Source organism: Impatiens glandulifera, chromosome 7 (assembly GCF_907164915.1).
Source record: "Impatiens glandulifera chromosome 7, dImpGla2.1, whole genome shotgun sequence".
Classification (NCBI taxonomy): domain Eukaryota; kingdom Viridiplantae; phylum Streptophyta; class Magnoliopsida; order Ericales; family Balsaminaceae; genus Impatiens; species Impatiens glandulifera.
Window position 1 is genome coordinate 4,846,859 of NC_061868.1, and position 72,089 is coordinate 4,918,947.

The 72,089-nt window shown below is 32.8% G+C and overlaps 4 protein-coding genes across 4 annotated transcripts in view; 3 read left to right on the forward strand and 1 right to left on the reverse strand.

The window, feature by feature from the left end:
• Positions 1-3,256: 3,256 nt before the first annotated feature.
• LOC124944607 (subtilisin-like protease SBT1.5) lies at positions 3,257-6,683 on the reverse strand. Its single transcript, XM_047484906.1, has 2 exons — positions 5,014-6,683; positions 3,257-4,171 (listed from the first exon to the last, which is right to left on the reverse strand). The coding sequence occupies exons 1-2, from the start codon at positions 6,617-6,619 to the stop codon at positions 3,438-3,440; spliced, it is 2,340 nt and encodes a 779-aa protein (XP_047340862.1). The 5' UTR covers positions 6,620-6,683; the 3' UTR covers positions 3,257-3,437.
• A 9,792-nt stretch (positions 6,684-16,475) lies between these two features.
• Positions 16,476-26,113, forward strand: LOC124944532 (1-phosphatidylinositol-3-phosphate 5-kinase FAB1B). Its single transcript, XM_047484810.1, has 12 exons — positions 16,476-16,721; positions 17,041-17,715; positions 18,354-19,088; positions 19,748-19,901; positions 20,031-20,375; positions 20,489-21,328; positions 21,456-21,781; positions 22,063-22,186; positions 22,272-22,442; positions 23,013-24,377; positions 25,032-25,295; positions 25,459-26,113. The coding sequence occupies exons 2-12, from the start codon at positions 17,102-17,104 to the stop codon at positions 25,765-25,767; spliced, it is 5,247 nt and encodes a 1,748-aa protein (XP_047340766.1). The 5' UTR covers positions 16,476-16,721; positions 17,041-17,101; the 3' UTR covers positions 25,768-26,113.
• Positions 26,114-29,170: 3,057 nt separating this feature from the next.
• On the forward strand, positions 29,171-31,122 carry LOC124946221 (uncharacterized protein DDB_G0284459). Its single transcript, XM_047486789.1, has 5 exons — positions 29,171-29,203; positions 29,297-29,663; positions 29,769-30,258; positions 30,339-30,420; positions 30,865-31,122. Exons 1-5 carry the CDS (start codon positions 29,171-29,173, stop codon positions 31,120-31,122), a joined length of 1,230 nt encoding a protein of 409 aa, XP_047342745.1.
• Positions 31,123-71,564: 40,442 nt separating this feature from the next.
• The window catches only part of LOC124946222, a 1,481-nt gene continuing 956 nt past the window's right edge, over positions 71,565-72,089 (forward strand). The window contains exon 1 of the mRNA XM_047486790.1: positions 71,565-72,089. This exon is cut by the window's right edge and continues 304 nt beyond it. Within this exon, the coding sequence (XP_047342746.1) occupies positions 71,565-72,089 (525 nt within the window).

The window sequence follows — 72,089 nt, forward strand, 5'->3', positions numbered from 1 at the left end:
ATCAATAAGGTAGAAGAAGTTTGAGTTCCTGGTTTGCATTATTAAAAAATAATTAGTGAGTGTTTCAGCATCCCCACTCCTTAACCTCAACTTTCGTGCTTCTGTAACGTAATTTATACATGTTCTCTCATCGAAAGACATGTTTTCATACCCTCCAGCTTCCACTACAAGGGGTTGAAATGTTTTGGCCACAGTTATTCCAGCTTCATCGTTTGTATTCAATCTCCTCTTTACATTTCCGTCTATTACTTTGTAGGATCTAACATGGCGTATCCTCTTAAGGCTTAATGTACGGTTGTGCTCAAGACAAAATACGTGTTATCATATATTTTCTTTCATTCCGAACAACAACATTAATCTTTGATTTTCAATCTCTCTTCGTTATTGGTCTAGGCTGATGAAACTTATTTTTGGTTTTCGATTCTTTCATAAAACTCTTGACACAACCAATGCTGAAGTATTTTCTCTTACCACCTACATTTTTACTCTCTAACCTGGTAATGTCGAATCCAGTTAAGTGGGCATATGATGTGTGGAAATCAAAAAGTTGTTCTTCAAAGGAAAATGTCATTCCAACATTGCACTACAAAAAAAATGTAACTATAAGAAATACGTCCCAAAATAATGGTTTCGGGACATTTTGAGACATTTCCCTCGAAATTTCATTTTCTAGACGTCGAAATGCACATTTTCTATACAAAACATTTGCACCAACAATTGGGTACATTTCATGTTCAACGGGGGATTTGTTTAGGTTCAATGCTTCATCTAGCTTCATCTAGTATGTTGTTTAGATTCGGTGCTTTAGTGTTGGTTTCCTGAAAGATAAAAAAAGTCTGTTATCATACAAAAATAAACTGAACAATATTGTTAAATAACTAGATATGTAAAAACAATACAATGCGTAGGGTTTGGTTAAGAGAAGATTTTCTTTGGAAAAGCTTTATAGAGAGAAATAAATGAAGTGATTTGAGTTTTATTTTGAATTTATACGAATTTATTTCTCTCTCCAATCCACGTCGTGGACAGGCCACGTAGAAGAATTCGTGGTCTTTATTTTTATTGTTTATCATTTCTAATATATATATATATATATATATTATAATTAATAATATTATTTTTAAATGAAATAATTTAATTTATATTAAATTAAATTTTAAAATATAATAAAAAAATATTTAAAAAATTATAGATATCTTAATATAATTTAAATATTATATAAGATAATATAATATATTATAATTTTATTTATATGGTGTATTTATTTTTATTTAATATAAAATTTTTAATTGAAATAAATTTTATAAGATAATAACTAAAAATTAAATAAATTTATTAGAATATTTATTTAGAATAATTGTTTAAAGTTAGTAAATACAAAAAATTAAATAAATTTATTTATAAATATTTGATTTAAAAGAGATATATTTATAAATTAATTAATATTTTTATTTAAATATATTTAATTTTATTTTCTAGTATAATTATTTATTTAAATTATTTAAAATTTAAATGGTATATTAGATAATATAGTTGGTTATAATTTTATTTATAATTTGAATTTATTAATATTTAATATAATTTTTTTTAAATGAAATAAGTTATTAATTTAATTTATATGAAAATAAATATAAGATATAATATATATATATATTATTTTTTAATAATATAAAATAAAATATTTAAGTAAATGGTAATTTTGGTATTTTAATTAATAAAATGATTGATTTAATTTATGATGTGATTGTTGAGTTTTATGATAAAACTTAGAACCAATTAATTATGATATTGTTTTTCGGTCAACTATCGACCAACTTAACCTATTTGTTCAACTATTCTTAAAGTAACCTAGTTTACTATTCAAACTCAGTATTATATATATATATATATATATATATATATATATTTAAATTATTGTTTTTATAAACTTAATAAATTTAAATTATTATTTATATGAATTAAATTATTAATTTTTATAAAATTTAATTATTTATATTTTGATATATATTTTAAATTATTATTTTATAAAAAAAAATATATTAAATACTTATAAAAATTTGTTGTGAAGAGACAATAAAATGAAAAATTAATTAGACTAAATTTATTATAAATAAATAAGACAATGAAAATGTTAGATTAGACTATTCATAATAAAAATTATATTTAGTAAATATTTATGAAAATTAATAATTTAAATATATTGTGATGACAATAAAGAATATTTTTCTGAAAAATCAGTGTGAGTGATGGTGAACTTATTAATTTTATTATTAAAAAGTTATATAAATTAATAATTAAAATATATATATATATTAAAATATAAATAATTAAATTTATAAAAATAATAATTTAAAATATATATCAAAATATAAAGAATTTATAAAAATAATAATTTAAATATATCATATTTATAAAAATAATAATTTAAATATATATATATAATAATGATTTTAAATATAAATAAATTAATTAATTTTAAATTTTAAAAATATAAAAATATAAAATATAAAAACTGAATTTAAATAATAAACTAGGTTAATTTATGAATAAATAAAAAAAGTATTTCATTCACAAAAATATATTAGTTTGGGAAGTTTAACGGGAACAATGTTATACTGGGAATTGTACCTAAAATTTGGGTTTTATCCCAATAACCCAAAGATCAAACAAGCTCTTAGCGATACAAACAAGGGTGCAAAAAGTGAGAAACAAACAGACCCTATAAAAAGTGTAGCGACAGTTGTTTGTTGGCAGAATCCAACAGTGATGGTGGTTGTGTTATGATAGCATTGTCTCTAAATGGGTCCCCACGTGCAACTTTCAGTATCATTATCCCCCACTTCTTTATTTATTTTTAAATAAAATATTCATACTTTAAAATCTGATCAAAATTATTTTTAAAAAAATGCCCAATATTAATAATTGAAAACTAAAGTAGGATATATATATATATATGGATGATTTCATATTGAAGTGACTTGATTTGTTTTTTTAATGACTTTCTATCCAGGCATGGAAATCACTTTTGTTACAAGTTAAAATATTATCTTATTTATCAAATAATGTAAAAAAACATATAAATTAATGTACTATCTATCAAAACAAATTAATGATTTTTGTATTGGAATTAAGTCAATATATGAGTCAGTGGGATAATTCTCATCTATTTGAATTGTCACTCTTGGAATACTTTTTCTTTTTGAGAATTAAGATTAAATTTAATTAAAGTTTTCATTCTCTACAAAATAATCAAATACCAATCACTTAATTCATATTACTCTTTAAAAAAAATGAAAAAAGCATTTCTTGGTTTACATTTTCCGAAATGGAAAATTAACAGCAACAACTAATTACCAATTACTCCTTACATTATACATACATATTTAACAAATAATAACAATAATAAAATTATTATTATTATTATCACTCCAATTTTATCAAAGGGGTTCTTGCAAAGTCACCACCAAAGGACTCCTAACTAAATGTTTCCCGTCCGACCAAACAATTGTACCACTTTTCGTCTCCGAACTCCCCGTCGCCAGCTTCACCGCCGTTGCCTCCACCCTCACCAAATAACTCAGCCTCTGTCCCGCTCGTCGGAACACCAGTTTTTCCGGCTCCACCTTAACAAACATCCCTTTAGGCGAAGTTACTGTCACTTTATACACGCTATTCGCCTCCCCTACATTCGTAACCGTCCTAATAAAATGCGTCGACATTTGACGCTTCCCGTATTGTTGGAAAACCGCAGTCATCGAAGGGTAATTCAAGTTACCAATATGCCCCGCTCTTTTCGCTCCTCGACAATCTGAGTTTTTTCGAGTAATTGTTTGAATGTTCTTGGCACTGTAATTTGAGTTGCAAAGGAAATCCACGTAGTCGTAGGAGGTTAAATCGTAGATTAGCCCGGGATCCATGGCTTTCTGCGGGTGGACTTGACCCGAACCGAAATCCATGACCGTTGATGAATTTCCTGTTGATTCGTCCATCATTGTTTGGCCTTGGTTATCTGATATGTATGCGGTTGTCATTAGAGCAGATTTTATGGCGGCTGGACTCCATTCTGGATGGGCCGCTTTTAAAAGAGCTGCTAGACCCGAGACGTGGGGACACGCCATGGAAGTTCCCGATAGAATGTTGAACTCGGTTCGTCGATTATCCGATGCGATACCTGTTGAGAATAGGTCTAATCTATTTAAAATGTTCAAAGGACAATAATAGAGAAGATTTTATAAGAGTGAATTGTAAATTAATAGTATTTTGATTAATATTTAAGATTATTCAAATAACTTAATCCAAACCAAATAAAATTATTGAATAAGCAAAATTGATTATTGAGAACTTCAAATAACTTTCTTTTTATTTAAAAGCAAGCAAGATCCATAACCCATAACCCACACTTCAATCTAAGATATTTTCAGTGAACTTTGATCCTCTATGAACTTTGTACACTTAAGTTATCTTAATGAATTCAAATAACTTGATTTCGAATTCATGTCAAATAGTATTCTCTTCTTTTTCTTTGCAAATTGAATTTCTTCTCGAACAAAAATGCCCTTTTTTTTATAGCTTCTACTTAAATCATTCAATTGCGAGAATTGAAACCTATTTAAAACTCTTTTCATTTAAACTATCATTAGAAAACTTGTTTATTATTGGGTCATTTAGTTATCACAGTCTATACAATCATAATCCCGACTCATTTTAAAACTCTCTATACAATATTCCTAACATTTGAACTATTCAATTATCTATATATAATGAAAAATAATCATATTTTGTCCCAATTTAATCATTGTGATCACTTTTAAAAACAAATACAACTTTTTTTTATCGATCAAATACTTACATTATGATTTTGAATTTTTTAGAAATGTAACACTAACCACAATTGTAACCAACTTCAAATTGTTTTAATGTCTATTAAGTTTGTTGGTAGCAGATTATTACGTAAACGCGAAACTTATAATCTCAATTAAACGCGGATAAGTATAAATCAAAAGAGAAGAATACCTGAAGGAGCAATTTTATCAGGCCAAGCTGCTAGAATATTTAATCCAGGTGCAATAATATCAGGTTTCATAATCTCCGGCGACTCTGGATTCGGTCCTCTGGCCGAGAAAGAAGCTACCACCGGAGCCGGCCGAATACCCAATTTCGTACCTTTAAAAACAATCGTCGCCGTCGCCGGAGAACGTGATTTCGAAACTGTCGATATATATTTTCTAATTTCATCACCGCCGATTGCACCTACTGCCGTCGCCGGTAAAACATGACAGTCAGCCACCAACCCTTCGCCGTCGAAAACTCCATTAGCTAAAATCATTCCCGTTCCTCCAGCTTTACGAACAACATCACCTTTCGCCGCCCTAGAATTGATTCCTCTGTCACAAACAACAATTTTCCCCTTTACAGAAATCGGATCTAACGAACCTTCTAAACAAAGAGACGATGAATAACCATCGCCACCGCCGCCGCCGTCAACGCCGGCGTAGATTAATGGGTACATCCTACCAGGAGTTAAAGCAGGCCCACTATAGATACTAACACCAGGAATGATTCTACCATTTCCAAGTTTAACATCAGCAGGGAAATCCCTATCGATTGTTCCGGCGCCGACAGTTGTCACCCACGGCGCGACATTCGTAACCGTTAATCCACCTGGTCCACCGTTACCTGCGGAAGCGGAGACGAAGATTCCGGCGTCGGAAGCTCCGAAGGCGCCGATTGCTATGGCGTCGAGATAATATGGGACGACGACACCGCCGACGCTGAGAGATATAACGTCGACACCGTCGGCTACGGCGGCGTCAAACGCCGCGAGTATGTCGGAATCGTAACAACCGGCGTTCCAACATACTTTATAAGCTGATAATCGGGCTTTTGGTGCCATACCGGCGGCGATACCTTTAGCGTAACCTAATGTAGATGCCGGGAAAACGTATCTACCGGCGGCGATTGATGCTGTGTGGGTTCCGTGTCCGTCGGAGTCTCTTGGCGATCGGTGTTCTGTTGTTTCGTTCATTTTTCCGTTTGTTGCTTCGTAACCGGCGGAGAAATATCTTGCTCCGATTAACTTCCGATTACATAAACTAGATGGGAAATCCTTGCCGGAAACGCATTCCCCTTTCCATTTTGACGGAACAGGGCTGAGATCTTTATCATTGAAACTTTCCCTTTCCGGCCAGATCCCTGTATCGATAACTCCAATAACCAGATCGGAACCGAAGTCCGATTCCTTGAGTAACCCAGCATTATCAGATGTCTTCAGACCGAGAAACTCCGGCGACCTGGTAGTATGGAGATGTCGGATCTGTTCTGGTATTACAGCCAAAACCCCTGGTACAGTTTCAAGGAATTTGGCTTGTGTTGATGAGAGTTTAGCGGAGAATCCATGGAAGACATTCTGGTAAGTATGAATGAGTAATTTCTGATCGGAATCATCATCATCATCATCGGGGGAGGAGGGGAGAGATGAGAGTGAAGAGTCGTACCAGTGTTTATTAGTTGGGAATACAGAAGGTCTAGCATCGTGATGAACTTGAACTATGAAGGTTTTTGCGTATATGGGGGGTTGGGAAAGAAATAGGAAAAGGATAGTGAGAGTGATGATCGCCATTTTAGGCCGGGTTGGAGCTTACCTGTAAGTGAGTGGGAGTATATAAATGAAAAAGAAGAGTTGGGAAAGTGGGTCTAGTTGTAAAAGAGGTGAATTAAAGATTGTTACTGACGAGAGAGAATGTGGAAATGGGGAACAATGAGTCAAGATGTTAATGTTAATGATTTGCTGGACTTTTATGAAATTTGAGAATATAATATTTGCAATGGTTTATTGAACTTTTTCTCAGTCGAGCCAAACTTTTATGTAAATAATCGAGTCGAACTCGAACTCAAATTTATAAACTCATTCAAGCTCGAATCAAACTAACAAATATTTAATCGAGTGAGTTTTAGCTTTCCTTACTCATTTAGCGTCCTAAAAAAACTAATAAGTTTTTCTCTAAGAACTCAATTGGAATCCATGGATTATAATTCATATTAGAGAAGACACCTATAATTCTAAATTATAATTAGTGTGTTTTTTAATAAATTCATTTTAAAATTCTCAAATAATAAAATGGAAAAAAGGGTTTGATAATGAGTTAAAGCTTTTATTTTTTTAATGAAAAATTTGAAATAAAATTAAATTTACATGAAAAATCACCTCAATTATTTTTTTTTTTTAAAAAATTATTTATATATAATGGTGCTTAATTTTCAAAGTGTCTAGATTGTCGGGTTGAGAGTTGTGGTTAATTTGGATATATATATGTGAGAGTAAATAAATATTTGGATCGGATTGACTCGCCCATAAACTTAAAACGGTTAAAAACAAAATTAAAAATGCTACAGGTATGCTTCGAATTTGCAACATAACAAAAACAAGTATAATTTTTTAACCAACTAGACTAATAAGACTTTATATTTTAAATTTAACACCAAATTTAATAAACGCGAGACATTTTAACAATATAAGTTCAACTTTTTAACTAAATAATCTATAATATACAATGATGTTTAATTTTCAAAATGTTCAGATTGCCGAATATAAGTTCTATTTTTTAACTAATATAAATATATATATATATATATATATATATATATATATTGTCGGGTCGAGAATTAAGGTTAATTTGAATATATATGTGAGAGTAAATTAAAAATGCTATCACATTCTTACCGTATTTTTTTTCTTCCGATTTTTATATAATTACTCGTACAAATGCAGTTGCACGGGCTACATGCTAATTAGCATAAAACCACAATTACATTTAGAATATCAATTAACTTAAGTTGTTTTAAATTATAAATGAAAATTGGATGTGTCACATTTAATTTTTTTATAAACCATGAATCTCAATAAGTTTGAACTGATAACTAAATATATGACATTTAACATTTGTTCTCCTAAGAACAACTCGGGTCAAACTCAATAGGGTTGTTTTTGGTTGATGGATTTGATAATAGATAAATGGAAGAATATAAATTTTTAAAAAAAAAAACACAAAAAGGGTTGGGTTAAAAACTCATTCACAATTTCACTGTATTTGTTTTTTATTTTATTTTTGCCTTTTTCTAATAATTAAAATATTTTAACCAAGTAATTAATCAATTTTATACCTTAAACTCTCAAACTCTTATGCCTAAACTTGATACTTGATGCGAGAATTAAATATGTGACATTGACACCGTGTTTGAAAGCGAGAGATTTCACATTTTTTGTCGCGAGAAAAAGAGATCTCCCGAATTTTAATTCGAAGTGTTCATAAATTTAAATTTGTTTGGATTAGCTGTAATCAAAATAACTACCATAATAATTGCTTTTGAAATCTGAACCGCAAACAAAATCAGTCTAAACCTCACTTCAAGCCAGCAAGCAAGCAAAGTAGTCAGTTCTTTCTATTTTGTGAGCCTCACAATCACATGTTCATTTTTGTCCTTTTCTTTCTTATCTTTATTATTTATTTATTCTAAGAATATTCAGCTTTTGGTTGCCTTTATTCAATTCATATAATAAAGGATTTCTTATATTATTTTTAAATACTTCAACATTTCAGAATAATATATATTATTTTTTCAATCTTATCATTTAAATTATTAATTAAAATATATTTATAATATTATAAAAACTAAATACAAATAATATTTGAATATTAAATTTTGGGAATTTAATAAAATGTTAATTTTTCTAAGAAATGACATTGGTACATATTATAACAAGTCGTATTTATTACATCGAGTTAAAATCAACAATTCACTTAATTTTATTGGGATTCACTTGTGCGAATTCTTGAATAATAACTGAAATGTTTGGATCGAAAAAACTGATAAGATAAATTTAAATTTTAGGTAATCATTCCGATAATTTCTTAATGGCTAAATGGTAAAAAAAACTTAAACTTTTAATCATCATAATCATATTATACCTGTCATTTTTAGAAGGAGATGTCATTATTTATTATGAAAAATAAAAGGGAATATAAAAAATTCCAGTGTATTATAAAAGTATTATTAAAATGTTTTTAGATTTAGCTGAAAGATTAATCAATTTTTTCTATAATTTACTAGTTCAATAAAATATCAAGTATAAGTTTTATTTTTATTATTTTTTTTCTCATTTTTCTTAAACTACTTACGGTCATTATAAATTAACTATTTAAAATAATGTTAATATAGATCCGTGAAAGTCTTACGTGGCAGTAGTCAAAGAAAAAAACAAATGATGAACACGTGGACCCGACCACTATTCTGATGTGTCGGTAACACCTCATCGTTCCAAAATTCGCCTGAAAGCTACACAAAAACATTTCAAAATAATATATATATTTAAACCCTTTTTACATCAAATTATTTATATTTAACAATAATAATTTTAAAATTAATTGATAATTTATATGATGATGTTAAGAAAATGATTGATTTATTTGAAAATAATATCAATTTGTGTAGTTTTTTTTTTATTGAGAGTTGAGACTAAATAAATAAAGAAAAACATTTAACATGAGCCTTTATTGATTATCATTATTAGCTATATATATATTTTAAGAGAATCAGAAGTGTAGAAAATTATTTTCATAATTAATTATACATATCAAATTTCTAGAAAAGATAATTAAGAGTACACTGTTTAAATTTTACTAAATATTAACTGAATTATTTCAAAGTTATTCATCCTTAAATAATCTATTATTTATTAATAACTCTATTTTACACAAAAATATTTATTATAAATTATGGATTAAGTATTTCCTGTAAAAACAACTTCCTCAAAACTTAAATCATTATAAGTTAATAGTGAATTAAACTCGCAATAATATCTAAGTATTAAAAGATTTCATGTTCAATTATTAATAAGAACATTTTAATTTAAAATGGGTACGCGTATCATATTATCAAGCATCATACTAAACCCTAAACCCTACACAAAAAATTGTTAATACTGAATAAAAATAAAAATAATTAAGTCAAAAACGATGTAACTCATCAAAGGAAATCAAATGAGAATAATGATTTTTAAGAAATTAAATGTAGGAAGTCAGGCTAACTTTATACGACCAAAAAACTGTCTATATTATACGAGGATGAGGTGCAACCAAACTAAATATATTTAATTTTAATACAAATATATTTAATCTCTAAATAACAATTAATTAAATCAATTATTTTATATTTAAAATGAACACTGAAAAATCATTCATGAAAATTCATCATTACCTTTATATAAAGTAAGGTATATCTAACTTCTAGCCATTACTACTTATACAAGTAAATTAAAAAATGAATTATTTAATCTAAAAAATTGTAATCATAACAAAAGAGTGCATATAAATTATTTAAATATTTGATTATTCTTGTTTGACCACTTACTTTCTTTCTTTCTGTCACCAAGATAAAATGCTATTTTATAATTAATTAATTAATGAAATAAAGAAACCAAATCATAATTGTGTTTGGAATGAATTCCAAACAAGGTCTTAATTGGTTTTTGGTGAAAATGGGACAAGTGATCGAGAAGTGCCATAATGGCAAAGACAAGTAGGGAAGAAGAAAGGAAGAAGAAAGAAAAAGTGAAAAGAATAAAATTCTAAAATAATTGAGAAACTTTAAATTATATTAGTACTATCTAATAATGTGGGGTTAACCTAAGGCTAAGATTCAATCTAAATTATTCAATGTCATTATTATACATAAATGTAAAAAAAAATTGACTTTGGTGGGGGTTATTTTTGAATTCAAAATTTATAACTTTATTTTTTTTAGCTTTATAACCCTTTAAGCATATTATTATTATTATTTAGAAACCTTATGAAAGAGGATACAAACATTCATCAATCTTGGGATTCTAAAAAGAATGTATCTACTTTGTGGCACACTCTTTTTGAGAGATGTTTCATTTATTTTAGAAAGAGTTATATATTTTTTTTTTTCTTTTAGAAAATATCAATAAATTATAAAAAAAAAAATATTACAAACAACAATAAGCCTACTTGTAAAAATATGAGTAACAATTAAAATATTTGAACTCAACAGAATTTTACATAAATTGACAAATATCTAACTTATTAGAAATCAACAATAATCGTTTGGGCTTTGACCTACCAAATTATTTAATTGGTTAAAAAAGAGTTTAGATTTAATTCACAAACTAGATTTTAAGTTGAGGTTAATTATGAAATAATATTAAATATTAATTTTTAAATTATAGGGTGTGATTGAAAATAATTAGAGTTCAAAATAAAGGTAGTTTTGAAAATTTGAAAAACTTACAAAAATAAAATTATTGAGAACATGCCAACCAATTTTTGATCTTATATTGTTATTGGCTATATATATATATATATATATATATATATATATATATATATATATATATATATATATATATATATTATTTCACAATGATAATATAAGATAAGAAATGTTTGTAAAATAATCATTCAACATAAATTATCTCTATTGTAAGCTCCTGATAAAGATAAAATCAATATACAATTAGGTTTTTCTACTTTATCAATAAGGACAAAGAAATTATAGAACAAATCAAATAACCCATTTGAATTGGATTAACAAAAATAAAATCCAGGCCTTGTCTGCCTCATTTAGGCCCAATTAATTTCTAAAATTTATGCATTATTTTCTTTTCAAAAGTAGTTAGATTGATATTAAAAGATATTTACATCATTTAAATATGTAAATATAATAATCTAGACAGGTAACAACTAACAATTTTTAATGAAAACAGAAAGATTATTGATCTAATCTAATATAAAATTGATTTGTTACTTGAATAAATATTTATTTGACAACATTATTTCAGTTTATATTTTATCAAACTTTTATAAACGACTCCATATTAGAAAGACTTAATATGTATCAAATTGAGTGTATCAAAGTAATATATGGCTAGTTTCTCATTTTTTGATAAACAAATTCATATATGGAATATTAGTGAACTAATTTTGAATCAAGTAATTAAAATAAAAATAATTATATCAACTTACTCAAATGAACTATGGGATTAGTAAAAAGATGCAAGGAAGATAGTGTATTTGCATTTACTATTTTTTTTAATTGAATAAATATATAATAATTAAATATTTTAATCAAATATAGAGTTTTGAATAACTGCATTAATCCCATAACAAATGTTTGTTTTTTATTCATATTGGACGGATCCAAAATTACAAAAAGAGAAAATTATAGATTTGAGGAGGGGATGAATGTAGGTTTCATATTTTTTTTAAATTTATAAAAAAAAATAATGAATAAAATGAAAAATAATAATTTAGGAGTCATATATTCCTTTCCTACTCTAATATATAATATATATATATATATATATATATATATATATATATATATTCTTAACCATAATCTAGACCCACTCCTAAAAATATAATCATTCTTATATATAATGAAATATTTAAAAAAAAAAATATAATTATTTTTATATATAATGAAATATTAAAAAAATATATATTATGAAACCAAAATAAATTTAATAGAATAAAGTTTTAATTAAAATTTTATACAATTAAATATAATAAAAATATTTTAAATTTAATTTATAACAGGAAAAAAAATATAAAAAATTGTCCAACCAAATAATTGATCACCAAATATATTATAGCAAGACATTTACTATTAAATATAAATGAATAAAATAATAATTAACTAATACAAAAATAATTAATCTTTATAAGAACACTTTCTTATATATGTTTTCATTGAAAGTAAATTCTTAAATGTAATTATTAAGGTGGACTTAAGCAAATAAAAAAATAAATATTTAAGATTAACTTCACAAAAATTAAAAAATAAATAATATGTAACTGAAAAGAATAAAAAATATATAATTTAAAAAATATAAAAATAAAATCAAACTAACTACTATGTAACTAATAATAATATTTGTTTTTCTGAAAAGATTAGAGTATACTACTTTAATATTAATTATTTAAATAAAATAATTATTTATTATAAAATATGATTTAAATATAAAAAAATAAATAAATTTAAAGTTAAAAAATATTCATAAATTATAAAAATACTAAAAATCATATAAACAAATTCTAATACATAACTAAATTCCAAATAATCATTCAAATCAAACCAAAATAAAATAAATATATCTAACATGTCTTCTTTCTTACTCTTTCTTAAACAATGCTTAAAAATCCCAAATTGCATACTCAACCTCAAACACTTCCTCAAAATTATATATATAAAATCATATGTAACAAACTAAATTAATAAACATTGGATGGACTAAGAATCATATTTATAATCTAAAAGTCATTTCTTTCAGACTTTTAGACTCATATAAACCAATTTTGATAATTTGTAATTAAGTGATATATATTACTTAAAACCTTAAATAAACAAATATTATATGTTTTTTTGAAAAAATTAAAATATGGCCACAATGTTTAAACATATTGCCTGTAAACACACTTAACTATTTAACCAGGCGCAACATTTTTGTCTGACAAACTCGATCTCAGAACCTCTCAAATAGACCCCTCTTGTGTCCTAGCATAAAGATAAGATAAATGTTACATGTGTGGAATAAGTACTATATAATTGTTTATATTTGTAAAATATTTATTAATTCATCACAAAATTAATATATTTTGAACTAAAATAATTTTGAATATTAATTAATTATTATTGCATATTGAATTGATTCAATTTTATAAAAAAATATTCAAGTTTAATATATTAAGTTATGTTCTATTAAATTCTTGTATTAAATAGTTAGGAACAAATCAATTCCAACGGATGAATTGAGTAAGCTTTTTTTTTTTGAGATTTTATTTAAAATTTAATTATCTCAATATATATTCATTAATTATCAAATTATTCAATTTATTAATAAAAAATTAACATAATTATATTTTATTTAAAAAATATTATAATAGTTCCACCAATACCAATCAATATTTATAATAAAAACCGACTTAAAACTCCCCAATAACCAAAATAAAACAAGTTCTCTAAAAATAATACATGCATAAATTTGATTAGTATTTTATTTAGTTGAAAATGTATACAAATTTGTCAAATATGGTCAAATAAAAAAATCTAAAAAGTAAATGCAATTAATTAATATTATGAGGTTTCTCTCTCTTCGCTGGATACAGTCTGGAAATTAAGCCATATGATTAATGATGTTACGTCTAATTTTATTATACACATTTATTTAATTATTTTTATTATCAATTAATTACATCTTTCATTTTCTTTCCCAAATAAAACAAACTTAAATAATATCATATTAAGTCCTGATTAGATATTTATAATATAGTAACTCTTCTTCAAAATTAACTATTATTTTTTTTATACATTACAATAGTCTGATTAACATTCTTTTATGATATTGATATTGATTCCGGTTAATAATAATTACTTAATTTAAAGAATTAAATGTTTTTTTTATTATTTAATTTCAATTCAATTAATTAACTTAACAAAATTTGTTTAATTTTATGATCTAAGCCTCTTATTTGAGCAATATTGGGTGATTAGATCAATAATATTTTATTGTCTTCTTTTAAGTCTCCATATATATATATATTTATATTTAAAAAATAAGTCTTAAATTGAAGAAATGAAACTACTAACTTAAAAAAAAAAAAAAAAATTATGCATGTGAGACTATATAAGGTGTTTCTCCTTTAAGTTGGACTAAGTTTGCAGTTTTATTTGGATAAGATATTGTTTTTACATGACTACCTAAAATTGTCAATAAATATTAAATTAATCAATTATACCAATATTAAATAAAATTCAAACATGACATAGATGAGAGGCAAAGACTTTTATATACATAATCATAAAATAATGATAAAGTGTAGAGGATATTTTATTACAACTTAATCAAAATGAACATATGGAATTTCACCAAAATTCAATAACATATGTCTAACATTATTAGTGTACTAATAATGAAGGTTACGATGTTTGGATAAATTGTCGTGAAAAGCAATATACAATCGTCGTAAACACGAATTATTATAGCATATTTACTATATTAATTTATAGTAAGATTATAATAACCTTAATTGAAGTTAATACATGGTGTTTGATTAACTCAGTTGAAGATTTTATTGCTATGTTAGAAAATATTAGATAAATTTATTTACTTTTTATATTTGAATTTTTTATTTTATAACTATTATTTTAATCATAAACTCACATGTCAAACTACATTAATATTTTTTTGTGTGTAATTAATCAATATTTTTTATTTTTAACCTTATTTTTAGATTTAATAGAATAAATATACTACAATAATTTAATTCATGACATATAATTTTCAAATTTTAGTGTTTTGATTTAATTATTATTGTCTATCCAATTTTTGTTTAAATGTAAATTTAGCATAGTCATAATTTTCACTATATTTTATAAATGAGAATCAAACCAAACCAAACTGTAATATGATAATAATTATTTCAGTTTTATCTTTATTTCATTAAACATATGTAATTCACATGCATAAACTACATTATTTTATCATTAACACTAATATTTTTTTAAACATTTAAATCCCAGTACATAAACTAAAATAAAGAAAAGAAACTAAAAATAAATTCAAACTTCACTGATGCCCCCATTGTTTGATTATTAACACAATTATTTTATTAACTTACTAATAACATTAATATTCTACAATTTACATAATATTTTTATCTTTACTAAAAAAAATAACTTTAAAATATTTATTGGGAAACCTAATATTTTTATTTTAATATATTAAATAATAAAAATAAAATATATGAAAATTTTCCAAATACTTTTGTGTTAGAAATATTTAAAACTGTACATTTATTACCTGTCAATTCTCCTTTAACAGCTGGTTTCATTTTAAATTTTTTATTTAAGATTTTGACTAAATTCAATATTTTATATTTTTTTACTTTATTATTTTCTCACTCATTTTGATTTGTATAGTATATTTTTCATCTCATCTATTTAGAAGTTAGAATAATCAATAAACTTTAAAAATTATATTTTTTTTATTAAAAATCTAAAAAAAAATATCAAACAAGCTCTTAAATATTCTTAAATTCAACCGTTCTATAATTTATATTTAAGAAAAATGATATCAATAATTTTGTTAGTACATATTTTTGTATAGAAAGGTATCATGATAGTTTAGTTGAGCAATACATTTCAGTAATTTTTTTAATTAAATAGTAAAAAAAGTATAAATTAAAAAGTAAGAAAATAAATAAATAACATAAATTAAGATTAAAAATAGTATTTTGGGTTGGAATAAGTTTTGGGTTGGACTGTTTGACTATAGTGAATAGTAATGATCTGCATGCGGAAAACAATAAAATAATAAATAATAAAATAATAAAACATATTAAATTAAAATAAAAAACATTATATATATATAAGAAAAAGAAAAAAGAAAATACATATTGTAAGGTCGCTGTTTCCCGATTTTGATCATCATCTTCCTGTGTGGTTAGCTTCCATGGATCCCTGTCTACTCTTCTTTACTTCCGTGATTGAACGAATTACATACATCTATTGATTCATTTGATCCATAACTTCATTCAGTTCATGTTCTTGATTCACTGAAACGGACCGATAAGCTTGATTATGCATGTTTTTCTGTTCAAATCCATCTACTCCTGATGAACTTCCGCCTACACTAGGGTTTTACGGTAATTGATCCTGTTCGAACTTCATTTCTACTTTAATTTTATTGTTTTTGTCTATTATATGTTCGTATTCGTCTTCCTGATTCAGATACAGTTGATTGATTGATTGATTGATTTGTTTAGTTGTTTTAAATCTACATATATATAAGAATGAATGATTTCAATTCAATTTCAATCGTTTCGATTAGTTTATAGTCTGATTTTGCTGCTGCTGTTCCGATATTCACTCTCAGTATACATGCCTAGTGCGGTTCCGAGATTGAATTTATTGTTTTATTCATTTGAATTCTGAACAATTGAGAACAATTCTGAGATTATTTAGGTACTATGATGGTATACGAATGAGTGTTTCATGATGTCATGGAAAAGAGGAATAAATCTACATGGATGCTCCAGACAAGTCGTCTGATCTTTTTGGTGTATTGAAGTCTTGGATTAGTTGGAGATCTGAACCGGCTAATGTGTCTAGGGACTTTTGGATGCCAGATCAGAGTTGCTTGGTTTGCTACGAGTGCGATTCGCAGTTCACGTTGTTCAACAGAAGACATCATTGTCGACATTGTGGACGGATCTTTTGTGCAAATTGTACTTCAAATTGGGTTCCTGTAATAACTAGTGAGCAAGCCTTTTCAAGAGAAGATTGCGATAAGATTAGGGTTTGTACTTTTTGTTTCAAGCAATGGGAGCAAGGGCTAACTGCTGTTGACGAAAGGGCGGAGGAAGCGAGCGTGGCCCTTAGTAATTCTCCATCTGCAGCGAGCTTTGTTAGCACAAAATCCAATAGCACTATTACCAGCAGTTGCAATACTTTTTCATCATTTCCACAGTCTTTTGGATCTTATCGACATAATCACCCTCACATTCCCATCTTGCACCAACTGTCACCAACAGAGATGGATTTAGATGGCGAGAGTTTGGCAGCTTCTGATAAAGCTGATGGGCATGTTATTGATGTGGGGAATCCATCTCCACACCAATTTAGATACTTCAATACCAGGTATCTTTACCATTTGTCTTGCACAGACTTCTAATGATAATGTATTTTTACTCATGTATGATAACTGTCATTCTATTAGTGTTTTTGACATATGCATTTGGGATGTGATTCCTTAAGCCATATTGATGTTCAGAATGGTTGAACAATGGAAATTCATTGCTTCATTTCTTGTTGGGAAATATGCAGACATATAAATTACATTCACAGGATCCAAAATGTCCATCAATGAATTTTGACCATATGCGGTTAATGATGCTTAGTGTTTTTAGCCAAGTCCACAGTTGTCTTTGTGTACCTTAGGTTCTTATCTAAAGTCATGATTGTACTTGTGCTTTTTAGCTTCTTATTTAAACAAATTTCAGTTATAACACTTTGATGATTTATCTTTTAGGCTTTGAAACTGCAATTGTCTATTATTGAACCTGGATGAGAACCGATTAGAAACTGGTTTTTGTGGTGATTTGTCATATGTGCATTCAAGTTCAAGTATTTTTTTAGACTTTGTTTATGCTAAGGTCGTAACAGAAACAAACAAAGTAGCATTTGTTTGGAGTTTCTCATTGTAAAACACAACTATTGGTTGAGTTTAGTACAATTGGAGTCACATAAAATTAACTAGTATTTCTCTCTCATTGCAGGAGTTATGATGATGATGAAGAATTTGGTGTATATCCGTTAAATTCCAATTCAGGGGATTTTTCTCAGACTAATGGTTATTACAGTGCAGTGGAATTTGATGAGACAGATCATGACTATGGATCCTCTAAGGTTCATCCTTCTGAGGAGGCTATTGACACCCAAAATATTAGCAATTCACATAATGGTTTTGAGGATGCTCAAGGAATACAGCAGCTCATTAAAGAGGAAGAACATGTGGTTGATGAATGCGAACCATCTTCTTTATATGCTGGAGCAGATGTGGATGCTGAACCAGTGGATTTTGAGAATAATGGAACTCTTTGGCTTCCTCCTGATCCAGAAGATGAAGAAGGTGATAGGAAACTAAGGGAAGTTCCTTTGTTTGATGATGACGACGATGATGGTGATACTATCGGTGAATGGGGGCAATTACGTAGTACTGGGAGTTTTGGCAGTGGAGAGTTACGAAATAGGGACAAATCAAATGAGGAGCACAAGAAGGTCATGAAGAACGTGGTTGATGGGCACTTTAAGGCTCTAGTATCTCAGCTATTGCATGTTGAGAATATATTGTTGGGCCAGGATTGTGATCAAGACAGCTGGTTGGAGATAATCACATCTTTATCTTGGGAAGCTGCATCAATGTTAAAGCCAGATACAAGTACTGGAGGGGGAATGGACCCAGGAGGGTATGTGAAGATAAAATGCATAGCTTCAGGGCATCCTTATGACAGGTAAGAATTATAAAGGAATTGAACTCTTTGTTGGATGATATTTATTTCTTATTTATCATTTGACATTTACATGCTAATTGACAATAACAATTCCTCCATCTGACTGATCTGTATTTTGTATTAAACATCACACTTTTTTCCTCATCCCATAAGATATATATGCATCTTTTAGAATCAATAGTTTTGTTCCCTAGGTTCAATTTGTGCAATGCAATCTTTTGTTAATTGTTTTTCCAAATCAGTGAGTTTACAGTTGTGGATTTTTGCCTTATGTCTTTATTTCTACATCCAGTCTTTATACGCATAAGATCTACAACTTTTTATATGCAGTCTCTCGATAGTGAAGAGTATGTTTAGGATTTAAAAGTAAAAGGGGAGTCTCATACACTAAAGGCTCATTTCACTTTATATATCATATATGCACCTTACTTTGGATACAACTTAACAAAATATGTGGGAGCTTTTTAGAAGAACAATATACTTATTCTGGGACAGAGGGAGTAGTATACATTTAGGAAGTGTTTGACCTGTTATTTGGAAAACTGCCTCTCTTGACAAGGAACTGTATGTAGACTTTCATGCCCCTTCGTTTCCTCATTTCTCTTAAAGGTCTTAGGTCTACTTCATTCTTTTAATTATTGTACCTACTCTTCTTTCAGTGTTGTGGTTAAAGGAGTTGTTTGTAAGAAGAATGTGGCTCACAGACGGATGACATCAATAATAGAAAAACCAAGGATCATTATTCTTGGAGGGGCACTTGAGTATCAGCGGGTTTCTACTCAGTTGTCATGTTTTGATACTTTGTTGCAGCAGGTCTCCACGAGTAGCCTTTTTTTTTATATAACGTTTCTTGTTTGGAGCTCTCCAACCCTCAACTTTGTGATGGTTCCATGTTTAATATCCTTCATATGTTTCGCTGATGTGTTATACATGGTTAACTAGGAAATGGATCATCTGAAGATGGCTGTTGCGAAGATTGATTCTCAAAATCCTGATATCCTTTTGGTGGAGAAATCAGTCTCTAGACATGCTCAAGAGTACCTTCTTGCAAATGATATATCACTTGTGCTTAATATCAAAAGGCCTCTTTTAGAACGCATTTCTCGCTGTACTGGCAGTCAAATTATACCCTCGGTTGATCATCTTTCACCTCAGAAGTTGGGATACTGTGATAAGTTTCACGTGGAGAGATTTCTTGAAGAGCATGGCTCTGCTGGACAGAGTGGTAAGAAGTTGGTAAAGACGTTGATGTATTTTGAAGGGTGCCCAAAACCACTGGGATGTACGGTAAGTCTAAATTGAAGATAAGTAGATTTGAGTGGTATTGCTAGTTTGTAACAATTAGCAACTCTCATTTCACATTATAATTCTGGTTGGCCTATTATGACTATTTTTTTCAGATATTGCTTAGAGGTGCCAATGGGGATGTCCTGAAGAAAATCAAACATGTAGTGCAGTATGGAGTGTTTGCAGCTTATCACTTGGCTCTGGAAACATCTTTCCTTGCGGATGAAGGAGCCTCCCTGCCAGAACTACCCTTGAACTCACCAATAACAGTAGCACTTCCAGATAATCCACCCAACATTGGGAGGTCCATATCAACAGTATCAGGCTTTGTTGTATCGTTGGATGGAAAAACTCAAGGATCTCTACGTGGCTCTGAGCTGCAGAGGTTCAGCAGTGTCCCGACAACTCCCAACACTCCAGCCCACAGTGTTTCACAACTTGGTTTTCCTGGGGGTCCTGCCTCAGTGAACATAAATTTTCCTTCAAATTCCATCAATTCCGCAAATAGTTTTCCTCCCGTTTCCATCTCAGGGCAAGTAACGCTCAATTCTTTTCACGTTCTTCAATCACCAACTATTGTGTCTGAGGAGGGAAATGCAGTTAATTGGAGAGTATACTCGGAAGCAAATTCTCCCACTGGGAATGAAGGTGATCAGTATATTGGTAATAGATTTCTCTCTTCTCAAGCAGTGGGTCCAAGTGGTGAGAACTTAAATAGCACTACTGGTTTCGAGGTGAATGCAGTACCACAAGGTGCGATCATTCACGAGGAATCCTCAAGCGAAGCGTTTCCTCCATCACCTTCTGATCATCAAAGTATACTGGTTTCCTCATCATCTCGCTGTGTTTTGAAGAGATCTGTGTGCGTAAAATCGCATCTCTTACGAATTAAATATTATGGAAACTCCGACAAACCATTGGGACGCTTCTTGCGAGATCATTTGTTTAATCAGGTTAGTATCTTCCTCACCCACAAACCCCACATCTCCCCCCCAAAAAAAGATTGAGAAAAGGGAACAGTTATTTTATGATATATCATGTGACCACATTTAGATTTATAATGCCACAAATATTTTTCAGAGTCGATGTCAAACATGTGACATGCCATCGGATGCACACGTTCATTGTTATACTCATAGACAAGGCACACTTACAATATCTGTGAGGAACTTGAAAGACAACTTACCAGGTGAAAAGGAAGGAAAGATCTGGATGTGGCATAGGTGCCTGCGGTGTCCTAGGGCAAGTGGTTTTCCACCTGCAACCAAAAGAATTGTGATGTCTGATGCAGCCTGGGGTTTGTCTTTTGGGAAGTTTCTGGAGCTCAGTTTTTCGAATCACGCAGCTGCAAGCAGAGTGGCAAGTTGTGGTCACTCATTACACCGCGATTGTCTTCGATTCTATGGGTACCTCAATTTCTTGTATTTCATATTTGCACTTCATGCTTGCAATTGTTCCTCACATCTCTATTAATTCAATAATGTTATTATCCACTAAATTTACAGTTTACCTACAGCTTTTCTAAACCTTTTAAGTCCAAAAGTATCAATAAGAACCTAAAACAAATAGTTAGCTGAGAGCCTGAGAGGAAGGGGTAAAAAGTTCTACCCGGGATGGTCTAACAAAAGAGTTTTTGATTGGATCCTTGCAACTTTCACCATAGAAAATACTTACATTGTTTGTGCAGATTCGGTAACACGGTTGCTTGCTTTCGTTATGCGCCAACTGATGTCCTTTCTGTGTGCCTTCCGCCTTCTAAGCTTGATTTCAACTATGAGAAGCAAGATTGGATAGACAAGGAAATGGATGAGGTGCCATGGCTGAAATTCTTTTGGTTTCACTCAATACAAGTTTAATCATGATATCTTTGAGTCTCATTTTATCTAGTATGAACAGGTTGTCAACCAAGCTGAGCTTCTGTTTGCAGAAGTACTCAATGCTCTTCGGCAGATGGCAGAGAAGAAATCTTCCTCAGGAGCATTTAGCGGTGGCATGAAATTGGCTGAATCAAAACGTCAGCTTGCAGATCTTGAAGTCTTGTTGCAGAAGGAAAAGGCTGAATTTGAGGTGAGGTCTTTTGATTCAAAAATATGTGTTTCCTTTTATTCTAATGAAAAAGTCTCTTTCAAAAATAAATATAGACTAATCATTTTATTTGGAAAGAAGTTCATTTTGCTTGCTCAATTTTCGCCTGGCTCTAAACGAGTCCTGCTATTTTCTTTCAACATTATCGTTAACTTATTTGTTTTGAATCAGATCGACTCACTTACAAACCCCTTTCCTTCTCTGGCCTTCTCCAAGAGTAAACTTAATCTTTTCTTTTGGCCTTCTCCACTTTCTCTCTTAATCCTTTGTGAATTATACTAGCTTGCTTATGTAACCGTGGGTCGGATCCGATATAAAACAAATAAGGAGTTGTTTGTTAAAATTTCGTATAATTAACTTTGTTAAAAGAAAACTGACGGCAATGATCGTTTAGAGCAATTTTCAAATGTTTAGTAAGAGAATTGAGAATGATAAAAACTGAGCAAGCAAAATGAACATTTGATGCAAGTTCAGGCAAAACGTATGTGTCGTTGTAGTATGTTGTTTAGTAATGAGTTCAGGGCTTTAATTCCGATGGATTGGTTGATTTAGGACTCACTCCAGAAAGTCCTGAATAAGGAGGTACAAAAAGGTCAACCTGTTGTGGATATTTTGGAGATTAACCGATTACGGAGGCAGTTATTGTTCCAGTCGTATATGTGGGATAACCGCTTAATCCATGTGGCTAGTTTAGACAATAACAACAACCTTCATGGTGGTTTGAGTAGATCGTGTTCAGAGCAAGTAGAGAATGTTGCAAATAGCAGCCCTATTAAATCTGAGAAACTTCAAAGTAGTGGTGAGTCACTACCTGTGGATTTAAAGCTTCGTGTGAATCCTGATCAAGTGATTGATGCTAGCATATTCTTAGAGCAAGGAAAGGATAACCAAACTAATTGCCAATCTCCGGGATTTGAACTTCCAGAAACCAATGCGATAGTCCACAGGAGCCTTTCTGAGGGACAGTTCCCAATGCAAAACTTGTCAGACACTCTTGATGCTGCTTGGACAGGTGAAACTTCCATGGATTCTTCAAGTGAGTTAATAACTGGCGAGAAGTTAGATAATGGAGATGAGAGTTTGTCTAAGATGTTGGCTGCCAAAGCCTTTGATAATCTCGAAGATTCTGTAAGTTGGCTGGGAATGCCGTTCTTGAGTTTCTATAGATCGTTAAATAAGAATTTATTGGGAAGCACTCAGAAGCTCGACACAATTGGCGAGTATAATCCTCTGTATGTATCTTCATTTCATGAGGCGGGACTACAAGGAGGGGCTAGATTGCTTCTTCCTGTTGGTATCAACGAGACTGTCATTCCTATTTACGACGACGAGCCAACTAGTATTATATCATATGCACTCGTATCTCCAGATTACCTTCTTCAACTGTTAGTTGAATGTGAAACCGCCGCTCCATTGCTGTCGGCCAGTTCTGCAAATTTACCATTACTCAATTCGTTTGATGAGACTTCGATGGAGTTACACAGAAGTCTTGGATCTGTGGAAGACAGCTTTTTGTCTTTGTCTTCGTCTCGAAGTTCACTATCTTTGGACCCACTGTCGTACACGAAAGCTTTGCATCCTAGGATTTCGTTTTCGGACGATAGTCCACGTGGAAAGGTGAGATATTCTGTGACTTGTTATTATGCAAAGAGGTTTGAAGCGTTGAGGAAGATATGCTGTTCTTCTGAGATGGACTATATAAGGTCTCTTAATCGATGCAAGAAGTGGGGAGCTCAGGGTGGTAAAAGCAACGTGTTTTTTGCAAAAACTTTGGATGACCGTTTCATCATTAAACAGGTTACAAAGACTGAGCTAGAGTCTTTTGTAAAGTTTGCTCCTGAGTATTTTAAATATCTATCTGAATCGATTCTTACGGGAAGCCCAACATGCCTGGCAAAGATTCTTGGTATTTATCAGGTATTACCTCCATTTGTAGTTCTTTTAAGATAAGGTGATAATGACATAGCATGACTAGGCCCGGTGGAGTTTAGCCTTAGAAACTTGATTTTTTATTGTCTAACAACAAATTTATTCTTTCAGCATGTTGTTCACAAATTTATATTTTAGGGACCTTCAACCAAGTTTAGGGGATTTTACTCTGGTTTTTCATGTTGAGTTTGCAGTAAAGATTATTTTCTTGATCATATTAATGTTTGGAAAACATAATAAATGTAGATTTTCCCTGATCATAATCTAATCTAGGTATTTGCGTTTTGTCCAAGTCATCCTATTGTCCTTAGGATCATATATAGGAAGAAAGAAAATCATGTAAATACAACAATTCTTCTTGGAGCTACCATGATCATCACAATAACACTATTTGGAAAGTTGTATTTTGTCCCAATCACGATCCATTGAAAATCGCCACAATTATAATTAAAAGTACTTTTTTTAGTTTGGTATAAGTTTTTTTTTTTCAAAAAAATTACTCTATAATTTGGATCATTCAACTATAAAATTAATTTGTATATGATCAAGATTATTTTCTAGATGGTTGTGTAGACATAACAAATGTCGAATTTTCTAGATCAGTCTTCCTCTTCTAAGACAGTCTGTTTTGTTGATTAAAAGGTTACCTCAAAGCATGTGGGAGGTAAGGAAACGAAAATGGATGTCCTGATTATGGAGAATCTTCTGTTCGGAAGAACATTGTCGCGGCTTTATGATCTGAAAGGATCATCTCGATCAAGATACAATGCAGATGTTAATGGAAGTGACAAAGTCCTACTTGATCAGAACTTGCTTGAATCAATGCCAACTTCTCCAATATTTGTTGCTCACAAGGCTAAGCGGTTGCTGGAAAGGGCCGTGTGGAACGACACTTCGTTTCTTGCTGTAAGTCCTCAATTTTACAAACATTTTCTCAATGCTTTTAAAATTCTAATATCTAATACATTTCTTTTGCAAAAAGGTAATAAAATATCAATCATAAATTTCATTACTATTGATTACATTGTTTCTATTATTTACATGATTGTTTTACTGTGTGATGTTCCAGTCAATTGACGTGATGGACTATTCGTTATTGGTCGGGGTGGATGAAGCGAATCACGAGCTGGTTGTGGGTATAATCGATTTCATGAGACAATACACATGGGACAAACACCTCGAAACATGGGTGAAAGCCTCCGGAATTCTAGGCGGTCCAAAGAATGAACCTCCAACCGTAATTTCACCCAAACAATATAAGAAACGGTTTAGGAAAGCCATGACAACGTATTTCCTAATGGTCCCCGATCAATGGTCCCCTCCTACAATCATTCCGAGCAAGTCGCATCTTGATCTTTCCGAAGATAACGTGACTTGAGATTAAAATAAAATTGAGATCTTTCTCGAGAGCTTGGTCGAAATTTAATGGGCTTTTGGCTCGGGTAAGACTCTGTATATTTTTATTTTTAGGTGCTTGTACATTTGGTGGTCACTTTTCTTTTTCATACATTTGTTATTGGTGGTTTTTTTTTTTTTTCTCTTTTTATTTTGCAATTATATGTGGGATTCTATAATCTTTATACTATACTATATATATATATTGTTTGTAGATAGAAAAGTGTTAAGGAAAGCTGTTGGAATGGAAAGTCCCCAAGTTTTTGTACTTTAATGGACCTTCTTGTAATTTTAAAAATATGGTATTTTTATTCTTTTATTTTGTTTTATTTATATCATAATATATTATTATTAGTTGCTTGTACAAGTGTTTTAGTTTATATTTTGGAATTTTCAGATTTTTGTGTGATGAAGTAGAAATTGTGTGAATGTGTGTTTTTATTTTTATAATCGGAAATTATCAAAAATAAAATAAAATATTACAGTAAAATGAGCATATATCTAAGGTGTTTTGAGTGAAAATTGAACATGTGATAATTAGTTTTTGTTTTTATTTTATTTTAAAGTTTCTTTTTGTGTTTTATTTGAATAACTTACTTGTATTAAACTTTTTTTTTTTTTATGAGTTTTACTATTTTGGTTAAAGAATTTTACTATTAAAGTGAACAGTAAAACATTATTTATCCTATCAAAAGTAAAGCTTATTAATTAATCAGTGGGGAATAAGGTTAAATGTTAACAGTTAAAGACAAAGCACAGGGCCTTGATTGATTTGAGTTTAGGGACATATTATAAAGAAAAAGTAAAAGAGATTAATACAAATGTTAATGAATCATACATAATCATCAAGTGGGGGCCCATGAGTCTTAATCAAAGTTCAAGTCACATTCCTTTCTATGCAAGTTGCATGTGAGCTATAGTTAAAATACCATAGTTTAGGATTTTGCAAAATATATCACAATAATTTTTCAAATTTCAAATTCAAAACTATAATTTCGTTCTCTCCAAATATCACATGATCATCTCTGAAAAAATATTATTAAACTTATCTATAGTCAAAAAAAACTTTTTCTACTTTAACTACTTCACTAAAAACATATAAAAATCTCTTCTCCTAATTTAACGGCAATAAAAGTTGAATACTAACCATAAATTCCTGTGTTCGAGTCTATCAGGCAGCATAGTTAAATGTGTTTGCGGAATACATATTTAATCTGTTGCCCCAAACCCACGGAAACGCATGTATCCTCACTTATAAAGTGTCACTTATACACAAAAATAAAGTATCACACTCCTCATTTTGTTGAGTTTTTCTTCTTATACAAGTGTCACTAACGATACTAGTAGAATCGAACTAACCACACTATAAGAAAGAAAAAGAAACGATTCTGACTCACAAAAATCAACAGAAGTACAAAAGTTGTATAAGATTGAAAACATTTCTAAGAACTCAAACAAAAGATTGTGAGCAATGGATCTTGATAGTATCAAAAGCTATTAATAAGATCAAAAGCTTGTCCCAATGGGATTTATATTCAAACTTTTCTTAGTCTTCTTTTCAAGAAAAGGTCCAATTTGGTCCAACACACACACACACTCTATACTCACATGCGTACACACACAGCTGAACAACCAAACAACAGTATCGCATCTCCCAATGTTTCTCTCTTTTTTTTGTACTTTCCTTTCTTGTCCCTTTCTTCCTATCCTAGCACAAAATATATATATATATATATATATATGTTAATTTATATTGTTATGTTTGAATGTTTATATACTTTTAATCATTTCAATTTTTTTAAATTTTGTTTTACATGGTTTCATCGTTAAACTTATTTAAGTAAGTATGGTTGGGATATCATATTATTTTGAGATGGCTAAGATAATCTCCCAAAAAATCATCAAAATCATAATTTTTTAAAATAAATTTTGAGTAAGATAAACTTATTAACCTCAATTGTATAAATATAAAATACAAAATATATTTTTAAGTTAATGTTTTGAAAAAAATATACTTAATAAGTTAATTCAATTGATAAAAGTAAAATTAATTAGATAGTATCAACCAAAATAAGAAAAATTCCTATCACGGTTAATATTGAACTAACACTAAACTAACAACTATTTAATGATTTTGAACTGGTTTAATATTAAGTTATATAAAAGAAACATGGATAAGATCAAATTATGGCCTGATTGGGATGTGTTTACTAAAATAAATTCATATTATTATAATAATTTTGAGTGGTATTGATTTTGAGAAGAGTGATATTTTTAATAAATATATTTAAAATGTATTAATATTTAATGATAAAAATAATTGATTTTAAAAAATAGAAGGTATTTTAATATGTTACTTAATAAAAGGAGTGATTTCATTAATGAAAAAAATTAAGATATAATATTTGGTTATGATTGAATTTTTATAATAAATAAACAAACAAATTATATTTTGTTGGGATAATACTTACTCATTTATTAAATAATATATATATATATATATATATAATTTTTAAATATAAAATAAATATTTTAATATGTTAACTCCAATCATTCAAAATGAATCACTTTTTTTTTTTTAGATTTTTCCAAACTCTCATCAAAAAGCTCCAAGGTCCTGTTCCATCAGGATTATTTTAGTGTTTAAAAAAAAAAAAAAATATTGACTGAAAATTTAAGACTCCTACTTTATTCAGTTTATTTAATACCTTGTTCTTGTTTGTTCAAAATCTAATTAATACCTTATTCACTCAAAAACTAATTTAAAACAAAGATTTGATGTTTGTGATAATAGCTTGTTTCATATTTTGTTTTCTCTGTAAACTATTTTAATGATTAAAATTATACTCATATAATAGAAATAAGGTATATAAGTTAAACCGATTAAACTTATTAAATTGATCGAAAACAAACCGAATCAACCAAATTGAATGGCCGAGACAATTCATGTAACCACTAAACCCAATACAATGGTTTGGTTGGCCGGTTTAGTGACGACAAAACCATCAAACCCGACAACACGGTCACTATCTATGTATCAAAAACATCATAACCGATCAATAAACCGAAATTGACTCTTGAACCGATTCAAACTTGTGTACAAACCTAACTAACCATTTTTTTATTTTATTTAATTAAAAAACACTAGAACTGAAACAGTGATTATTAATTAATTTATAATTGTTGAAACAGTGTGAAGTTGTTTGGACCATATGGTTCCCTAAAAAGGAGCTGCAACTTTTCCTCCTTCAGCTATTACTGCATTAACACTGTTCAACTGTCTTTCTTAACCCTCTTCTTTCCCTGTCTCTATACACACACAAAGATCAAATCCAAAAAGAAAACAAAACTGTTTTTTTGTTCTCAACAAGGATTTTAATCCTCTAATGGATCATCATAGTCTTTTTCCTTCCAATGAGGTAAAGTAAGATTCTTTTAAATGTCTTCTTTTCTTTCTTAATCTGTTGAATGAATGAATGAATGAATGAATGAATGAGTGTATACTTTATTAGGAATTACCAAACCCATTTCCAGATTCAATTCTAGACCCTCTCTGCAAGCTCAAAACCTCAGATTTCGTTGTTAATCCATTGCCAATGTCCGAGGATTCTGTTCATATTAGAAGAAGGAGAATGAGAGACAGAGTTGAAGCTCCTCCAACACCTGGCCGACCCATTTTTGGATTCAGCTCTTCAAGAAAAGGGTTTCCTTCTAAATGGGATGATGCTGAAAAATGGCTTAATAATAATGGTGGTCATGAATCCCCTGCACATCTTCATCTTGCTTTGTTAAATCCATTACAAGAAGAACACAACAACAACAACAACAACAACAACAAACAAGATGACAACATTTCGGAGAAATCAAGGCTTGTTACAGGTATATGTATATATATATATATATATGATCCAAAAGTCTCATAAGCATTCATTGTTTGTAACATTAATCTAATCTAATCTAATCAAATGGTTTCTACATAAACAGATAAGTTCACATGTGAACTTGAAGAAGTAGAGACAGAAACAAGTTCAGATGGATTCTTTTTCGGAAACATAATAGAAAGTCCAATGAAAGATGCATCAACAGAGGTTATTAACCTTAATAATAAACACAAACATAGAGACATTGGAACAGAGATGACTCCACTTGGAAGTTCCACCACTTCTAGATGTCACACACCAATCAAAACCCCTTCTTCTCCAGCCAGACACAACACACCAGCAAACCGGTCTGGTCTATTGACTACTTCACAACACACAATTGACATCTCTCAATTACATGACTGTCATTTGGCCAAGTTACAGTTTGATTCTGTTGTCTCAACTTGGAACTCCAGGGAAGAGGAAGAAGAAGAGATTTCAAAGAGTCTTAGGCATTTTGAATTTAGAAAAAGTGTTTCAGAAACTACTAGACCTAATTTTTCTTCAACTCCTTCTCCTTGGGAAGAAGATGAAAAGAACAAGTCTTGTCTTAGGTAATTCATTTCCATAACATTATTATTCATATTGAAATCAATGACTTTGATTATTATTATTGTTGTTTTGTTGATAACAGATATCAAAGAGAAGAAGCAAAGATTCAAGCTTGGGTGAATCTTCAAAATGCTAAAGCTGAAGCTAGGTCAAGAAAACTTGAGGTAGGTACATTATAAACAATTATCAATATTGGATAAAACCCATGTCTAGATTTTGAAACACCCATCATATTTGAGCTTGTTTGATGCTCTGCATAATCATCAATAAAGATTAAAGTAACCATATTCTTGTATTTTGACATTGATTGTAAATCCAAATAACCCTACCACCTTGAATTGATTATTTGAAAATTGGGTTATTTGTTTTTTTTTTAAAAGAAAGAAAAATAATAAAGGTATTTGGATTGATCCAAAATAGGATGCAGGCCTAAGAAAATAATTGAAGGATCTTATAATTTACTGTCATGTTTATTGTTGGTTTCCTCGAGCCGCACAATGAATGGTCTGAAACATCTTTTTTTCTTTCTTTCTTTCTTTTTGGATGCATGCATGTATAATGTATGCTTTTACATTGGATTCATAATTATTGAAAACAAAAATGTGCAGGTAAAAATACAAAAGATGAGATCAGAAATGGAAGAAAAACTGATGAAAAGGATGGCAATTGTTCATAGAAAAGCTGAAGAATGGAGATCATCAGCCATGGTTCAACATTCTGAACAAATTCAAAAGCTTAACAAAAAGAAGATGGTTGATGATCATGGCTCAATCAAGAACTATCATCATCATCATAATCATGCTGGTTCTTGTGCTTGTTGTTTCCCTTGTACTACTAGTAATACTAGTAGTATCTATCACCATTAATTCTTAGCATCTCTTTCAAATTTGTTTGTACCCAATAATTTCTAAATTATTCAGATATTATATTTAAAGATGATGGATATTCATACATTCTCTTATTAAATTTGTTTCATTTAAGCTTGTTTGATCCTACTTATTTGTGGGATTTTTTGTTCAAGATAAACATTGTTCTATAATTTGTTTTACAAGTTTTAGATGGTTTAATTATTAAAATGTCATTTTAGTATTTTTAATGGATGAAAAGAGTTTGAATCGAGCCAAGCAGAATAGTCTCGAGTTTGGCTTGTTTAGCATATATTCCGGTCTCGACTTGAGTTTTTATATATATATTTATTTAGTTTGACTCACGAATTGCTCGAACTCGGCTCGTTAAGAACTCGTTTACGATCTAAAGGAAAGTTTCACGTTAAGAGGAGAACTCTTCATATTTTTTTGTTTATTGTATACTAATTTCTTAATAAATATTAAACGAGATTTTGAACGAGACTCTAAACAAACATGTTCACGAGCTCATAAACAAGTCTCTAAACAAATATGTTTGCGAGTTGACAAGTCAAATATCTAAAAAAAAATCGTTTAAATTTTCAATAATGTAAACGAACTCGACTCTTTAAGAGTAATAGATGAGTAAGATTCAAATAGCTTCGTTAATTTATAAACAAATATCTAAAAGAAATTAGTAATTTGATATTTTTTTCTTATTATCTAATTTAATATGAAGATGTTTTTATTAATTTAATCTTAAAATAATTGAATTCTTTATTCAATTTAATTATTTTTAGTTTTGTTCAATAAGTAAGCAAAGATCAAACAAGATATCTGATTTTATAGGTCATGGCACTGTAGAGAGATAAATAGCTGTTTGGAAAGATGCTGGCCCCATCGTGATCTTGTCAGAAAATAAAACTACTTTTTAAATAATACAAGTTAACTTTTTATCAATTAAAAATTTCAATTATCAAATAAAATATTAAAATATTTTTTATTAATATTTTAAAATTAATTAATTTAAATAAATTGTTTTTAAAATATATCAGACACGAACCAGATTATTTGGGAAATTGGACGAAATGACCCTAAAAATAGGCCTATTTGCCTCCGTGGTCATGTTTAATAAAATTTGATCTGATGACCACTTATTTTTTTTTGACGAAATTACCCTTTTCGCGTAACGCGAAGGGACTTCGCGTTTCGCGAAGTGAGACGCTGTGAAAAGTCCAGAATACCCTTACTATATAATACAATCCGGCCATCTTTTTTTCATTTCTTTTCTTCCCTTCTCTTTCTTCCCTTCCGCTTTTCTCCTCCTTCTCTCTAATCTCGCCGGCGACGGAGTTAAACAGCGGCACTCAATGAGCTCCACGACGAGCACAAGCACTGTAACAATTGGTAATTTTATGTATTTCAAGTTTATTGTTGTTCATTTATGCATTTTCGAATCACTGTGTTGTTTAGGGTTTCATCTGATGATACTTCCCGTTTCGCTAAGTACTTCCCATTTCGCTAAGTACTTCCCGTTTCGCTAAGTACTTCCCGTTTCGCTAAGTACTTCCCGTTTCGCGAAGGGTTTCCATTTCACAGTATTAATTATCCCGTTTCCATTTTTTCTTGCAGCCGAAGTTTTCGTTTTCTATAATGGAGAGTGGAAAGTTGATGCTAATGGAATATGGTTTTTTGATGCCTCTTCAATCAAAACATTGGATTTACCCCAAAGTACTCGTTATGCTGAATTAATTGATAAACTCCATGAAAGACTTCAAGTGCAGAAATCTACGTATGATTTAGTGCTGCAAGTGAAGTATGATATTCCGAATATCACAAATCCTAAACCCGTTTTTATTGAAGATGATGAGGATCTGAACATATATTTATCACGCTTGATTTTGGGTCGAACTGTGTCACCATTGTGTGTGTCTGTAGTAGAGAAGTCACAATTTACTAAAGAAAAGATACCACTACTTACCTACCCAACTCAAGAAAGTATTCTCCCACAATTTACTCAGAAAATTGTACCAGAAGCTTTACCCTCGGAGGTCTTTGTTGAAAGTAATGAAGCCGGAGATAACTCTTTGCCTCACATCCCACTTACTCAGGACTTGCATGCATCGATACCTACACCACATAGTGCGAGAAGAGCATCAACGGGTACACCTACTAGTGCAAGAAGATCATCATCGGGTACACCATGTAGTGCAAGAAGATCATCATTTGGTACACCATCGACAGACATATCACCGACAGACATATCACCGACAGACCCCTCATTTGCGTTGGCGTTAACTACTGAAACCGTATTGGAAGTCGGTGCCTTGTTTGAAAATAAAAAAGAACTACAACTGATGCTATATAAATATGCGATGACTAATCATTTTGAATTCAAGGTGGAGAAGTCAAGAAAACATCTTTGGTATGTGAAACGTTTGGATGAGAAATGCAAGTGGAGATTGCGTGCCATGAAAGGTAAATTATCTGAGATGTTTGAGATCCGGAAATTCGACCAACAACACTCATGCTCAGTTCTATCGAGGCTAGAGAAAAAAATGCAAACACCAGCATGGGTTATTGGGTAGTGCGTGAAGAGTAAGTATATGGACCATCACCATAATCACTTGCCTAAGAAAATAATTGAAGACATACAGACAACTTATGGGGTAAATTTGACTTATAATAAGGCTTGGAGGACTAGGGAAATGGCATTAGTGGCGGTGCAAGGAACTGTTGAGGATTCATATGAAAAATTACCCTCATACCTTTACATGTTGGAGAAGCATAATCCTGGTACCATAACAGACATCCAAACAGACGAGGTCGGGCACTTCAAGTATATGTTCATGTCCCTAGGCCTCTCTATTAGGGGTTTCAAAGCATTTTGTCGTCCCGTATTGTGTGTTGATGCCAGTTTTCTTAAGCACAAGGTGGGAGGTCAACTATTGATGGCTATTGCATTAGATGCTAATGAACAATTATATCCTGTCGCATTCGGAGTTGTTGATTCAGAGAATAATAACTCTTGGACTTATTTTATGCAAAAATTGAGAGAAGCAATTGGATTAGTTGATGATCTCGTCTTCGTATCCGATAGACACCCAAGCATCGCCAATGCCTTATGTGCTGTTTTTCCAGAAGCATACCACGGTGCGTGCACATATTACATAAAGATGAATATCAACGCGAAATTCAAAACTGATAATTGTCATATGGAGTTTGATATGGCTTCTCGTGCGTACACTGTCCACGAATTCAATCGTTTTTTTGACAAGATAAGGGTTAAAGATAATAGGATTGCTGCCTATTTGGAAGAAATTGGATTTCAAAGATGGAGTAGAGCATTTTTCCCCGGTAAGCGGTACAATCAACTAACAAGCAATTATGCTGAGAGTTTTAATAGTCAGAGCAGGGAAGCCAGAAAGTACCCCATTTCCTCAATGGCCGAGTATTTAAGATTGACAATACAAGGTTGGTTTAATGAGAGAAGAGAAAGAGCGTCCAACCACCGAGAAGTGTTATCTCCAACATATGAAAAGTGGTTACGTGAGGGATTCGAGAAGGCTAGATTCTATACAGTATCATCGCTTAACCGATTCGAGTTTTATGTGCATGACAATTAGTCTCATTTTAAAGTCAATTTGAAAGACATGAACTGCACTTGTAGGGTATTTGAAGTTTCTGGTCTTCCTTGTACTCATGCAATGGCTGCTGCCCGTCACCGCAATTTGGTTTGTTATGACTTTTGTTCAAGGTATTATTCAGCTCACATGTTCAATCTATTTAACCAATTGTTTAATCGTTTTATTTTCCATTCTTACAGGTATTACACAACTGAATCTTGGATGAATGCATATGCGGAGACATGTTACCCTGCTGGTGATGAAGACGATTGGGATATTCCCGAAATGATCAAGGAACGCGTATGTCTAAAACCACCTGTCAAGGTTAAGAAAGGGCGCCCACAAACAAAGCGTAGGTCATCTCAAGGTGAGGTACGTAAGGCTCCGAGACGATGCAACTCATGTGGTGGACTAGGACATAATAGGGCCACATGCAAAGCAGTCATGCCTGCTCCATCTACTGCAAAAGCATCATCATCTAAGCATCATGACTCATCTTCTCAACAGCACGAGCCATCATCTCAACAATATGAGCCTTTAGATTGATTGGGATAAGTTGTATAAGTGTTTTGGATAAGTTGTATTATGTTTTGGATAAGTTGTATTATGTTTTGGATAAGTTGTATTATGTTTTGGATAAGTTGTATTATGTTTTGGATAAGTTGTATTATGTTTTCGGATAAGTTGTATTATGTTTTGGATAAGTTGTATTATGTTTTCGGATAAGTTGTATTATGTTTTGGATAAGTTGTATTATGCTAGTTTATCTGTGTACTGAAGGAGTACTTATCGCTTCGTTAAGTACTTAACGCTTCGTTAAGTACTTAACGCTTCGCTAAGTACTTAACGCTTCGTTAAGTACTTAACGCTTCGTTAAGTTAAACTTGGTTTAAGTTAAAGTGAGTTTAAGTTAGTTACTTGGTATGATTTATGTACATTGATTTATATGTTCAATTCTTTAGTATGTAAATATCAGACTACCAACCAACCAGACTACATTAAAACTACAAATATTTTAACATGAAATGTAACTTAAGTTGAAGTTCTACCCAAAAAGTAATACAAGTTCAGAATACATAAGCACAAGTCAAGTTCTATCCAAAAATCAATAAACGATTACAATACAAACTAAGGTTCTGTAATTTGATGAAATAACCGGACCGCCATCTTTTGTCGAAAAAACTCCATTTCATTGGAAGTCACCTTCTCTACACCTAAACCAGCAGTCAAGTATTCCATGTGCATAAGCATAAATACACCACAATCCCCACTTTCTGCTGCTCTAGGGACTTCCCCATATTTGGCGACTGCATTTTTGGTTGGGTGTGGCAACCTTTTATATGTCAGTTTCTGGAAATTGAAATTAGGATACCGTTGTAGCTCAGCATCACTGGCTCCCATTGCATATATTCGTGGAAACATCTCACACAAAGATCTCATGTATGGATCGAGATTCCTATAAATACTTGAGTCGCAGTCATAAACGTCAATGTGATTATCTTGTACACGAACGACGCACAGTACCCAATGCTTGTTGCCAATGTTCAAAGGCACGTAAATATCGTCTACTAGTGGCCATTCTGGCATATGTCTATGGTCCGCTCCCCAGAAGTACTGAGCAAATACGTCTGCTATTGGAAATTTTTCAGGATTTTTTTTAAAGTTCGCGTACTCTCGCCTCATCATATCTGCTAATAAGCAATCCCCTATTGATACTTTACAATGTTTATATGTCTTGGGATATTGCTCAATCCTTTTGCGCAACAAGTGGCAGACTGCGTCGACTTCCTACAAAATGGGGGAAAAGGCAACATATATCAAAAACCTTATTCATAAGTTAAAGAATTAATATGAAATGCAAGACTTACAGGATCTTTAAGCCATGTGCACTTTGTTAGAACTCTAACAAACAACTTCTTTCGTGCTTCGCAAGTAAACACAGTCTTTGTCTCATCATTGGTGGCTACATCTTTCAACCAATTCTGTAATTGAACCAACAAATCATCATCAAATTTTTGAAGGGGATTGATAGTTAATGGATCATTCGTCTTTGGCTGTTTTGACAAAGAAGGGTTGGTGTAGTCTTCATCTTTCTTCTACTTCCTCACTCTTTTTTTGGGAACTACTCCTTTAGGTGGAGTGTTGTATAATTGGAAATCATCATCATCGTTCTCATCCTTCCCATCCCTCGAATCCTTCCCATCCTTCCCATCGTTCTCATCCTTCCCATCCGTGGCATCCTTCTCAACCTTGACTTTCTTCTCAACCTTCCCAACCTTGAGTTTAACCTTCCCATCCTTGGCTTTCTTCTCAACCTTCTCAACCTTGACCTTATCCTTCTTTTTCTCAATTATTTCTTGCATCATATCGGAGAGCAACATCTCCCCACCATCCACCTTCACATCAGTCTCAATCTCCCCAACATGCACCTTCACCTTGACATCATTCTCAATCTCACCACCATCCACCTTGACATCATTCCCAATCTCACCACCATCCACCTTGACATCATTCTCAATCTCACCACCATCCACCTTGACATCATTTCCAATCTCACCACCATCCACCTTCACATCAGTCTGAATCTCCCCACCATCCACCTTCACATTAGTCTGAATCTCCCCACCATCCACCTTCACATTATTCTCAGTCTCGTCCACCTTCACCACACTATCCTCCGCCTTCCTATCCTGCAAAAATAGAATAACAGTGTGGTCAACGTTTACTTCCCGAAACATTTGACTTCGCTAATCAAAACTTACCTCAGTTTTATCCTCCACCTTCACACTCTCCTCCTCCACCTTCCCATCCTTCATCTCCATCTCATTCGTCATCATCTCCTCCACCTTCCCATCCTGCAAAAAGAAAACAACAGTGTGGTCAGCGTTTACTTCCCGAAACAACATTTGACTTCACTAAGTAAAACTTACCTCAGTTATATCCTCCACCTTCCCATCCTTCATCTCCATGTCATTTGTCTTCATCTCCTCCACATTCCCTTCCTGCAAAAATAAAACAACAGTGTGGTCAGTTAAGAACAACAAAAGATAAGTACTTAACGAAGCGTTAAGTACTTAACGAAGCGTTAGGACTCTTCCATCTCAGTCAGATCCGTTGTCTCCAGGGCAAACTTTATCTCGATCAAGGTGTTCTTCCTGTTGGAATGATACACTAACAACCTTGGGCGTAGAGGATCATTAAGCTCATTCTTTCTAGCAAATTTAGGAACAAAACCTTTGATGACCTCATATGTCCACACTTGAAATGCCAGTGCAAACCCATAAATGTTATAAGCAAAAGGAGCATAAGGATCAGTACTCTTTTTCTTCTTTTTATAATATTTGTGACTGAGATGTCTCATGTTCTTGTTCAAACCCTTGAGGGTGGCTCTAAAGGTCACCTTCCCCCAAGGAAATCGGAGGAAAGTTTCCTCGTCTTCGACCATGTGGAGGATTTTTGCAAATACCACCCTCCTTAGGTCAAATGAAAATAGGTACTGACAAATCAAGCAAACCAGCCCCATCTTCCAGGCATCTTCCTTATCTCTACATTTCAAAAAAGTAGTCTCCAACTCTTGCATTACTACACTCGTCTTCCCTTTAAAATATTTTACCAACAGAGGTGGACAACCTCGGCATTCTTCTTCGTTCACCTCAGGAAACCTTCCGAAGTTTAGGCCCGTCACCAAGGCGTACTCTTTCATACCAAACACAAGTTCTTGCCCATTGATATTGAAAGTTATCTCCTTGGAGGTTGAGGTTACCCTCCTAAGCAACATGTGATGTACAATAGTTCCTGAGAACTGCAACACTGGCGTAGAGACTATATATCTGAATTGGGTATTGTACACCTTCTCCACAAGATCCATTTCCTCAAACTTCATAACAATCTTCTTCAGGCAGAGGGCGCTTTTCCAAGAAATCCGTCCAGGAAAATCAGGAACGGTGGTTTCTGCCATCTACAAAAGGAACAATAACAAAAATGTAAGAACAAATACATAGACCACACCAAACGTTAAGTACTTAGCGAAGCGTTAAGTACTTAGCGAAGCGTTAAGTACTTAACGAAGCGTTAAGTACTTCGCGAATCCCTAAACCAGAAACAATAACCAACAACCAGAAACAAACATGCAAATATAACCAGAAACAGCCATTAAACGCTAAACCTAACCAAATAAACTGAAACAGCCAAAACCCTAAAACTAAACATGCAAATATGAAAACCCATAACCAAAAAAAGACATGCAACAACAAAAAAAAAACAAACCTGAGATTTATGGGGAATCAATGATAGAGAGGGAGGACACGAGGGGGACGGGCAGATCGGCCTTGTCAAAGTCTTCTTCAGTGAGACGGTTGTAGAGAGAGAGGAATCGAGAGGATAGAAGAGGGAAAATGGAAGAAATGAATGTTGAAATGTTTTATTTTTTAAAATATATGGTATGGCGCGTGCATATACGCGCGCCTCTTCGTCTTCCTACGCGCGCGTGCAGAAACGCTAAGTACTTAACGAAGCGTTAAGTACTTAACGAAGCGTTAAGTACTTAACGAAGCGTTAAGTACTTAACGAAGCGTTAAGTACTTAACGAAGCGTTAAGTACTTAACGAAGCGTTAAGTACTTAACGAAGCGTTAAGTACTTAACGCTTCGCTAAGTACATAACGCTTCGTTAAGTACTTAACGCTTCGATAAGTAACTAGCAGAAACGATATCCTCTACAAATATCATCACAGCCAAAAGAACAATCAATAAGATGAACAAACTAATAAACCAATATGAACAAATATGAATATATATGAACAAATATGACCCAATATGAACAAATATGATTCAATATGAACCAATATTAACCAATATCACCAAAAAGAACATATTTAGGGTTAGGGGTTCATTAAGAAATACAAATAAGAACATAAATCTGTTATATAAACATAGATTCGGGGATTAGGTTTCTTATCTTGTAGATTTAGTTCATAGGAGTCACCGTCGCCGGAGTTTACGCCGCCGGCGACAAACTCAGGAGGAAAGAAAGCATGAGAGAGAAAGAAAATGAGAGAAATGAAAAAATTTGAGTATATATATCAATACTGTTTCACTTCGCGAAACGCGAACTCCCTTCGCGTTACGCGAAAATGTTAAATTCGTCAAAAAAAAATAAGTGGTCATCAGATCAAATTTTATTAAACATGACCACGGAGGCAAATAGGCCTATTTTTAGGGTCATTTCGTCCAATTTCCCGATTATTTAGACTATATTTCAACATTAACATGAATTGAGAAGATGAAACAAGTTATTATAATCTTAGGAATAAACTATTACCATTAAATAAAATGAAATATATAGGAATGTTTAACAAATTAATTGGAGCAATTATGAATAATAAATTTGAACGATTACACTTATTAAACACATCCAATATTGATTATCAAATAAATGAATAGTATAAAATATATTTAAGCGTTTAAATAACAAACTAAAGCGAATAAAATGAATCAAACTAGTCTTATTTTGGCTAAACTTATATATAAAAAAATAAACTCTCAAACATGATTAAATAAGAATTGGTTTTATTCAACTCATTATTTTAAATTTATTGGCTAAATGCTTAAATACGTTTATCAACCTTCTATCTTATTTGAAACGTTAATATTGTGTAGCTATATACAACTTAATCATTTTAACTTATTATTTTTATTTAGGTATGATTATTATTTGAAATCTGAAAATATATTTGATTTTATTTAAATTATCCGTAGATCCTCCCATTAATACATGTATGTTCATAAATATATAAAATGTCAGGGGCAGGCTTTATAGGGTAGACAGGCCCTAGTCCCTAACCACTTTTTCTTTTTCTTTTATGAGAGTTTATATAATTCTTCCTCACTTTCAAACTTCAAACTCAATATCTTGTTTGATAGTGTAAATTAAGAAATTTTAATTGATGTAAATTATATTATTTTAATATATTAAAAAACAAACAGTTTAATATTTTAGGTGATTGAATAGTCCGCACAATTGTATAATTTAAAATTTATATTATTAAGGGCACAATTTTGAACTCATTTCTAAACTATATAGAAAAAAAAAGTGAATGTTAATTAAACTAAAGTAGTTTAAATAAAATAAATAATCCAAACAAAATATAAATTCTATCTTATAATTATAAGTCAAGATAACAATTAAAAATTGATCCGAGATAACCCAGCAAATCCGAACTAATTGTGAAAACATTGCGAAAATATAAAATTATAATAATCTCATTATATATGTATATAAATTTTATATTATTATACAAATAAATATATTAGTATTATAACTTTTAATATAAAAATAAAATAAAAATTTGTCCATTCTAATGAATCAAATTCTAGCTGCTAATCTAAGTAAGTGATTTAAATCAAGAAAATATTTCATCCCTCCTCTTTTTTTTATTGTCTACAATCTTCATTAAATTTTCTTGCTATTCAAAATAAATATTTAAAAGTAATAGAAGGAAATTTAAGGAAAGAAAGAGAAGAAATAACGTGTCATCCCTTCATTTGTTGAAAAAAAAATATGAGGAAAGAGAGAAGAGAGAAAAATTATTTTATTTTTTCAACCAATAAGTTTGCCCACGTCATCCCGTACCGTTCCCTCACCCAAATTCCCTTCTCCTATCCTCTCATAAATATTATTTTTTTATTTATATCATTAAAAAAAGTAATTTTAATATTTTGTCTATGTTGAGAAATCACATGACTGAAATTGTATATAATAAAAGAAAATCGATAGGAAGAGCGACGTTGAGCAGCGACCCATACCCGGCAGCCACATTGAGCAGCGACCCATACCCGGCAGCCACATTGATAATATATGCCACGGTGGAAAAAAATAATAATTTGTTTTTAATTTTTTTTAATTCCTCTCCATTTCCTCTATGTATTCCCCCGCTTCTTCTATATATTCCCCCAGTCCAGATCTTCTACTACCGATTGCCGTGTTCCCCTGTGGCGGACCAATCAGATTGCAGCATTATTATTTTAATAATAAATCAATCTGGGAGTAGACGGAGGGAGGGAGAATCCGGAATCCGGGTTTCGTCCCGGGTTCACACAAGACGCCGTTAACGGCAGCGCCTGTTAACGCCAGGAAATTATATAATATTTATATAGCACACGGATAAGATATCTTCGCTCAGGGCACCGTGTTAGAGGGAAGGGTGAGATGCGATGGGAGCGAAGATCTCCACGCCCGTTGCCCTGACCCTCATGTAAACCCCCCATACCCAGCCATGAGAAGACCGCTTGCCTTTCATGAAAATACACTTACACGTCTATGTAAAGACCAAAATGACAAGGATTTTATATTTCCGTTTATTAAATATTAATTAATTTATTAAAAATCACATGCAGCGATATAATATTCGCTTCAATTATTTCATTCATTTTTTTTAGGAATTTTATATAATTTTGTTATTTAATTTTTTTTGCCTGGAGACCCTCAGGAGCGAAGATATATTTGCTTCAATTAATTTTAATAATTATATTTCCGTTTATTAAATATTAATTCAATTCATTCATATTTTTTTTATTAATTTTATTTAATTTTGTTATTTAGTTTTTTTTGCCTGGAGACCCTCAGGAGCGAAGATATATTTGCTTCAATTAATTTTAATAAAACCTCATGTAAACCCCCCATACCCACCCATGAGAAGACCGCTTGCCTTCCATGAAAATACAATTACCCGTCTATGTAAAGACCAAAATGACATGGATTTTATATTTCCGTTTATTAAATATTAATTTAATTTATTAAAAATCACATGCAGCGATATAATATTCGCTTCAATTAATTCATTCATTTTTTTTAGGAATTTTATTTAATTTTTTATTTCATTTTTTTGGCTTGGAGACCCTCCGGAGCGAAGATATATTTGCTTAAATTAATTTTAATGAAAACATCATGTAAACCCCCCATACCCACCAATGAGAAGACCGCCTGCCTGCCATGGAAAGACACTTACCCGTCTATGTGAAGACCAAAATGACAGGGATTTTATATTTCCATTTATTAAATATTAATTCAATTAATTGAAGATGACATGCCGAAACCGAACAATTCTTCGCCTCAATTACTGGCTATTTTTTTTTCATTTTTTTATTTCCGTTTATTAATAAATGTTAATTCAATTAATTTAGAATGACATGCAGCGATATAATATTCGCTTCAATTAATTCATTCATATTTTTTATTTTTTTTATTTAAATTTTTTGGCTGGTAGAGAATATTTGTTCGCCTAGACCATGTTCCATGTAAAATGGATTGAATAGTCGCTTCTCGAGAGAACACTTATTCGCCCCTGGTCCCTGTGTCATGTGACATGGAATGAATAGTCGCTTTTCGAAAGAAGACATGTTCGTCCCGGTTACATAGATATATATATACCCCATAATATGATTATTTTATAATCATTTCCGCCCGATTCATCTCTCTCTCTTCCTGCCTCCTTTCACGGCGATTCGCAACCGGCTCACCGTCGACCAAACCAGAATCAACATCTTCACGACTCCACAATGGTACGTATTCCTGAATAGTAACTTTTCATATTTAGGATTATGGAACTACTAAACTAGATTCTGTTATGTGCTGTTGTTGTCTCGTTAATCTTTAGGAAACCCTACTCTCAAAATGTCACCTTCAATGTAAATCCATCGTATTTAGGAAAACTTACCTAGTGTTAGGTTTTGGGATATTATTTCCATGAAACCCTAGTACATACTAACAAACACCGTTTTTTTTTTCATGCACGTGCAGGCAACCGCCACAGCATCCGTCCAAAACTTTGGCAAAGACTGGATTTTATGCCCAAATCAATTAACAAGTAAAGAGATAGTACTATTCTTTACATTTCTCCCTTTTTTTCCATATTGTTTAAGTTTTCATCCTGTTTATCTGAAATATTTATGATTGTTCTTAAACAGCACTTGATGCAACAATATGCTAACACATGTGGTGCCACGGTGACAATGAGGTGGCGAGACGATGTGACCCACGTCATAGCATCCACCGATTCTAATGGTGGATGCGGTCGCACTATCAAAGTATTGAAGGCAATATTGAACGGGAGTTGGGTCCTTACCATTAATTGTGAGACTCTATTATTCTTAACCATTTACTGTTAACTCAATATTCATTTTCACATATATGAAACTAAAAACACCTATTGCTTTTGTACAGGGATAAAATCATCAATCAGATTTAACTATTACGTGGACGATGAACCATACGAGGTGCAGCGAGATAATCATGGGACTGTGGGCGGTCCAAGAGCTGGCAGAATGCGGTATTTGAACAATGTAAGTTTTGTCTTATTCCTACTACTCCTCCATATGATATTCAATTCTCCATGATTACTAAAAATGTTTTGTATTTTCTTTCAGCTGCCGAAACTGTTCGACAGTTACACCTTCATATTTGCAGGGGAATTCATCCCGGCTTACAAACTGGATCTTACGGGGTTTGTAATTGCTGGAGGAGGTACAACTAAAGAAATGGAGAATCCATTTGTCGAGCCCGAGGACGACAAAACTATAGTTGTATACGATAAGTCTCGGCACGATGTTAATGAACTTGTTTGGGTATTTGAGGCAGAGAATCCTTTGAAGACATATTTGGATGTATTTGGTGTTCCTCACACAAGCTTGATAGAATCCATTGCTGCTTGTGATTTGCAGCCTTTGTTGTTGTAATAGACATGTGTTGGTTGAATTTGTTACTGAATATTTGAATATTTTGCATTCTTGAATTTGTTAATGTCATATTTGATTTCAGATTTATCTTTTTTGTTCTTCGAATTGTGTTTTTTTAAAACACCAGCCTTATATTAAACTAAATCTTGAAACATCAAGAAATAATGTAGAACTTGAAGTATAAATTTTTATTCATTTATTAATACATAGCAATCTATGTAAGTTAATCGCCCCTAATGTGATAAATAATTAATATGTTTTAAAACAACTGTCAAACTAATCTTTCTAAAACAATTGTCAAAATAATAATGTGAAGAAATCTTCGCTTACTGATTGATTGATTGATTTATTAATATTAATTCATAATAATTTTAGTCATTTAATTATTAAAATGAAATATTTTTTTTAACAAGTCACCTCACCGCCACCTAACACCTGCCACATTTTCATTAAATGCTGCATGCAGCAAGCCATGCTGCTAAGCTAGACAAAGTTTGTACTGTTTTCTCTTTCACCTGTACGACCATTTCTTCGCCGGAGTGATACTCCATTGTCTACCATCGACCTCTCATTCGCCGGAGACTTCATTATAATATCAATCCATCTTCCTAAATTAAAAAATGGTATGTTTTTGAATGTCATCTATACCTTCTTTACTTTTCGTCCAAACCTTTTTTTATGTTTTTTGAATACTCGACATGAAATGTTCTGTTCTGGTTGATTATCAGGAAGGAACACATGAGCGAGAATGATATGAACGAGAATGATATTAATGATTTAAGGTAACATGGTGGTTTAACTTCTCTAATTTTTTTCGTGCATATGTAAGCGAAGATCTCTTCACTAATAGCTTTTTTGATAATATCTTATAAAGCGAAACTCTATTCGCCTAATATTACAATGTTATTAATGTTGAAGTGAAGCTCTCTTCGCTTATATTGTCTTCATTTTTCAATAATCTACAAGTTTTGGTTAGTTGAACCTTTATTTTCCACGTGTTCCAATTGAACAGCGAATCTGCTACTTGTCGTCGTCAATTGAATTTCGATGGAAACGGCCAACCTTTGGAGGACATCGAAGCCAACTTAATTCCACATTTAGGTATGGAATTTGAGAGTGAAGAAGAAGGCTACGTATTCTACTTAGCATACGCTAAACTAATAGGATTTGGTATAAGGCGCAGTTCAAAACATGTAGACAACGATGGTAAAATACAGGATAGAGTTTTTTGTTGTAGTGCACAGGGTGAACGGGGAAAAGACAAACGTGATGTCTATGTGAGACGTAGCCGTTCTGTGACGAGGTTCTGTTGTGAAGCGAAATTGAGGATAAAGAGGTCAGACAATGGAAAGTTCCAAGTGGTAAATTTTATTAGTGATCATAGTCATCCTCTTGCAAGTCCAAAGAAAACTCACCTGTATAGATGCCATAGGAATATTTCTACAGTTGCAGGCTTACATATCGAGATGGCCACTAACGTGGGAATTCCTCCTAAGTCATCACATGCTCTAATGTCTAAACAAATCGGTGGAAGAGAGAATCTAGGTTTTCTTCCTGAGGATTACAAAAATTACCTACACACGAAAAGAACCAGAGAGTGTAATTTTGGGGAAACAGGGGTGTATTAGAGTATTTGTAGAAAAAACAATCCAATGATCCTGGTTTTTATAATGCTTTTCAACTTGATGCGGACGATTTGATAACGAATATTTTTTGGTGTGATTCCAACATGCGGTCCGATTATTCATACTTCGGAGACGTTGTCAGTTTTGACACCACATACAAGAAGAATAATGAAGGTCGTCCAGTTGCGCTTTTTGTAGGTGTCAATCATCACAAACAATCAATTATTTTTGGAGCAGCTCTATTATACGATGAAACTGCGATGACTTTTGATTGGTTGTTTGAGACTTTCACCAAAGCTATGCGTGAGAAAAAACCAAAAACCATTCTTACAGATTAAGACGCGGCCATGGCTAAGGCCTTGGCGTCTACATGGCCCGAAACAAATCATCGTCTCTGTATTTGGCACATATTTCAAAATACAGCCATACATCTTAGCTCCGTGTTCCATAATTACATAGAATTTTCTAAGGATTTTTCTTCTTGTATATATGATTTTGAAGAAGAGATAGAGTTTGTTGAAGCTTGGAATCAAATGTTGACAAACTACGGGCTTGAAAACAACGACTGGTTGAAACACATGTTTAGCATTAGGCGAAAGTGGGCATTAGTCTATGGACGACAAATGTTTTGTGCTGATATGACAACAACACAAAGAAGTGAGAGTATGAACAGTTTGTTGAAAAGGTACTGCTCCTACAAACACAAGTTTTTAGAATTTTTCAAACACTTTGAAAGACTAATCGATGAAAGAAGATATGATGTGTTGAAGGCTGATTTCAAATCAATTACCAGCCAACCAAGTCTGAACTATCCAGTTTTGATCTTAAAGGATGCCTACAAAGTTTACACCCCAGAGGTATTTAAGTGCTTTGAACAACAATGGTTTATGTCGCATGATTGTGGTGTAGAAATGTTAGAGGATGTCGACACACACAGAAAATATAAGGTAACACCCCACACTAGGAGATGCTCTCATACAGTTACAGTTCATAAGAATGATGATAAGAATATCGAGTGTAGCTGCTGTAAATTTGAATTTGGAGGGATTTTGTGTGCTCACATCCTAAAGATTTTCACAACGATTGACGTGTTGAAGATTCCTCCGGCGTTGATATTGAAGAGGTGGACAAGAACAACCAAAGATGGAATATTTGGAACTGATCCCATCGTGGACAGTAGTAATGTTGATCCGAGTGAGCTTCATAACATAAGATACAGAGATTTGTGTGGCTTGTCCATGCATTTATTTACCAAGGCCGCCGAAAGAGATGACACTTATAAGCATGTTAGGGAAATTATGCTTAGCCAGTGTACGTTTGTGGATAAAAAATTACAGGAGAGTATAAATATGCAAAATCCACCAACCGGTGTATCATGTTCTGCCGCGGGTGCCCCTGTTCAAGCGAAAGGAATCAAAACTAAGAAGCCAACAAAGTCTGGTAAGAGAAGGAAAGGTGGACTGGAGAAGAACTCAAGAAAAAGAAAATCAACAAGAATAAGTAGCGAATCACAGATTCCGGTATGAATTTGCTGACTTACCTTCTTTACTAATAATTGGGTTATTAATATTCATTTAATAACATACTTTTAAATAAATTTGATATGCCTTTCCAGCCATCAAATGTAATGCCAACGACCACTCCTCAATTCTCAACTCCTCAACAATGGGACGAAAGTTTCAGCATGGACGCCAATACTCCGTTCACTGTTCTTTTGTCATCTCAACTATCGAATTCCAGTTTCATGTGAAATTCGAAATGTATTTGTATGTATATTTGATTTGAAACCGAGAAGAAGGTAGAATGTATGCATGCGATGTTTTATGTAATAACAAATGAATGAAAACACTAATTAATTTCTAAAAATCCAAATACCTAAATCAATCGAATATTTATTCGCCCCCAGTCGACTCCTATTAAGTATCCTTTTAATTAATATTTCAGAATTTAAAACCTAAAACTGAAGCGAATATGTATTCGCTTAAATGAAAACAAGTATATGAGGAGAATATTTATTCTCTTCATATTTCTTTGCTTGAAATTGATATTTTTGTACTATTTGGTATTCACATGTCAGGGTAAGTGTAATGACTGTACAATTAATCCGGGTTCTCATGGTTGGGTTGGGGGTTTTACATGAACAATAATTTGAGGCGAATATTTATTCGCTTCAATTAAAAGTAGTATTTGAGATTTTTGTGGAATTTGGTATTTATCTGTGAGAGTAAGTGCAATGACATGACAAGTAATCCGACTTCTCATGGGTTGTGTGGGGCTTCACATATAAATTTTAGCATAATTTTTTAAATAAACAAAAAGTGTTTGAAGCGAATATTTATGCGCCTCATGTTTCTTTCACTTCAATTATTCATTTAATACATAAATGAACAAGTATTTGAAAATCAAATTTCATTAAAAACAATCTGCATATATACATGTTCACCATTGTCAAAATGTGAATTAAAATTTTTTGAAAATTAAAATTACACAACATATTCAATATTGTACAAATGTGAGTTAAAATTATATGAATAGTTTAATTACCCAATCTGTAGGCATACTAATGTCAACTAAAATTATTTGTAAAATTTAATTACACAATCTGTATACATTTCCAAATTCATTGATTTATCCATTTCATGCAGGACTTGTAGACCTTGCTCCTGGCTTTGTTGAGCTCCGAGCCAATGACACACCAACAATATCCCATCCTCAAGGTCTTTATTTGTTCACGTACATTTTTTTTAACGTCAAAGCCACTTTTCCAACCCTTCACCTCACCTTCATACGTCTCCATGTGTCTCATGCAAAAAATGCCGCAGTCAGTGTAATTCTTGGAATCCTACCATGACAATTTCAAACATATCTTTTCCAAACCGCCATACTTATCAGCAAGAGCGGGGTCTACGTCGTTCATATATTGTTGAATGTAGTCATCCTGATACATCATTACAAACCACATGATGTAATGTATTTTAGTGCTACTAGAATTCAATCATTGAACTAGTTTAAAATTTAATTGCAGTGTCATACCAAGATTTGTGCATTCTTATATCTTCTTTCGAAAGGCGATTGCATAGGTGTCTGCCTGTTGTCAATTACTTGAAATTGCCTTTGTATGAAGTTATAGCAAACCAAGTAGAAATGTTTGTCATCAATGATTGGGAAAAACAACTATGGATAGAATTAAAACAAATTAGATTTAAACTGAGTTTTACATGCTATTATAAGGTATCACAGAGATAGATGTACTTACGAGGTCCACATCCATGAGGTCCCTTTTCGAAATTTGGAAAGCCCGACCTTCACGACAGAACCTTTCATTGAATTGGTCTCGGTTAGTGATCCCACCTTCACGAAAAATATGTTTACAGCAGTCTTTAGTCTCACAAGAATAACATAATTGATAAATAACAGTGCTAGTACAACTTACGGTGAGCACGGTTGTGTAGAAAATCTTATTGTAACGACGTTTTACATTTTTCCTACCCAGGTCGTGCAACATGTATGACCAAATGTCAATAATCATACTGTCTACCCAGGTTTGATCAGCTATTGTAAGCATGTCCCCGCACGTCACGTGTAGACTTAGTTTCTCCCCACTAAATAACATTTCACTGCATGAAACCAGAAAAACATGTTTCAGAATGAGTTCCAACTTACATTTTTTATGAAAAAGTAAGTATGTCCAGGAAACATTACCTTTGCTCAAGTCCTGTAGCAAATATGAAACCCACAAAAATCTTCTGAATGTTTGTCATTTGTTTTACATCCCTAAACATTTTATTGAAATATGGGGTTTTCAAAGCTGGAGGCAATTCCACTGCTTTAAGCCATTCTTTCATTTGCATTTGTGGACGAGAAGAGGCAGTTTGAAGTGGCGGTGGTAGACTGGAGATGCATTCTCCTGGTTCAATTTTTACTATCGCCAAAGAAGGGGAGTTGTTGTTGGTTTCGGTGTTGATGACATCGGTTAACCAATCCGTTTTCAAATTCCGAGGGACTTTTCTGCAGACATTTAAGGCATTTGAAGGTCTGACTTCTTCTATTTTTGGGATAATTTGGGGAGGAGGCAAGGCTGGGGTTGTTGGAGTGCTGGTGTTCGTGTGTGTTTCTGTTTTGGGAGTAATGGGGTTGGCTTTGGGTTTGGCTTGTGCCATTGGAGGGGCTGGGGTTGTGGTTAGAGTAATGGGTTTAGGTTTGGCTTGTGCCATTGGAGGGGTTGGGGTTTTGAGTGGAGGAATGGGGTTGGCTTTGGCTTGTGCCATTGGAGGGGTTGAGGTTTTGGTTAGAGTAATGGGTTTGGCTTTGGCTTGTGCCATTGGAGGGGTTGGGGTTTTGAGTGGAGGAATGGGGTTGGCTTTGGCTTGTGCCATTGGAGGGGTTGGGGCTGTGGTTTTGGTTTCTGTTTTGAGTGGAATGGGGTTCTTGTGGGATTGGGTCGTTGGTGTGAGGGTGGTTTGTGTGTTGTCTTGGGTGTTTAGAGGAAGGGTGTTGGCTTTGGCTTGGTTGTTGGCGTTGATGTTTTTTTGGATGTTGGGAGAAAGGGTGCTCTTGTTGGATGGGGCCGTTGGTGTGGGGTTGGCTTTTGTCTTTGTTTCGGTAGTGGGGGTTAATGTGTTCTTGTTTGCTAGGGCCGTTGGAGTGGTGTTGGCATGGATTTTGGGAGGAAGGATGTCTGCTTTCGCTTGGGTGGTGGTTTCTGTGTTGGGGTTAGTGCCACTTCCTCTTGGCTGCTGATGTTTAGTTTTGTCCAAGCTCCATTGTAACCCTTCCCTCAGGATTGAATGGGAGTTTAGTATAGTGGCCAATGGCTCAAATGCAGACTGTACAAGTTCCATGGCGTTTATCTGGTGCATCTCATTCAGATATTTAGCCCCTTGTGCCAATTCGTCTGCAGCGGCCGCAACCTTCCTCAAACATGATGCCAGGTTTTGTGGAATTGGAGCCTGTTCAGTAAGATTGTCATCCCCAGATTGTTGTGGTTTTGGCTCCACATTTTGTTGAACCGGTGGTTGCTCATTCGGAATGTCTATGCGAGCAACTACCCTACCATGTCCAAACCCCCCCTGTGCAGCCTCATACTCAACCCTTTCGTACATCTTCTTCTCGTCCCAGCATCCTAAAATAGGAAAACTCCTTGAGATCTGACTGTTTACCTTGAACTCAACCACACGGTCCAAGTAGCACAACTAATACATTAGCATGAACAAATATATGTTACGTTCAAACTCATGAAAAATTATGAAGGTACAACCTACAGCAAATAGATTTCTACACTCACCAAAAGAAACGTTAATGGTCCATGGAAATAGGATGTCTTCTTTTCTTTCCACTTATAAACACTGTCGACTAACCCGTCTAACGTGAACTTGCACCAGTTGTAGTCTTTGATTTTAGATACATCCTGGAGGGATTTCAGTACTTTGAATCTGTACATAAAAAAGGAGTGACTCAAGCCATTTAAAATGACATTGAAGTTCTAAATGAAATCACAGAATTAATGTTAGGTTCTTTGGGTATACTTGCACTGTGGATTTTGGGATGTCCACAAAAAACTGGATACAACAAACACCACGAAGTCCATCTTGAAGTTACTGTCTCCTGCTGTGTTCTGTAGAATTTTGTCAGGCATTTGGTAGGTTGAAGGACCTCCACTGTTCTCGAATCCCCATCTCCTTCTCCACGCCGTGAGATGGTCCTTGTACACCTTGTCGTCCGTGTGATTTCCTAAACACTCTACCACTACTAATTCCCCTCTGGGTATGTTTAATACACATTGAACATCCTCTTCATCAATCTGCATCTCCTCTCCACTGTGTAGGACGATGCTCCTCCTTCTGGGATTGAATAGACTCACAATGCACCGTGAGAATTGAAGTGGGCATTTTGATATGCAAGTGAAAGAAGGGAACCAAAATCCTATGTCCCTCACAACCTGCTTCTGTTCTTCGGATAACCTGTTAATCAGGTGATGAAGTAACGATGGAGAGGTTCTGCTCTTGAAATCAACATCAGGGTCACGAGTCCTTCTTCTTTTCTTCTTAACCTGGTTCTCATTAAGTGCTTCATTAGCCGCGTTTGCCAGAATATCCAGTGGTGTCGTGGGCGTGCCTGATGCCTCGGGTTTTCTTTTCCTTTGTTGAACACTACATTAACATTAGCAAATTCGATTACTTCCCTAATCCCAATATAGGCAAATTTGTACATTTTCTAACATTAGCGTAATTACCTTAGTGTGTTAACTTCCGTCGTGGATTCAGTATATGGAACTATTTGTATATCGGAATCCTGATTCTGAGATGATAGAGTCACATTTAGATTCGAACGAACTAAAATAAGAAAACGAAATAGACCCAAGCATGCAACCGTAAACACTTCTTACCATTTTCGCAGCAGCAGAAGATACTAACCGGAAGAGAAATGGATTCGTAGTCGAAAGGCCGGAGACGACAGTGCGAGGTCAGATGGTAGAATAACCTGGGTGTATGATGGCCGGAGTCGGGCTTGAGATATTTTACTTCGTAAAGTGCTCTGTTAGTGTGAATGTATTTTCATGAGGCCGTATTGGTTTTGACAAACATGCATAAGGAGTTTCTCATGAACTTCGTATGAGTAGAAGCGATCTTCGCTCATGGAATGTGACATGTAATTCTGCATTATGAAAAGAAACATACTAGAATAGGCGAGGATGTATTCGTGCCGAATGCCGCATTGTACGAATATATCTTCGCTTAGGACATGTATTACTCGTTTCACATGATTTGAAAAAAAATTCCCACAAGTTGACCAACTATTTGCTTCTACATGCGGAAGAAGCGAACAAATCTTCGATCAGCAAATCTAACAGATCGTATCCAATCTAAAGGATTGACATTTGATTGGATGGTAGTGGTGGAAATGACTTGCCGTGGTCACAAAGCCTGAGACTTTGTGACAGTTGAATTGACATGTCAAAAAGTTTTTGGCGCTTGATTTTATTTATTTAATTTATAATTGAGATGTGAATTAAATTTAATTTCTTTTTCTTCAAATATAAATAACAATATATATATTTTACTTTTACACTGATGTAATAAATATAATGTTTTTTATGTATGAATAATTTAACATATAATGTTAATTATATTAAATGTAATTTTTTGATTTATGAGCGGAGGATTGAGCCTTTATTTCTATAAATTTTTGGTTTCGATAATAAAACACACCAAGATCAAACAGCACCTAATTTTTGTTTCTACTTTTTCATTAACAATATATAAATTATGAATGATGTTTCTTGTCAAAAATACTGAAGACTGGTCCGATTCGATATTTAATGATTACTTTAAGATATGATATACCGTACAAAAACATTTCAGTAATGAATTATAAATAAAAATGAAATGTGATTTAAGGGATAAAAATTGAAAAATTGTTTTTAGCGAAGATTTATTCGCTGCGTGTCTTTTCCTCCAACATTCCTTAATAATTTTGGTCTTCACATACATGCGTTGGTGTACTTACATCAGGGGTAAAAGGTCTTCTCATGTAAGGGTTGAGGGTTTCACATGTACGTCAGGTTAGAATTCATTGAAGCGAAGATTTATTCGCTTCATATAAGCCTCTCATAAATTTCAATTTTCATTGAACACGGATATATGTTCGCTGCTTTTCATCTTTAATTAGATGAATTCATGTGTAAAAAAAGTGAACAAAAAATTAATGTTAATTTTGGCATTTACATACAAGGGTTAGTGTGTTTCCATGAAAATAATGAAGCGAACATTTATTCGCTTCCGACCCACACCCCGTACAGAAAGCATGTTTCAAAAAATCAAAATGTTAATATGTTTACGAAGATTTACTCGCTGCATGTCATTTCCAAGTCTTTTATTAAATTGTTCTGACGCTATAATTGAATTATATGAATTTCTTTAATTAATAATATTTTAAATCTAAATTATATTCGATATGATTTTGCTCATATAGAAATAATAGTATATATAATAAAAATTTATACTTATTTCCTAACATAATTTTATCTATATAGAAATAATATTTAATAAAATATAATGTTAATTACACTATTGTAACAATACTTTATAAATAATGAAATATTTAATATAATATAAATACTTTATTAAAATATAATATTTAATAATTTATGTGATGTGACAAAAAGATTGCACACTGTTCCGATTTGACATATGATCACGGGCTTAATACTTTTTCTGAATCCATAGATATGAAATGATTTCTTTATAGGTTTTTATACAAAAACACACTACTTTTTCAATGATGAAATATAATTTATTAATGATGTGACAAAACAAAGGACTGCCTACTGTTCCGCCTAGTCATTTGAGCGAATATTTGTTCGCTGCATGTCATTTTTAATAATTTACTATAATATTCAATAAACGGAAATTTAAAATACATTTAATTTTGGTCTTCACATAACCGGGTTAGTGTCTTTCCATGACAGACAAGCGGACTTCTCATGGTTGTGTTGGGGGGTGTACACGGGGGACAGGTGGAAAACAATTGTGGCGAAGATTTCTTCGCTTATGAACGACTCCCCGTAAATAATGATGTTTGAAAAAATTAAAACATAAACATGAAGTTATTTTAGCTAAGATCTCTTCGCTGTTCGAATTAATTTTTTTATATGATACACGGAACTTCAAAATTCATGTTAATTTTGGTAATTTGTGGGATATTAAAATGTTTTCACGCTTAATGTTTTCAATAAAATATATTTTAATTCTTATTTATATTGAACATAATTTTCTTCATATAGCAATAATATTATATTGAATATAATTTTATAATTATTTATGAAAATATTTTTATTAATTTAGAAATAATTTATTATTTAATATAATGTTAATGACAATATTGAATTATTTGTTTTATTTAATATAAGTGTTATTACTTTTTCGTTAATGAAATTACTTTTTCATGATGTGACCAAAGGACTGCAAACTGTTCCGATTTGATATTTGATCACGGAAAATTTACTTTTTCTGAATCAATAGATATAAATATTTTATTAAGAAAACAGATTTTCTGTTTGCTATAAATGTAGGGATTACATAAACAATCTTCGTCGGCAGCATGAAATATTTCGTGAGCGTTGTTGTTGAGAGTGTGTGTTTTTTTTCAGATAGTTTGTTGGGATGTATCATTTGGGAGATTCTATGTGATGGAAAACTTATACAATGAAGATCAACTGGTGGAAAACATCTTCAGTTACCACGAATGCTTGATACCTCAAGTAGAAACTACCGATCAAATGAAGATCATTCGTGTCCACTGCTGGTGGGAAGCGCCAGCTTTGGGAGATTCACTGGGATGGAAAACCTCTCAAGAGATAACTCAACAGGTGTATGACCCCAGTTATGCGTGAGAGATCCGCTGTGGTCGCTTCAATGGAGATGCCTTGAAGCTGGAGATGCAGATGAATATTGTTAAAATGTACAAATGTTTATGAAACGTAGAAATGTTTATGAAACTTGTAATGAAATTTTGTACGTCGAATTATAATAATTATTTGTTATTTATATTTTCATGCACATGTCATTAAACATTTATAAAATAACGAATTTATTATAAATAATAAAGTATTATAATATCTACTCTTCTGGCTAAGTATACGTTTCCCATAAGTGAAATCATTGCCATAATTGTAATCTGACGTGACATGTATTGTAAAATGTTTTGGCGCTTCTTCAATCATTCAACCATTCATTGGATTTAATATACAAGCGAATACATTTTCGTTCAATGTGGTCGACCTCAAATATGAATATCAAGCGAATTGTATTTCGTTTCGTAACAATGTTGGGTTTTATATAGAAGCGAACAACCAATCGATGGATTAATGTAAGGGGTTTACATGAACACATCAGTTGTTTTACATTATACTTTGAATTGATAATGACATCCAAATTGCAATCAAACATAACGACAATGATTCGATTTATATCACTCCAGAATAAACTAACTACATAATGTAAAATATAACTTCAGACTATAATCAAACATAACTTCATAATATTGTTGAATACACAAAAATATTCCATAATCCGTTTACATAAGTACTACACAGATTAACCAACAAAAGAGCTGTTCAAAAATACAAATGAAGCTCTAGTCTGATTCATGAGAGGATGACTCGTCAATCGGTCCTGTCAGCGACACAATCTCATGTTCGATGACGGGTGGAATGTATAGCTGAATGGCTTCGTTCACAACATTGATCCATCGGTTGGGGATTGAAACCGTAAAAGAATTTTCAATTATTGATGCGTACTCTAGGTAAAGATGGTGAAGAGTAAGCATGAAGTCCTCCGGAGGATTGAGTCCATTCGAAGGTAGGGGATTCCGTAGGCCAAATTGTCTGTATATGACAGTTGTGCAGTAGGAGGTAGTTCCCTCAAGGCCCAACAAAATGATGAATGGAGAACCCCTCATCTCGTACATCATTACACTAAAAAGATACCACGGAACAATGAACCTAATTGGGTGAATATCCGAAATAAAATTCGGAGGCACGAGTCCATTGACCCTTTGCACTTGTAGATTGGCGAAGGAAGTGTAGGGAATTGAAGGACGGGGCAACCAATGCAACTTGTCTAACAACCACAGGTAGAGAACCAAAGGTGATCCACGACGAGAATAGTTGTTTTCCTCTGGAACAAATTCGTTAAGACCAAGTAATGTCTCAGCAAGTACAAGGCTAGCCAGGTTTGGGGCGTTTCCCATCAGTGCAGGAACTACCTGCAGGATCCTATCCGAAGGCCGTCGTCCTGCAGCCGGACATAAAAAAATGAGCCAGAACCACAAGCATGATCAGTTTGCTTTGTGTGTGGTTGATGGTCCTCTCAGCTCCCTAGACACGCCAAATGTACTCGTCTATGTTTGTCATATTGAGAAATCCATGTTGGAGGGTAAACAAAAGAGCATCAAACATTGTACATCCATAGAAGCTGTCGCAAATGTGGAAGGCTATATGAGGATCTTGATTGACAGGCAAAATCATGAGTGCAAGACTACCACACCTAAGGATTGAAGCAAAGTCCTCTATCGTCGGGCATATGTGCATTTCCCCAATAACAAAAGAACGAGAGTCCGTATTCCATCTGCTTTGCATGTGGGCCATCAGTCTGTCGTGAACGTTTATTCGTAATAGAGGTAGAATCTCATCTACATGATAGACACTAAAAGGGACAGGGTCATCGTTGATCAGACTTAAGTATCGCTCCAGCTGTTGCTGCGATAAAACCAGCATGTCTGGGTCCATCTCTACATCCATCTTATGAGTTTTACACTAAATGACTGAAGGAAAGACACTGATAGATAGAGATTTGGGAAGGAAAGAGTCAAAACAGAGAGAGAGGTGAGAGTGAGAGTGTAGTGTGAGAGTGAGAGTGAGAGTGAGAGTGAGGGTATGAGAGTGATGATGTTGATACAGCAGTAGTTGAAGTAATAAATGAGTTTTCATTCTTGAATTGACATCAATACATAACTCCGGTAGGGGCATTACATGTTGCGAAGATATCTTCGTATTATAATTTTTAGTTCATGTAGTTACGAATATATATTCGTCTAGGAATTTAAAAACATATATTGAAGAAGATATCTTCGTCTCTTATTTTCAAAATATGGATTACACCAAAAAACAACATAAGAAGATATCTTCGTTTAAGAATTTGAAAATTTATAGTTAAGAGGATATCTTCGTTTAGGAATTTGCAAACATATAGTGAAGAAAATGTAGTCGTCTCTTATTTTCAAAATATGGATTGCACCAAAAACAAACATAAGAATATATCTTCGTTTAGGAATTTGAAAATATATAGTTAAGAATAGGGGCACAATAAGGCATAAGAATATATCTTCGTTTATGGTTTTAGAAATATGGGCACAAGAAGACATAAGAATATATCTTCGTTTATAAACTTGAAAACATGTAGTTAAGAATATATCTTCGCTTAAGAATTTTAAAACATACACTTACAAAATTATCCTCGTTTGTGATTTTAAAAGTATGGGTACAAGAAGACATATCAAACATCAATACATTATAAGTTATAATTACATATCAAACATCCATACATTAAAAATATCTCAATTGACCTGTGTAAACATAAGAATTACTGTACAAGTATAATTCCGTATAACACATACAAATCTCTAATATCTTGATCTAATTGCAGTCTTTAACTTAAACCTATTGACATTGTGCTCCGACATAAGAATTCTGTATAAATATTTTATTCTCAATGTACTCAAAGCTTCTTCGGCCTTCAAAAGAACAAGAGAAAGTATAAGAACATTTCAAATTGTTAAATGTCAGAGAATCACATATGGTATAACACTTACATTATTATCGTTGATGTCAATAGACCAACCATTCGTCACTCCTCTATATGTTTCCATATGTCTCATTAAATATACCCCACAGTCTGTCTTGTTTTTTTGGTCTTGCCAAGGCAGCTTTGGGGCCATGATCCTGTATTTCTTAACCTTTTCCGCAATTCTTTGTATGCCTTTCCTTTCCAAGAAAGTCGAAAAACTATCTAGTTGTTTCCTCAAATGTACATACTTGTCCAAAATTTTCATTCGATGCGGACGACCGGAGTTGTCTAGTATAGTGATGTTGGAGTCTTTGATATTCACACACACAAGAAAGAAATGTCGGGAAATGACGACAGGTAGGAATATCTGCAAAAAGAACATAAACATTTATTATTTTATGGCATTCTCGTTACTTGGAATTGAGGGATATGTACATACCAGGTCAGCGAAGATGAGGTCTTCTTTTGTGACATGGTAGTTTCTCATGTCTTCTTCAAGGGATTGACAAAATAAGGTGCAATCATACTGCAGATTAACCTGCAAAATAAGGGTGGAGACTCAAAGTCATGAACATTGTAGGATTCATAGCACAAAACAAGAGAAGCACTTACATGTGAAATTGATGAAAAACAAATTATTCGTGGTTCATGCCTTGGCAACCTACGACATTTGGAGTGCACAATTATGGACCAAGCGTCCACCACTTCGCTTGCAATTTCTTCACCCATTTTCATTGTACGAAATAGATGACGGGTGATATTACCCGGTGCACCTTCGTACAGAACGTCACTGCAAAATAGATTCAGTTAGAAGACCATAACTAACTAATTTCATATTTCAAATTTCTAAAAGCATGCGAAGTAACTTACAATGGAGGCAGGTCTTGATCAAACACAAAATCGGCGAATCTCTGTTCCTTGTTGGTTATTTTGTGGTCCAACATATCCGCAACCTCTTTCATGTAAGGGGATCGAAGGTGCACAAGAATTTTCGTGATCTTCCTCTTAGGATATTCTCTAATGTTGATGCGTCCCCCCCCCCCATCATCTTCATCTTTATCTTTAGAAGATTCAACGGCCTTAGAAGCCTCAACCTGTTCCTTGCCTTCACCCTGATCATTTGGTGCAACAGACTGAGCTTGGGGTTCCGCAACATGTTCCTTCCCTTCACCCTGATCATTTGGTTCAACATGCTGAGCTTTGGGTTCCTCAACATGTTCCTTCCCTTCACCCTGATCATCGTCTTCAACAGTGGGTGTCTGCACTTTGTCTACCTCATCCGGTTCATTCCCTTCACCATGATGATCAGTTGGTTCAACAATGGGTGAGTCATCTTTGTTGGGCAGAACTGCATCCTCAGGTTCGTCTTGTTGAGCAGGGGGTGACTTGGCTTCAATGTGCTGAAATGCAGTGTCTACATCTTCCTGTTCAACAAGTAGTGATTGATCTTCAATGTCCTGACCTACATCCTCAAGATCTTTCGGTTGAACAGGGAGTGACTGAGCTTCATTGGGCAGAACGGCATCATCGAGATCATTCAGTTCAACCAGTGCTGGTGGATTGTCTGCATTGTCCTCCACTGTAGTCTCACATGTGTAATCAACCCGGGGACTATTGATTTTCAAGCCCGCACACTGTAAAGTGTCCCCAAGTGCCTCCCTTGGAGGATCTTCCACACCTACACGAACCTCACCATCGTTCACCACCTTCAAGTGTTTCATGAACCTTTCAGACTCTTTGAGGTTCAGGAAACCGGCCTCAAAAAAGGGCTTCGGATCGATGTTGCGTTTCTCCAACTCCCCTGATAGGTAATTCAGCTGTTGGGCTGTATCTTTAAAAGTTTGCAAGATTTTGGATGTCAACATCTGTACATTATGAAAAACAGATTTAATTAATCTTGAAAACAGGATATAAAGAACAATGGGAGTCAATTTATTGTTTCCACATACCTCATTATCGTCTTCTTTTACTTCAACCGAGTCAACTGGATTCTCGGGTTGTTTACCTGCTAGGCGCGCCCTTGCCCTGCCCAGCCCAAAACCACCGGCACGAACTTCTAAGTTGGTAAACTCTAACACGGTGACGTCATCCCAACAAGAGATTATTGGAAATTTTCTTTCGTAGGGGATACGTTCACCTTCCACAAAAACACCATCTAGGTAGCAAATCTGGAGTAAAGGAATGGGAAACATGTTAGAAAATATTACATATCTATAAATCATATACAAGAGAGGCAACAATACTTACCAATAAAAGGGTTATAGGTCCATCGAAATATGGATTTTAATCTTTACTTGCTTTTTCTTTCCAACTTCTTACACTGTCAACCAATCGTTGTAGTGTGAAGTGGCACCAGTTCAGTTCCTTTATGTTATCAACATCCATTAAGGATTTGAGAATTTTGAACCTGAAATGAAAAAAATACATGTGTCAGTATTCACAAATACAATTAGATATATAATAGGTTTGAATACATGTTTACCTGGCTCGTGAATTTTGAACTGGACATAAAAAACTTGAGACAACAAAGACAACGAAGTCGATTTTGAAATCGTTGTCTGCACTTGTGTTACTTAATATCTTGGGGATCATAGAAAGTGTTTCGGGAGCTTTTGAGTCTTCCCCGGTCCATCTAGTCTTCCAATCCCTCAAGAAATTAAAATAATCAGGGTCCTTAGTCTTGTCCCCCCCAACGGACTTGACTACGTTCATTGCCCCTCTAGGGAGGTTCATCACGAGCTGTACGAGATCTTCATCGATAAGGATCTCATCACCGTTGGCCAATACCAGAGAACTCTTATCCGGGTCAAAACATTGGATTACGTGTCTGGAAAAATGCGCCAGGCACTTGGAGACACCCATTGTAAGAAGAGAACCAAACCCGATTTCCTTCACGGCTTCCCTCTGTTCTACGCTCAATTTAGGAATCAGTTGAGCGAGGCGATGAGGTGATGATCTGGTTAGAAATGTCAGTTTACGTTTCTTGATGGTTTTGGTTTTTTGGGGAGATGGTGGTAACTCTTCATCGAATGGGGTAGTACACGGAGAAATATTAGTGGTTTATGGGGGTGGTTCTGGTAACTCTTCATCGACTGTTGGAGTGGAGGTAAGAATAACATTGAGTTTTTTTTAGGGGGAAAAGGTGGTGGTAAAGTCTCATCAAAATGGGTAGTACCTGCAGCAACATCAGTAGCTTCGACAGCAACTGTGGAAACTGATTCAGCAGTCGATGACGACTTAGTATTCGTCTTCGGATTTCTCTTCCTCTTCCTTTCATATGTAAAGTTATTAAACCTCGAAGTCATTATTTTTGGTGGGATAGCATAAATCAGTATTCAACGAAATAAATTGAATAAACATGTGTAAAATTAGTATAAACACAATAAGATTAACATACCTCTCTGGTTTATTGCGGGGATTGACGTTGGATGCAGGAGTGGGGGCAGTTTCGTTTTCGTTTATGCTCCTACAGACTTGCAAGACGACCTCTCGGGAGTCGATGGTATCCACTTCCATGTTGTTGCCTTGGTTCCCTGACATCTTTAGAAGAAATCCTTGTAGAATAAAAGAAATATCTAGGGTTTCGACGTTGAGTGTTTGGATTATCGTCGGGAGATAGAGAGAGAAGAATATGAACAGTTGCTTATGAAAATGAAAATGATGGAGAGTGGGATTGTAGCGGGAAATTGAAATTATATCAACAAGTAATGGAAGCGAATAAATATTCGTTCCATATCGTAACTTATTAAAAAAATTCATAAAATAAATTGAAAATAAAAACTATTATTCGAAGCGAAGATTTATTCGCGGGATGTAAATGCACGGGTAAGTGAATTTACATGACAGGCAAGTGGTCCTCTCATGGGAGGGGAGGGGGTTTTACATGAACATCAGGCTAAAAATATATGAAAAGAAGTAATATTCGCTTTCAATCGTCTCCTCGAAAAAAAATAAAAACATGAGAGTTCAATAATTAAAGCGAATATTTGTTCGTTTCATGCATGTCATTTTATATTAATTGAATTAACATTTATTAATAAACGGAAATATAAAATTAATAAAAAAAAACTAGTGAAGTGATTGAAGCGAAGATTTGTTCGGTTGCTTCATGTGATCTTTAATAAATTAAATTAATATTTAATAAACAGAAATATAAAATCCATGTCATTTTGGTCTGTACATGTACGGGTAAGTGTATTCACATGGTAGGCAGGCGGTCTTCTCATGGGTGGGTTGGGGGGTTTACATGAGGTTATTATTAAAATTAATTGAAGCAAATATATTTTCGCTCCTGAGGGTCTCCAGGCAAAAAAAACTAAATAACAAAATTAAATAAAATTAATAAAAAAAATATGAATTAATTGAATTAATATTTAATAAACGGAAATATAATTATTAAAATTAATTGAAGCAAATATATCTTCGCTCCTGAGGGTCTCCAAGCCAAAAAAATGAAATAAAAAATTAAATAAAATTCCTAAAAAATGAATGAATTAATTGAAGCGAATATTATATCTCTGCATTCAATTTTCAATAATTAAATTAATATTTAATAAACGGAAATATAAAATCCCTGTAATTTTTGTCTTCACATAGACGTGTAAGTGTATTTTCATGAACGGCAAGCGGTCTTCTCATGGGTGGGTATGGGGGGTTTACATGAGGGTCAGGGCAACGGGCGTGTAGATCTTCGCTCCCATCGCATCTAACCATTCCCTCTAACACGGTGCCCTGAGCGAAGATATCTTATCCGTGTGCTATATGATTATTATATTATTTCCTGGCGTTAACAGGCGCTGCCGTTAACGGCGTCTTGTGTGAACCCGGGACGAAACCCGGATTCCGGATTTTCCCTCCCTCCGTCTCCTACCCAGATTGATTTATTATTAAAATAATAATGCTGCAATCTGATTGGTCCGCCACAGGGGAACACGGCAATCGGTAGCAGAAGATCTGGATTGATCTTCCCCAGTCTCTCAATTTTGTATTTATGTGTTTCCCTCTTCGACTTTGTTCTTTCTTCTTCCGCGACTCCGGCTTTCTTCTTCCTTCTTCCGAGTATTTTCTTTAGGAAGTTCGAAAATGGTAAGCCTTCAATGACGAACAACAATGTTTCCAAACAATTCAAACCCGAAAATCATTTTATTTTTACTTTTCAGGAGAATCAGTTTCCTTCAACTACATCCAAGTTCAACACTAACAGAAGATAAGTTCCCTAACATGATAATTCTGTAGTTTGGATTATCCCGAACATGTCCATCTTTGGGAAATTGATTTAATATTTGGAATATTTTTTTTTTGTTTCTGGATCTATATCCATTTACAAAACCTTAGTCACACATTTATAAACAAAAACTTAAATATTAGAATAAACATACTGATACTACACATTTTAAGCAAGTTAGGTTTCTATATCCATTTACAAAACCTTAGTCGATGGACTACTAAAACTACTCTTAGTCACAAAACAAAACCTAAATATTAGAATAGATTTACCGATACTACTGATATTGTGCTACACATTTTAAGCAAGTTAGGTGTTTATTTTGGTTATTACAAGTTAATGATAGTAACTCTTAATACTAACAAATCTGAGTTATAATAGAGAATCTTAAACTAATTTGCAAATCTAGCTAAAGTTATATAGATTTGCAGGCCAAAATTATCTCAAACTAATTTGTTACATTTTCAGTTATATAAGTCTAGAAATGACATCAACATTGAATTTATAGTTATGTAAGTTCTAGATATTTTCAGAAATGTTATATTTTGGCCATAATCGGGACCATTTCGTCCCGAACATGGTCATGTACTAATTTCCAAATCTTAATCTAATTTGTTACATTTTCAATTATATAGGTCTAGAAATGACACCAATATTGAATTTGCAGTTATATAGGTTCTAGACATTTTCAGAAATGTTACATTTGGCCATAATCGGGACCATTTCGTCCCGAACACGACCATGTATGAGACTATTTTTTGGCACTTGAATTTTCATTTGTTAATCGTGGTTCATTTATTTTTTGGGCCAAGTGTTAAATAAAACTTGAATTTTCAACACTTTTATATATGTTAATCGTGGTTTATTTATCTTCTTTTTTTGTAGAGTATATAAAAGGAACTGAAGGAACCGTCGATCCTCGACAACAAATTTATCATTTCTGGCCATTACTGCTACAACTGATGATGAAGGGTGTGCAGCTCCCTCCACTCCCTCAGCTCCAGCACCTTCCGCTCCCTCACCTCCACCCCCCACCGCTCCCTGCCAAAAAAAATTTATTCACACCATTTTCTTGACCAAGACCTCGTCAATGGACATTTTTAATCTATTTCAATAATTGAAAAAGAACAAAAAGAGACCGTGAAGGCCATTGGCTTCGGAGGGCTTCTTACATTTGGTCTTTCAAAATATTCGGACGAACTCTCTTGACACCTCGCCAGGTCATTCAACTATAGTAGATGTGCGATCATCCTACAGAATAGCGATGGAGTCAAAATAGATGAAGAGGATGTTCAGTGCGTAATGGACATCCTTAGAGGGAACATTGAAATTATTGAGTTTATTGGAAACAAGATAATATAACCATAACATGATGAATAATTGATGCACTGAAGGAGACGATGGGGAATGAAACAAAATAGTGTCGATCCTAAAACAACTAAAATACCACAAAAGATTCTAAACAACATAGCAACTGATAATAATTTTAAGATAAACTTTGTAGTCTATGTTGTCAACAACTTTCTCTAGACTTTACAAAATCAACGGTGCATGTATAAAGTTATTCCTAAAACTTATATTCCAAAGCATCATTAAATTATGTACACTTCTCTTACCCAATTTTGTACATGCAGTTTTAAAATCTTGAAATCTTTATTTGATGTCAATAATATTCGAAACTTGAATTGGTACCAATTCACAATTAAAGGCTTAGTTGATGCCTGCCAGAAGTGGAAGTTCAATAAAAAAGTCATTTCCACGCACTGCTGACATTTCTCATTGTAAGTAATTTTTGTCAGTACTTTAATTTAGTGGTTTATTCAAATGTCAATGTAATTGTTCTAACATATTTTTATTATTCAATTGTGCTACATGGATAAGGTTGCAGATCCTGAACTATAACGCAAACTCCAATTATCTTATGAATGACAATTTCCGATATTGTCATGTTAGAATGACAATAAGCTTATAATTGAATCATCACCCAAAGTGGTGGTTGGAGTAGGAAAAAATTCCCCAAAGAGAATAGAGCAGCCGAAGAAGAAGTTTAAGAAATTTCAGGCGACGATTGGAGTTAAAACACCAGCTAAAGTGGTGTCCATAGAAACTCAACCCGCAGAGCTTGCAAAAGAATCCTCACTCCCACTTAGAACACATCCTAAGAGGAAGAGGAAGCTAAATATTAAGAATCGGGCGGCGATTGGAGTTGAAAAACCAGTCGAAGTTGTGGCCATAGAAACTCAACCTATAGAGGTTGTAAAACAAGCCCCACTCCCTCTTAGAACACAACTTAAGAGGAAGATGGAGCTAAATATTAAGAATCGGGCGACAGTTGAAGTTGAAATACCAACCGAAGTGGTGGCCATAGAAACTCAACCCATTGAGGTTGCAAAAGAAGTCCCACTCCCGCTTAGAACTCAGCCTAATAATATTTAAAAACCGAGGATGACTCTTTACTCTCTGTACATGGCATCAACTACGAATAAATATGTCAAATTCTTCCAATGTGCCCAAATTACTGAATATGATAATTTTTTGCATGATTTGGACTTAATGTAACATCTTTAGAACTCTTCATAGTCATTATAATATTTTTCTTAACTCTCATTAGGATGTGCTTTCTTCATTTGTCTTTGCAGTGAAGTTTTAATCAAGAGTAATCGAGTCATGCTGAACAGAGGACACATGCTTTCACTAAAAAGTTAAACCTATGTGAATTCTGGAATAGTTGATGCCTGGACCCAAATGATTAATTTTCGCGCAAAGAAAACTCACCAACATCCTAAAAATTTTGCTTCTCTACATTTACCTATTTAAGTTTTTTTACATGATTATTATCTTTGTTTTTTTTAATATAATGTTCATTTGCAGAGTACACATCCTTTTGTAGATTGTTTTGCCATTACAATTAAAGAAATGAAATGATTTCATTTATCATCTGAAGACTGACATTGTAAATAATCTCTCTAATATTTTAGAACATTCTCATTATTTGGCTACCTAACCATATGATGTTTACTGAATCAATATGAAAAAAATAAATCTAAATAATTGACAACCTACCATTGCCCGAAGATTTACTATGGGAGGAAAAATATACAACATCTAAGACATTGATAATAAGCTTAATTTCTCTATCTAAAATTATTTATATTTCACATTTATGTTTATACTTATTCTTGCCTTGGTAAAACAAAAAAGTGCTTTTGTTGAATTCATGAAAAATGTTGACTTAGGAATCCTCGCTTCAATAACTGAATTCATATTCAATGTTTTGAAATTTTCTTGGCAAGACCCCGATAATAAAACATATTGTGGAATCTATTGTATGTGGCAAATGAAGTCATATATAGTAGAAGAAACAACACATAATCGTATTATCAACAAGGAAAATATAAGTAATACAATTTTAACGTTGTTTGAGAATTATATGTACTAACCTGCTGAAACTGATATTTTTGAAGTTCAAAGCATTACTTGAGTTGATGATGATAAAATATGATGCGACGATTTTGAAGTCAGAGGTGAACAATGTTAGAAATGAAATTCCTAAAAAATTACGTTATGTTTCTACATTGTTAGAAAATATAAAATAGATGAACACTAATTGTAAATTAATATCATTTGTAATATTGTAACATTTTTTGGTTGATACATTATATATTAAATGAATTATAAATTAATAACATTTGTTAATATTGAAAATTACTTACAATGTTTGGTTGATACATTATATTGAAAATGAATTGTAAATTAATACCATTTGTTTATATTGAAAATTATTTGCCATAATTACAAATTGAGGCTTCTTATTGAGTGCCAATTGATATTTCGGACCTCCTATTTAAAACATCATAGATTTAGGCTTCCCATTGTCAATTTATACAAAATAAGGCATCTCGTTAACGGATATAGACGTCCGTTAAAAATAAATGATGTGGAATTTATATTTATAAAGAAATAAAGACAGATGACCTACATGTGGCAATTTATTTTTTCTTAATAATTGTTATTATTAAAATTATTTATTCATTCAAATAAAACAAAAAATTCCCAATATTCTCTCACAACACACGACCATCTTCACCTCTCTCCATTTCTCCATTCTTTCTCGGTCCACCATTCTTCCTTCCATTCCTTTTAGTAAGTCGCCCGCCGTCCGCAACCTTCCTCCGCCGTCGACCATTCCTCCGTCTCTGTCGTCGACTATTCATTTCTTCCAGCATCCGCTAAGGTAAACCCTCGTCTCTTTTATGATTCGTGTTTGATTTTTCTCGTTATTTAATGTTTATCTGATTAGGTCTTAATGAAAAAATGAGGAAAATATATGATCGAGGAAAACAAAATCCTTCCCAAAATCCCATACGGTAAGTTGTTTTGTTCCTCAAATCTCATTGTTTAACAGATACGATATTTTCCCCCAAATAGTATTTATGATATGATTAATACAAACTTCACCAAACTGGTCTAAATCATTAAATGAATTTGGGCATTGTTCATTCTTTCTCTAGTTGCATGCTATAATACCAATGTTGTGTGTGAAGATTATACAAATTTAAAGAGGAAGTAAATATGAAATTGTTTTATCACCTCCATTTTAATTAAGAAATTTGCAGGGTATAGTTTATATAGATCTGATATATATATATATAGATCTGATATATATATATATTCAACTATTTTAGGACAGTCATATTTAAATAAATAAAAAACATCTTCTAGATTTCCCTGCCAAAACAATCTAAACAATAATTTAGAGATTGAATAAAATATTAGTTGTATGATCATAAATTCAGAAAAAATGTGATTTCAAATGTGATGATCATTCTCGTTTGTTAATTCTGAAATTTTTCTTTTTCAGATATATGAGATTAATACATTATGGGCAAGAAAATGTGATGTCCATTACAGATATTGATGAATTCTATTTTTGGGATTTGGTAGAGTTTACCGAATCATTGAGATATATCGATCGATCTCTCTTTTAGTTTTTGTATGATGGGGGTGATGGTGCTTTTTAAGCCCCTTCAATAGTGATTAGCACGTGTTGGAGGTTATACAACTATTTAAGAGTTGTCTAGAGTTTACGATTCATCTTGATCATGTTAATGGGACTGCTTTGAACTCAATACCCTTATAAGTTTTGACTGGTTTTGAAGATGAAGAAAATACATGTTTTGAATTTGAAAAAGAGACTGGTTTTGATGAAATGGGGGAAGAAGATAGAATGTCTCAAGATTTCAATTTTTTTTTTTAAAGCTAATGTCGAAGAAGGGGTTATTGATAAAGAGTTTATAAATGAAGAGATTCCTGTAAAGACACATTTTGTTGTTGAAAAAGAAGGTGTTGATGAGAATCAACATAATAATAATGATGAAGAGATTCGACCTCAAGAAGAGATTCGTGTAGAGGAACATTTTACTGTTGAAGAAGAGGGTGTTGATGAGAATCAACATAATGAAGATGATCGATTTGAAGAAAAAGAGATTCGTGAAGATGGAAATGATAGTGAAGCGACTAAATTTGATGAGTTATCTGAATATATTGATGAGAGCGATCCTGGTAGTTACATATGGGATGATGATAATAGTGACTATGAAGATTTTGATGAAGATGTGATATCTCATCAAACAAATCGACGACCTAGTGTGAGTATACCATACAATGCATTGTTAGTTAATGATTCTGGAAGATTTATGGTTGGAATACATTTTGAAAGCAAAAAATCCATTAAAGTTGCAATTACAGACTATGCTTGTGATTGTCGCGTGAGTCTACAATGGTTGAAACAAGACTCTAATCGAATGAGGGTCAAGTATGCGACAAATGGTTGTTTATGGAATTTTTTTGCTAGTAAAGACCAAACACAGAAGAGTTGGATTATAAAAACATGCCATCCAGAGAATAAATGTTATTTAGACAATCGTAATCGGTTGGTTACTGCTCGATATGTTGCCTTGAAATTTAGGGACCAAATTTTATCGCAATTAAATATCTCTTTGAGGACAATGCAACAATTATGTAAGGAGCAATTGAATTGTGATGTCACTTTGTCCCTAATGAGAAGAGCCAAAGGTTTCGTATTGGAAGAAATGCAAGGTAACAATGATAAGGAGTTTGCTGATTTGTGGAGGTATATTGCTGAGTTGAAAAAGAATAATGAAACAAGTACATTTATCCTCCAAACCACCAAAGACGAATCAACTAGAGTGAATAAATTCAAACGATTCTACTCGTGTTTTGAGGCTTTAAAACGTGAATGGTTGGCCGGATATAGACCCATTATCGGTTTTGATGGGTGTTTCTTGAAAAGTAAGAGCAAAGGAGAATTACTAACGACAATTGGTAGAGATGCCAATGAGCACATGTTCCCAATTGCACGGGATGTTGTTGAAGGAGAAAACTTATATAGTGGTTTCTTAAACTCCTAATTGAGGATCTTCAATTAGGAGAAGGGTCAAACTTGACAATTATGTCTGACATGCAAAAGGTGGATGGTTTCCCAATCTAACATTGTTTGGCGTTCAACTTTCCAAACTAACCTAGTTTGTTAATTTATTATTCAAACTCAGTTTTTTTTTTTACATTTCAAATTTATTATATATATATTTAAATTATTATTTATATAACCTAAATTATTTATATTTTGATATATATTTTAAATTATTATTTTTATAAATTTAATTATTTATATTTTGATATATAATTTAAATTTGATTATTTATATTTAATGTGTTGTCTTTTATTAAAAGAATTTTGACAACTTTTTATTGTGATATAATCTCACAACAAAATTTTAAATTTTTTTAATGTGTTGTCTTCCTAACTTAAAGGGTTGTAAGAAAGTATGTCTTACGTTAATGAACCATTAAATATGGTGGTTGGTTAGTAGGAAAGTTAGTAAACCATTAAATGTGGTGGTTGAGTGCTATGTAATTAATGTAGTGCAATGAAAATACTAAACCCGTGACATAAAGATACTAACAAGAAAACAAGCAAGAGAAAACAAGAAAACAAACAAACAATTATGGTGATTATTATTTAATACTTATTAATAATAATGATTATTATTGTATTTTTGTAGATGGAAAATTCAAACAAAGGAGGCAATTACTCTAATTATGGTGATTATAATCTTTTCCAAACACAATATACTGATGTTGGTCCTAGTCAAACTAATGAAACAAGAATTGATTTATCGTCAAGTTTTCAAGAGTCACAACAAAGTAAAATGGAAGAAATTATTAATGATGGAGTGACAATATCTAATTCACTTTACAATTTAAGTGAAGCTGGTGGATTTAATTCAAACCCGGAGATGGAAAGCGATGAAAGCGATAGTGATTAAAATGCATAGGACTCAGATTCAACAAGTAATAGTGACGATGAAGAAGAGAGTATTCAGACTAATGACCCAACAAATATGGATGGACATATTCCTAATGTACAATGGTTTACAACAGAGGAGATCCTCAACAACGTTGCCATGAATAATTCAGGTCATTTTCCTAATTTTAATCCGCTTAACGATAAAGTTTTTGAAGGTCAATGTTTTGTAGATAAACAAACTGCAATAGATGCAATAAAATCAAGCCACATAAGAGAATCAAGAAATTATCATGTTTTAAAGAGTACTACAGTGCTTTATGAGGCAAAATGTACTATAGTTACATGTCCGTGAAAAATTCGATCTATAAAAAGTAAGCGATCTGGATACTTTCAAATTACTAAACTTCCTGCTCAACATAACTGCCTTTTGAGAATAATCCAAATAGACCACAAGAAATTTAGTTCAAAACTGATTGGAAGTGTTATAAAGCAACAAGTAAGAATCTTTTTGGTATTTAATATTGTTGATCTTTTACATATTTCTGAGTTGTTATTTATTATTTTAAATTTACATATTTAGATTAATGGAGGGTCCATACTTGAAAGTGAATAACATAAGGAATAAAATATTGGCAATGTATAAATATCATGTTAGCTACAAGAAGGCTTGGTTGGCAAAACAAAAGGCAATATCGGAGGTGTATGGTGATTGGACGATCTCTTATTCTAAACTTCCTAAATTTTTAAGTGCTTTGATGCATTTTAATCCAGGCACGAGTGCTTCGATTGAAGATGTGTTCGATGTTACAAAACTCCACACGTCGGTATTTAAGCGTGTATGGTGGGCATTCAAACCGATAGCTGAAGGGTGGCAACATGCTCGGTCAATTATCAATATTGATGGTACGTTCTTGAAAGGAAGGTATAACGGGAAATTATTAATTGCAATGGGATTTGACTCTAATACCCATCAATACCCACTTGTTTATGCTATAGTCAATGAAGAAACAACTACCAACTGGTCATGGTTTCTACGTCGCCTTCGTAGATTTATATGTCGAAGTAGAACGAGAGTGTGCATAATTTCAGACCGTCATGCTGGAATCATT

Bases quoted from the DNA above. Each gene is read 5' to 3' on its own strand.
- LOC124944532 (XM_047484810.1), top strand. From the start codon at position 17,102: ATGGATGCTCCAGACAAGTCGTCTGATCTTTTTGGTGTATTGAAGTCT. The intron at 20,376-20,488 runs GTAAGTCTAAAT...TATTTTTTTCAG, and splicing joins CAAAACCACTGGGATGTACG to ATATTGCTTAGAGGTGCCAA. The intron at 21,782-22,062 runs GTACCTCAATTT...TTGTTTGTGCAG, and splicing joins GATTGTCTTCGATTCTATGG to ATTCGGTAACACGGTTGCTT.
- LOC124944607 (XM_047484906.1), bottom strand. From the start codon at position 6,619: ATGGCGATCATCACTCTCACTATCCTTTTCCTATTTCTTTCCCAACCC. The intron at 4,172-5,013 runs GTATTCTTCTCT...TATTCTCAACAG, and splicing joins TGATAAAATTGCTCCTTCAG to GTATCGCATCGGATAATCGA.
- LOC124946221 (XM_047486789.1), top strand. From the start codon at position 29,171: ATGGATCATCATAGTCTTTTTCCTTCCAATGAG. The intron at 29,664-29,768 runs GTATATGTATAT...CTACATAAACAG, and splicing joins GAAATCAAGGCTTGTTACAG to ATAAGTTCACATGTGAACTT. The intron at 30,259-30,338 runs GTAATTCATTTC...TGTTGATAACAG, and splicing joins AAGAACAAGTCTTGTCTTAG to ATATCAAAGAGAAGAAGCAA.